Source organism: Sprattus sprattus (genome assembly GCF_963457725.1).
Source record: "Sprattus sprattus genome assembly, chromosome: 15".
In the NCBI taxonomy this organism is placed as follows: Eukaryota; Metazoa; Chordata; class Actinopteri; order Clupeiformes; family Clupeidae; genus Sprattus; species Sprattus sprattus.
In genome coordinates, this window is record NC_137913.1 from 22,267,868 (window position 1) to 22,328,815 (window position 60,948).

The 60,948-nt window shown below is 43.0% G+C and overlaps 4 protein-coding genes across 6 annotated transcripts; 1 reads left to right on the forward strand and 3 right to left on the reverse strand.

Annotated features, from left to right (window-relative positions):
* Positions 1 to 6,853: 6,853 nt before the first annotated feature.
* On the reverse strand, positions 6,854 to 32,423 carry nipbla (NIPBL cohesin loading factor a). Its single transcript, XM_080852010.1, has 47 exons — positions 32,255 to 32,423; positions 30,909 to 31,058; positions 30,661 to 30,826; positions 30,330 to 30,460; positions 29,964 to 30,072; positions 29,645 to 29,790; positions 29,238 to 29,293; positions 27,701 to 27,791; positions 26,518 to 26,763; positions 25,872 to 26,285; positions 25,195 to 25,332; positions 24,831 to 24,983; positions 24,524 to 24,595; positions 24,337 to 24,426; positions 24,055 to 24,155; positions 23,852 to 23,938; positions 23,029 to 23,260; positions 22,025 to 22,176; positions 21,761 to 21,841; positions 21,460 to 21,560; positions 21,202 to 21,325; positions 20,885 to 20,967; positions 20,659 to 20,791; positions 19,632 to 19,775; positions 19,211 to 19,297; positions 18,730 to 18,950; positions 17,092 to 17,194; positions 16,856 to 16,954; positions 16,552 to 16,698; positions 15,925 to 16,059; positions 15,481 to 15,579; positions 15,250 to 15,303; positions 15,013 to 15,121; positions 14,669 to 14,799; positions 14,375 to 14,515; positions 14,165 to 14,258; positions 13,857 to 14,011; positions 13,665 to 13,755; positions 12,003 to 12,176; positions 11,519 to 11,709; positions 11,253 to 11,360; positions 10,849 to 11,049; positions 10,171 to 10,317; positions 9,574 to 9,923; positions 9,066 to 9,240; positions 8,699 to 8,899; positions 6,854 to 8,405 (listed from the first exon to the last, which is right to left on the reverse strand). The coding sequence occupies exons 2-47, from the start codon at positions 30,970 to 30,972 to the stop codon at positions 8,046 to 8,048; spliced, it is 6,687 nt and encodes a 2,228-aa protein (XP_080708136.1). The 5' UTR covers positions 30,973 to 31,058; positions 32,255 to 32,423; the 3' UTR covers positions 6,854 to 8,045.
* Positions 32,424 to 33,990: 1,567 nt separating this feature from the next.
* slc1a3a (solute carrier family 1 member 3a) lies at positions 33,991 to 40,390 on the reverse strand. The gene is made up of 10 exons (XM_080852022.1): positions 40,309 to 40,390; positions 39,356 to 39,608; positions 38,993 to 39,130; positions 36,621 to 36,825; positions 36,277 to 36,319; positions 35,805 to 36,076; positions 35,226 to 35,459; positions 34,935 to 35,129; positions 34,624 to 34,758; positions 33,991 to 34,317 (listed from the first exon to the last, which is right to left on the reverse strand). The coding sequence occupies exons 2-10, from the start codon at positions 39,534 to 39,536 to the stop codon at positions 34,107 to 34,109; spliced, it is 1,614 nt and encodes a 537-aa protein (XP_080708148.1). The 5' UTR covers positions 39,537 to 39,608; positions 40,309 to 40,390; the 3' UTR covers positions 33,991 to 34,106.
* A 7,261-nt stretch (positions 40,391 to 47,651) lies between these two features.
* Positions 47,652 to 56,077, forward strand: lmbrd2a (LMBR1 domain containing 2a). Of its 3 annotated transcripts, XM_080852481.1 has the most exons (19): positions 47,652 to 47,763; positions 47,847 to 47,878; positions 48,211 to 48,459; positions 48,582 to 48,685; positions 48,875 to 48,973; positions 49,136 to 49,303; positions 49,708 to 49,918; positions 50,215 to 50,289; positions 50,410 to 50,523; positions 50,793 to 50,976; positions 51,944 to 52,125; positions 52,264 to 52,397; positions 52,484 to 52,589; positions 52,747 to 52,844; positions 53,127 to 53,230; positions 53,612 to 53,658; positions 53,764 to 53,872; positions 54,018 to 54,123; positions 54,296 to 56,077. In XM_080852481.1, exons 3-19 carry the CDS (start codon positions 48,286 to 48,288, stop codon positions 54,357 to 54,359), a joined length of 2,079 nt encoding a protein of 692 aa, XP_080708607.1. In that variant the 5' UTR covers positions 47,652 to 47,763; positions 47,847 to 47,878; positions 48,211 to 48,285; the 3' UTR covers positions 54,360 to 56,077. The 3 variants fall into 3 exon arrangements, with proteins under 3 accessions (XP_080708607.1, XP_080708606.1, XP_080708608.1); XM_080852480.1 differs by lacking the exon at positions 47,847 to 47,878 and having other exon boundaries at positions 47,654 to 47,763; XM_080852482.1 differs by lacking the exon at positions 47,847 to 47,878 and having other exon boundaries at positions 47,696 to 47,725.
* Positions 56,078 to 57,841: 1,764 nt separating this feature from the next.
* LOC308376766 (UDP-glucuronosyltransferase 3A1-like) lies at positions 57,842 to 60,555 on the reverse strand (the record flags this gene model as incomplete). The annotated part of the gene is given in 8 exon segments (XM_080853225.1): positions 57,842 to 58,106; positions 58,395 to 58,614; positions 58,710 to 58,941; positions 59,188 to 59,716; positions 59,892 to 60,012; positions 60,139 to 60,240; positions 60,432 to 60,528; positions 60,532 to 60,555. Coding segments are annotated over 8 exon segments (1,590 nt in total).
* Between the last annotated feature and the right edge of the window lie 393 nt (positions 60,556 to 60,948).

Consider the following 60,948-nt stretch of genomic DNA (forward strand, 5'->3'; position numbering starts at 1 on the left):
AATCCTTTTCCTGATGTTGGACAGCAGTATTTATCCAGAGGAGCTGTCGTAGAGGCTCGGTCGGAGTGAGCCTCATTGTAGTTTATGGACATTAATGCACTGCCTCTGAGATCTCTGGTTTCTCCTCTGCATGCAAGGGCTTCTCTGATAATAAACATACACACTAGGAGGCTTGGCAGGGGGAAGAAAGTCAGGTTAGTGTTTGTGTGCGTGTGTGTGTGTGTGTGTGTGTGTGTGTGTGTGTGTGTGTGTGTGTGTGTGTGTGTGTGTGTGCGTGTTTGTGTATGAGTGTGTGCCAGAAAGAGCTACATTTGATCTGGCTGCAGAGTCCATTGTCCAACTGTTCCAGTATTCTGTCTGCACTTCAGGCACTGTCAGCATGGACTTTCAGCCACTGATTAATGAGTATATCTAATTAATTGAATCCACCAGTGCAGCTTTTCTACAGGTTAGCCCGGAGACTGCAGCCATCTGAAGTGTCCAAATTGAGATTAATTGACTTTAATTAGATTAATAAGATATTTGTTTCATCCATTGACGATGCTGGCATTTATGCCGTCACAACAGCAAAAATAAAAATGTTGTCCCTCCTGAGGCTGAGCCGGGGCAGATCAGACAAAGAGGGCACATTTCTCTGCGTTGTGCACGAATCTGGTTCCAAGAAAGACACCGATATGTTAAATCACTTCTTCCACAAACAAATCCAGATAATGCAATTATAGGGCTCTGTGTAGCCTATGCGTTTCTAAATTGAATGTGGTCTTAGATACGGTCAAGCTGTTCAGTGCTCTCGCCATTGTCTCAACAGTAAAATCTGAACTTAGTCTCCCTGGGTAGCGCCATACATTTCAGTTGACAGGGACATGGGGTTCTGCTTTGCCTTGGACCTGGCCCGGTTATACAAGAGAGCTGACACAAAGTGAGGAATAGTGCGGAAATCACCTAATCTCCTCCGTAAACACAGAATCCCTGTCTTACCCCTAAAAGAGGAAACACCGTCTCTCAACAACCATGTTTCTCTGCGCGGTCCCCTCTCTCATGTGTCTGTGAACACCATTCTTGGCAGAGCGCCACTTCTCCCTCCACACCGCCTCATGCTGAAGTTTCCCAGAATTACACACAGCAACAGTTTTCACCTGGGACCCGATGATTTTAACCATTTCGGTATTCCAAACGTTTTGAACTGGAATCTGTTCAATTTTTCCAAAGCTCCACTCGATCCACTAGCCTGAATAACATATTCTGTAGTTCCACCTTTATTAAAGAGTTCAACTTAATTGTTTGGCATTCTATGGCTGGGTCTCAGAACATGAGCCCATTGTGTATTCATTCTCCAAGTTCAGTGTTTATTCGTGGCGTGCCAAAGGTCTTCTCTGCAAGTAAAATGGCAGTTGCCCGGTATACCTTGCATGTTTACGTTCCAGTGGATTCCTGTCAGGTCCAGACACACATCAATGTTTTTTTTCATCCACCATGGTTCTGTGTTATGCCTGTGTTTAATTATTCTAAATCTCAAAGAACACCAGGCCGTTGCGGCCGTAGTTACCTCAAGTGTCCTTTTGAGCAGCAACCTTGTTCATCTCAGGTCTGCCAATGAGTTTTCTCATCAGCTATATTCCTCTCCGCACATGAAAAACAAATGAAACAATTCACAATGTAAAAGGAGATTTCCTGTCAAAACTAATGAATAATGAGAGGTGTATCACAAGTTTAAAATGCCAGTGTGGGTTAAAAATGGTAGGGACACATTTAACAAAATACTTTCCAGAATCTACTGTCCTCCATTTTGCAAATCAATGGATCTGTTTCGAGAAAATATGTATTGAAATAAAATGTGCGTTGAAGTCACCCCTTCACCATCTCATGGTTCAGAGAACTGCATGCACATAGTTTTCCAGATGGGGAAATGGTTTGGGAATCTGATTACCCTTTGGATTTTATTTTTAAAAGGTGCCCTGGTTCAGTGCTATGGGCAACCACCTGTCACCAACCTCACTATGTGCGGTGTGGTGAAATCACTCGAGGGCTTTTTTAGCCATGTCACATTCAATCACACACACATACTTCACTGTCTTCACCAGGATTGGCCAGGATTTGGGATTGTTAGAATCATTCAGTAGGCCTACTAATGACTCATTTTTTTTGATAAATCGACACACTGCTATTTTGAGTGTTCTCATTCCATCATTTTGAATGGGCTATATTAGTTTTTCTATATAGGTTTCAACACTAACCTGATTTAAATTAAGATTATCTATATGCATCATCCAGTATCAGATAAATGAGTCAGTTAGAGGTGGCACTGCATCACCAGACCTGATGTCATTCCTGTCCTGTTACGAATGGAAAGGTTTAACAGTGTGTCTCTCATCAATCTCTCTTTGGCTCAATCATATCCATTCACAGGGGATAGAAAAGCTGTTGCCACGCACAATGGACAGGAAGTGATGTGTCCCTGTGATGGAAACTCATGCAGGTCCTTCCAACAACATCCAACAGATTTCCATCACAGGAGCACCTGCTCCGAAAGCCAGGGGGATTTTCCTCTCCCCAGTGACAACCCACGAACCTTTGAACACCACATCCTTCCCACATTTAATGGTACACGTATGCTCAATTCTGCCTTGCCCACAATCATTCATAGAGACATAACACAGTAACTCAACTTAAATTATGACAGTTGGGCAACTCCATAAGCATCCATCCCATGGTAATTAGGTAAATAAACTTTGTCTTGTGTATCATGTACACCCAGCACATTTGACATGAAACACAATCCATATTGCTCAAATGTGTCTTTAGAAAGGGATTTACAGATCATAAATGTGGCTCAAAAATGACAGCCGCAGAGGTTGTTAAGCAATTTGATTTCTTCACCACATCTGTTAAACACATTATTGTGGAATGGAGACTTTCAACAATGAGAAGCATATCACGACGAGTACATGACAGAATGTGTTGCTACATCAATTCAACACCATAATTTAAAGAACAGAAGTCAAAAGCAAACGCACCTAAATGACAAAGCCACACCAGACTTTCCTCCTTTTCTGTTTTCATTTTAAATAAAGAGCGACAACATGACATATGTGACGCAATAAATCATCACTATTTTGAATGTCACACTTTTCCTCAGTACAGTCTCCAAGCGTAGCTGAAGACCTGCATGCCTTCACTTCCATGTTGCTTTTGGATCTTTTTGGACTGGCTCCACAAGTTCACTGACCCGGGCCACATTATTCGGTCCCACAGGTGCCGACAGGAACACACAGTGTATTAACAATTAATCTTCCGTATCGTTACTTCTAATGACCCAGCAAAGAAGAGGGCTGCACACGGCATTAAGTGCATGAGCACCCACCAGGAGCAGAAGCCCATGTGTCCTGACACAGTGAGCCCAATTCAGGAAAGCAATGCAGGGTGAGAAGCCAAAAACAAGGCAGTTCTCCAGTGAAAATCGACAACCCCATTAAGATTTTGGGAGTGAAAATATTTTGTGGCCCATAATGAATTGTTACCACAATACATTTGCTCAGACTTTTCATAGTCTCATTTTCAGGGCTGTTTCATATTTTGTATCGCACTACAAAGATCTTCATAGATGCCATTCAACAAGAGTTGACACAGGAGCCCAAAGTGGAAGCAATTTTCATGTAATATTGTCACCCCAACCCAAGTCCAAACTAGGAACCCTTATAATTGGATCTGCAGATTGTATCTCAGACACTAAAAAGATCCTGGCAGCTTCCTACAGTATATCTTGATGATCTGATCTTATCTCAGACAACCAGGCAGTGTGCCCTGGCAAGGCTGAAAGAACACTGCCTCATATTTGAACAGACATGAATAGCTTTCATCTTAAGACTGAGTTTGCCAACACCAATCTCTCCCTGTGAGTTTTGTCTTTCAACAAATATGTTCAGTGAGGCCAGGCTCTTTCCCTTGGTGAAGGCATTGCTGCTCTGTCAAAGGTGTGTCTGTAAGCTACTGTATAGCCCACTCAACACTGGGGTGAACTAATTCCAAACTAAATACTGTTTACTGAACAATTCAGAATGAATCTCTTACATGCACTCTCTCGCCCTCTCTCTCTCTCTGTTTGTCAGTCTACGCTTGGAATGAGTTTGCGGTTAGGGAATCCATGAAAAAAAAAGAAGAAAAAACAAGAAAAGCAGAGGTATGAATCCTGTGTGTGTGTGTGTGCGTGCATGAGTGGGGAGGCTTTCAGAGCTATTAACGCATTAGCACATGCCTGCAGGCCTGTGTCTCTGCGGGGAGACTGGCCCGTGGCCACGCAGGGTGGAAGTTATCCATCACCCTCTCTCATCTCCTCTCCACCAGCGCTGGAGCGGCTCACGTTTCCTCCACATTTCTACACACGGCCTGCCTGCCTCGCTCTGCAGATCAAGTTGAGTTTCGATTTACACAAGACTGTTAAAGAGAAGTAACTATGATGACAGGTCATTAAATACTTCATTAAAAAAGGTCTTTTAAGTAGACTTTTTAAGTTGGTACTTTTATTATCATGTTCTTGAAGACACTGTTGGCCTCCTAGCAGAAAGTACTGCTTATTCTTCCACCTCCTTTGCTCCTCACCAGGTGGGGAGTCTCTAGTATAACAGCCCCACAAACAGCTTCTCCACAGAAGAAAATGACAGCATCCAGCCCCACCAATCAGTCATACACACTCACAGTAATCGTAGATCAAGAGATTACTTCAATCCCCCCCCTGTGAGGCATGTCATGTCAGTCATGTTCATGTGTTCTTCAGATAAATGTGTCATTTCCGCAATCTGGGAGGGAAGTAAGATGCAGACCTGATGGATGGAATCTGTATTATGGGTTAGCATGCGGAGGCCTTTGATAACATGAGCAGGCCAAAATAAACCACAGTGGAATGCATAGCTTAGCACTTTTCTTGTGCTATCTGAGACTGATCAAAGACACTTTTCTCCCAAAGAGAGACAGAGAGCAGAAAAAGAATGCCTGAAAGGGCTCACTGCAACGGTGACTGTTAACTGGAAATTACTGGAAGGTTTGACCAGAACATTGGCAGTCACAAACAAAAACAGGAAGTGTAAACAAACAAACTCAATCCTTTTTCTGAGAAAGCATCAATAAGAAACAGACATACACAGGTGCAGATGCTATCCTTAGTAAGGGTACTTTTCTTTGGGGTTTGATCCACATCACAGTTTATGGGTGCCCTTTCTATCAAGTTCAAGAAAGACACGCACATGCAATATGAACACATACAGATTGTAGGTTCCCACTCAGTAGTATACTTGAAACACACATAGTAACACGCATTTGACAGTCCAAAGGGGCACGAGGTCCAGGTTGGTGGCTTTACAGTCATGCCATCATCTAGGTCTGGAATGACAACATTCTGATTTATCCTACTCTAGCGGGAGCTCACCTGTGGGCGCATTATCATTTTAAGTCAAAGTCAAAGTGGTGCAAACACACACACTATGTAGCAGGGGTCGTTCATTAAAGGGTGCCTAGAAAGACTCTGAGAAGGACAGACATAAATACACAAAACCTAAAACTGCTCAGCTATGCCAGCAAAGACTTAATGACCACTTAAGGATATCCCTACAAACAAATCCCTAACAACATATCAACAGCTTCCCAAGGATCTACTTTGCACACGCTGTGCCTGCAGAGCCAGTATGTTATGTTTGAGAAAGAATGCATGTCATAGCACCATAGGAAGTCAATGAAAACAAGGCACTGACAAGTGAATGAGGTAAGATTATGTTTAGGGATATAAATGAATATAGTGAAGCTCTCTTTCCTCCCCAGTAGTTCATCAATGGTGGGAGGAACTAAACTACCCAAGTCCCAGGAGAGAGTCAATGATGGAGCCCCAACCACCACTGCACAAAAGCCAGAACGTGGAGGAGACACAGACATCCCAACGAGGAAAGTCCTAGACGAATGATTCCTTCATTGCTGTTATGGATTACACTAATTCTGGGGCATGCATTATATTTCACTGGGGAGTATAAGAGCTCCTCAAGCCCCCCCCCCACCCACACACACAGCATGATTACACCAGGGATGAGGCTGGAGCCCGGGAAGATCCCCATCCATCATGGCTCTTTGGTGTGGTCCTCCTGGAGCCAAGGGGGAGATGAATGCATCCATTTACAGTCAGGCAGCATGCAGAGAAAACAAAGTGACTTCCACCCGGGGAAATTACATTCACACCGCCACAACACACAGAGAGGGGTGTCTGATGCAAACAAACTCGCTCTGCGATTGTGGTTTACAGGACCAGCAGCGTGATAAAGGGAAACGTTTATCTATCAATGGTAAGTTAATTGGTTGGTTAGTTAGTTCATTAATTAAGAATATTTAATTTGTGATTGGTTGTTGCTATGACATTACACTGGATTCTACCCCCAAATGGAATATTTCTATTCAGGCCTACAAACAATAGAGGATGTTGACTCCAGATATGACATGATGTAGCTATCAACATTCAACCCACTGGCAAGAGACACAGACTACATGTTTATAACCATTACCAGATACAGTCATTCATACTTGTCTCAGACCTGACCATCTGCCACCTGGTGGTGGAACAACTCCAAAACCTTAAAGATTAAAAACGCAGCTTGAATTAATGACTGAAATGTTAATTGAAATAATAAATCATTATCATTTCACTCCAAGACAGGTCTGCTGCCAGACTTAAGAAGATACAGCATAATATGTTAAAAATAACACAATATTTACCTGGTCATTGTCAATACTTTTAAAATAGATTTGAAGGAAAAGACTGACATGAAAATTTATATTCACAGCACTGCGTATGAAAAGAATGAAGCAAGATAGGCGCCTGTTAAGTTACAATATTATTTTAATAGCTCTTTGCCAAAATCAATACAAGAGTTCAACTACGTGGCTAAAAAGAACTATCCTTCCATATAAAACCATTCCGATCATATTATCATAAGCTTAAATAAATGTCCTTGTTTTAAATATCAAACTAGCTGCAAAGAGAACACTGTCAACCTTCTACACTTCTGCTCACACGTTAAGACCTAGGGTATGTGAGGTAGGAGGTTTTCGGTTTTGATTTCCAACAGTTGGCAAATTAGTGTAGTACAAAAGCACTGTGTACTCCAGTAACGCGTAAGGGAGACAGATATGAAGAAGATCAAAGAGAAAAAGCACACGTTATTTTTATTGTCTATTTCCTTTTTTTTCTTCTTTAAACTGAGACAGTGTGCTGAATATATCCACTCCACCCATAGCTTACAGAGGCTGTTTTGCCCCCCCAGGGAAGCCAAAGCAAAAATAAACAATAATAACAAAAATACAAGTAAAAAAGTCATTGCAGTATGTAATCTGCCACAAGTGCTTGAATTTTTTTTTGTGTTTTTCTTTTTGTCTGTTTGCTTTTGATAACCAGAGAGACTAAATACAACAAAAGGTACATTTACAAAAGAAACCCTTTGAGTATCTCAAAGGTACTGCATGCCTAGGGTTTTGTCAATAAATTACATCAAAAAAGTATATCTCTGTTATAGTACAGCATAGACATACACAAAAAAATGGAACAGAAATGGAAGAGCTAAACTAATATAAAAGCCGTTCGGTGCTCTCTTACTCCAAAAGAACTTTGTGTCTCATTTTCGATAAGAATGTTAAGAAACTAATTTTTTCCCCCAATATTCACTTAATCTTTTTACACGTTTCATTACTTTTCAGATATATAAAGATTTTTTTTTTTGATGTGAAAACTTTTGTACACTCAAAGTAGAAATCAGACAGCTGCACAACAGCGAAGGAGCACCCAAACAATGTTTTCAAAACATTATTTTCCAGTGATACCTTAACCGCATCCTGGGATCACTTCTGTTTTTTTTCTTTCTTTCTTTTCTTTTAAATATATATTTATATATAAACAAAAATATGCACAGTATAAAGCAAGGATGCACCGTAACGCCGCTGGAGTAGTGTAGTGGGATTGTGGCCTCTGGGATTTGGCAGTTTTGTATGGAGATCAGGCCCAGGGGCCCAGGGGCCCACTAGCTGGAAGATGCCTTGGCCGCATAGAGCACACGCAGCGTCTGCGCTAATTTGTGGGTCAGCTTGTTGTTGGCCGTCAGGGGGAGTTTCTTGAAGATGATATCTGACTCCTTGATGGTATCCAGCCAAGGCACTAGTTTGCGTCCCTCGCGCCTCTTGGCCTCCGTCCAGGAGCTGTTGTAGGAGCCTGACATCCAGCGGATGTTGTAGCCACTGCTGGTCCTCTGCACCACACGGGCGAGCTGAGGCCGGTCCTTGTACTGTGGGCACAGGATGGCCACCACGTCAGCTGGCTCCACCGTTTCCGACATGTTACCCACTGCCTCACCGCTGTCCCCACCACGCTTCGCCTTCCTGGCCTGGAGATGGGGAAAAAGAGATAATGGACATATGAGGAAAGAGGTAAAAGAGAGGAGAGAAAGAGAGAGAGAGAGACAGAGATGGATTAGAGACAACTGAGACCACGCCATTCAAGATATACAAAACAGACATTTTCTGAAATATCCCAGGGATCAACAAGTATCAGTTTGTTAAACACTAAAGCAATCTTTTTGAGGCGTTGATTGCAACTGCATACATGTGTGTGTAAACAGGCCTTTCCAAGTAACGAATACTTCATAATGTCATATTGTATCTCTTAGCTGTTTCTTACCCCAGGTGTTTTATCCTCGGTGTCGCTGTCGTCCTCCTCTGTGTCGCCGGCATGATGGTTCCGGGGGCTGTGGGCCAGGGCTGCGCTGGGGCCGGATCCTCCGAGTAGGGCGCTGATGGCTTTGTTCCGAATGTTAGCACTTTGCTCTCCTTCTCCCTCCTCATCCTCATCTGGGTCCAGGTGCTCCATCAGCAACTTAAACTGAAGACAAGAGATGACAGGAGAAGATGAAAAAATGGTGAACATGATATGTGGTAAATATTTTGTGACCCAGCAGAGACTATATAGGAATTATACTACCACTCTAACACTCAAGAAAATGACATGAACTTGGCGGTCATCAGTACGTTAGGAAAGGGCAACCTACGTCAAGGTACTGTTGGACGATCTTCATCTTGAGGTCGTAAGTGATCTCAGCGTTTGCTATGTTTTTGGACAGGAACTCGAGGGTCTGGCGAGGGTTGAAGTGCACATTTTGCTTCCGATTGACAGCCTTGTCATATATCTTTGCTGACTCTGTAGGGGAGTACTTGAGGATTTTGCTGTGGAAGAGAGTTAGGCAAAATAATAGTACGTTATTCAGTGGCCCTTGAGGTGCAGTTAAATCTTTCAGTATCTTGTAAAAACTTGGGTTACTTTTTAATTTAAAATGGCACATGTTTAATGGTTATTATAACTACAAATTCAATTTCCTTATAGCCTGTGCTTTCACAGAACTATGTCAATACTGTTGCACACTTAAGCTTCTAATCTGCCTCTTCATTAAGCTTAAGCAAAACAAGCAACTTGGCTGATTATATGCTTATAGCCAGATTTGCAACCACATTATTCTACCATCAGGTTGGATCTTGTGTTGCTATGGTAAGGTAGCTCACCCGTCCGAGAAGCCGTAAAGAGCTTTGAGGTGCTGTTTGAGGACCAGCAACAGTAGGATGCCCTGCGAGGCGCGGGCGAAGTCCAACAGGGGTGCGGTGTCTTCAGGCAGCCTCTCCATCACCACGTTGATGTCCTCCAGTTCAGTGTCAGACTCTGACTCGGTGTCCGCCTTCTTCTCTGCGGGCATCGCCTGCTGCTGCTCTTCCGGAGGTTTCTGCTTTGTTCCCTCGTTGTCCACGTCGACGTCAGGGTTGTCCAGCTCCTCCTCGCTAACATCCACGTCCCACATGGCGCTGTTGGCTTGCTTCACCTTCTCCTTCTTGTCGGGATGACCAGGCCTCTGCAAGGACTGGAGATACAAAAAAAGCAGATGTCAGCCAAACACAAAAATTGGGATTTCTCATCCCAAGTAGAGGCTTCAATGTGAATGTGTCCAATTAAGACAACATCAAAGTCATGTGTATGAGAAAAAGATATGGAAAGTCATGGCAGGGAGTGACAGCATTATCCTTTGTGTGGAGACAGTTTTTGAGTGTATGTCTGAGAGTGAGAACTTGTGCATGTATAGTAAGTAGTGAACACGGACGAATGACCACCTCTTTGAAGGTCTGCAGCAGATTGCTCCCGGACACAGACAGCCTGATGTCGATGTGGTGCATGATGAAGAGCGGCTCTTCCTGGGACTGGAAGGGGAAGTAGGCCAGGTTGTCTGCTACAAACAGCAGCATGTTCACCTCCGCCTTCTGCACGACGGACAAAAACAGACTCACGTTAGGTTCACCTGAACAAACCTCGTCTTTGCACTTCAGCCATGTCTACCCTTCCTTGCCAGACAGTGGCGGGAATAGAGTTTGAGTGAACAGTGGGAATAGCTGGCTCCAGCCCTACACAAGCAGAGCAGATTTGGCTGATTAAGCTGTCATGAGAGTAGAGTAGAGAGAGCAGGTGTGCCTGACAGGGCCAAGAGCACACCCTGAACGACCGCACAGATTGAGGCCATGAGTTAGCCCTCGAAAACGTTGATTCTCAAACTCTCATGGCTGACTCTTGCAGTCATCTGTCAATTCCCTGTCTTTCCTTATTAAATCTGAGACAACTGAAAGAGTGCTGGGCTAGCAATGGTAGGGTAATGAGATACACTCCCAGGGAAATGACTTTCTTCACTGTGGTACATTTTTGGAAATGCATTTTGTAATAGCGGAGGGAGATCTTTGTCTCTGTTGGCCGATACCGTTCCCCTCTTACACACATCTGGAGTGAGAAGGCTAACTCACCGAGGTGTCGTCGAACAGGTTGAGCAGCGAGATGAGGAAAGCGCGGCGGTGCTGCCTGTTGCTGCGCACCATGGAGTAGAGCTGTGAGCACAGGGCGCTGATGGTCTCCTCCTGCCGGAAGCCCCTGATCATGCCCTTACGGTGCCCCATGATGGCCTCCTGCACCTGGTACGACATCTTCATCCCGGCCGCAGCCTTCATCTACAGGGGGAACGAGAGAGGGGGACAGGGTGATAAAAAAGCAACTCTGCATTATGATAGTTATGGAGATTCTTTGGATTGTTCCAATAAGCAACTTGTGTGAAAGGTGCTGGCTGAGCTCATGGATACAATAAAAATGTACTAAAAATACAATTACATGTGAGTTGGTCTTATGTTTCAGTGAACAGTGGACTGTGACTTACGTGAATGAATCCGGTGTACTTCTTGTCAATCTCCATCAGCTGCTGGTCTGCCTTGTTCCTCATAGTAGGCTCTGGGTCTGTTGCCATTGCAATCAGGTATGGAACGCACTACACATAAAGATAATATAAATATAATGAGATCGAGTTTTACCTGGCAGTTCTGTGTTCATCTCAGATATAAGCAGATATGCATGTGTAGTATGTGTGCACATTGTGATTAGATACAATGCACTGCCTTCCACTGCAATTCCACTGCAAATCCCTACCTGCACGGGGTGGATGAGACCTTGGTTGAGTGTGAGGGCGATGACGCTGAGGGCGAAGTGGCGCACATTGGACTGCGTGTGGAAGAAGGCCTCCAGCACCTGCTTCAGGTAGAGCTGAATGATGGAGCTGCTCAGTCCGGACGTCACGTCGCCCATCTCCTTCAGGTCCTCCTGCTTGGACAGCTTGTTCCCTGAGCAGAGAGGGACAGGCAAGTGGAAAGTGGTCATGGCTAAGGGTCTTCTCTATATTGTTTGCCCTTGCTCTAACAGAAGGTATGTGTTTTATGCAACATCAGAACTTGGGGAGGCCTAAACTTTCATAGGGTGGCAAGGGCTGCCAAATTGGTAGGTGGTGGAGGCTGCGGCATCGCCTACTTGATCATAGGCCAACTTCAGTATAAGTTTGTCTGATCTGAGGGAAGCATAACTTGCATATAAAACATCTGGCAACAGATGCCACAGGTGCGCTGGGTAAGAGACTCACATTCCCTGTCGGCCTCAAGCATGCGCGTGTCCTCCTCCTGCAGGTACATCTGCAGGTTCTTCAGCACCTGGATCTTCAGGTTCACCGAACACTTGATGTCCGACAGCAGACCATTGTAAAGCCGCTTCACCTCGGGGATAAACATCAGGCTGGGGTGCATGATGAGCAGATTCCCTGTTGGACCAGCAGAGCACAGGTCAGAAGGAGGAGGGTACAAATCAGATGAAGCTCTACAGAGATGAGCAGACACACACCTATAGTGGTGGACCTCTGTTTTGTTTAGCTTACATATTCCATGGGAGTATAAATACTGTATTTCTAATTTAGGAAACATATGTATAGCATATTTCTTAGTGAGAGAAGATATTCCTGCTTCACAGAACCACTGGCAACTTGCTGTGTCCAGTTAACGCTATCCAGTTCTTGACATTTATATAGCAATAGATGAGTGTCTTAAGTAGGGATGGGTATCGCTTGGGTTTTTTCCGATACCGGTGCTAAACCGATACTTTTAATACCGGTGCCTAAACGGTGCATTAACCGATACTTTTTTTTTTAAGCACAAAAGGATGATTGACTACATTAAAGAAAGGCTTTTTTTATTGCCAAGGCAATTATTTTCTTCAAATTGAACAATATATTAACTGTCTACTATTAATATAAATGCATACAAAACACTTGGCTTCAAACTACAGCTTCTTTTTAACTTCAAACTATGAACATTATATTAACTGTAAACAACAGTTTATAGTATACTTAAATAAATATAAATAAGTACAAAAAAAAACACACACTCTGTATACACTACAGCTTCAAACTTCTTTTGCAAAAATATAAGCATATTTGCCTTTAAAGTCAAAAATGTATTATTTTGTTTGCATTCATTTCATGAAATTTCACCATTTTCTGATTTGTTTATACCTATCTTTTCTATCTTGTTAAGTCTATAGTTAATCTTGTGACTTGAATACACTGAGTACAAGAAAATGTGCACTGCCACTTTAAGAGACAAGGATAAGTTTTGCTCTCATCTCCGATAATTTTTCAGTCTGCGCCGGTTGCTGATCTGCTGTTGACTCTTGCCTTCTCTCCCCTCTTTACACGCAATTGTTGTGCTGAATTTGCTGCACGTTGCGATGTTTGAATCTTTTAGTGCGAAATACAGCCACACTTTTGACCGTTTACCTTTCGGTATGATCTCTATTAAAAGGTTGATGGCTAGTTATGTTTGTGCTTGTTCTGTGAAATGCTGCCTGCTCTTCACTGTCATAAGACTGTTGCTATGAAAACACCAATGAGCGTGAGCAACACAGGACAAAGTTTACATTGGGAGCTGGGGCAGTTGTAATTAAATGTGCCCCACAAAATCTGCCTGGCAACAAAATACAAAATAATTCATACAGATCATACTTACGCCACCAACGTTACTGCTAGTTAGCTATCGCTAGTTTTCTAAGTTTTCAAGATTTAGCTGCATGATTTGTTGCTGTTATTTATTTCAATCGGCTCAGGCACCGAAAGGAGGCACCGAAATCTGCGTAACATTTCGGTCCGGGTAGGTACCGGTTGTATAGGAACCGGTGCCGTATTGGAATCGGTTCTCGGTACCCAACCCTAGTCTATGGATTTTGTCTCAAGGTCTGTTTAACATGAATTTCTTACCTAAGCCAATGATGGCTTTCACTTGCACCTCCTCATCCTCATGGGTTATGAAGTACAGAAGGAGCTCCAGAACCTTATCTTTGATAATGATCTAGAAAATATATATACAAAAAAAACAAAAATTTAGAAATGATGAAGAATCAAACAAACATCAACAGCGAAGGCAAGGACAGTCCCCCGACATTAACTCACTTGGCTGCTGCCCTTGAAGTGGTCCAGGTCAAAGTCGAAGTGGCGACACAGAGCGCCAACAGTAAAGAGGGAACGCATCAGGACTGGTCGCTTGGCATCCAGTACGGAGTGGTCGGAGCCCTCCTGGTGCTGAACCTTCAGTTTGGTCAGGACGCCTGCACCACAAAACATCACTTAGCAATTCTTCAATGGACATTTATCTCTGACAGAGGGCGAGTCTAAATTACAGTATCAGGAGCTTGTTCTTCAATCAATGACATACTGAAGGTCATATGGCATTAAATGTCAAACAGAGATGCTGAGCTCACCGTAGTATCGATTAAAGCAAGCCCAAACAAACTTGTAGTTGTGCGTCACTCTGTTGACTACAGAGCCAAGGCAGCTCACACAGTGTTGGACCACCTGAGGAATACATTTGAGAGCATTTAGAAACCAAACACAATGGAAGACTTGGACGTTTTGAAGTGGTGCCTTCTTGTAAGTAAGCTTCTTATTGTGAGGTTTAAAAGGAGACGCACCAGCATGCCGTATTTGATGATGAGCTTCATCAGATCCTCCTCAATGGTGGTCAGGTAGCTCTCGCTTGGATGCTCCATCAGAGGTACCACAAGCTCCAGGATCTTTGTCACATTGCAGATCACCATGAAGTCATTCTTCGACTGCAATTCACAACAAACATCATTAAGCATTACTTTACTGACAGGAAATTTGATGAATGTGGTATAACCAGACCTTAAATAGATAATTGATAACTGTAATAACATCCAGTGGTTTTAAAGCTAATGGGGTTCAGGAGTGAAGAGCTCTCTTACGTTGCATTTGGTGGTCATGTAGGGCTGCATAGTCATGGCATGTTTGACCAAGAAGTCGGCCTTGACTTTGCAGAACAGAAAGAGGGTAGTGATGCAGGACACCAGCCGTGTGGAGTTCACGCTTTTATGCTCTGCAGGAGACAAAAATGTGGTGTAAAGATGCCAGTGTTAGGATTCAAAAGCTTTGGCTAGACTGACTCCTTGAACAGGTAAGGCTGATGAGCTTTGACTTGGAAGCTAGCACTGCACTGTATTGCACTGATCTACAGCTACATTCATTCACATGTAGGGAGTACCACTAGAAAGGCGGTTGATACGCTGCCAATGTAGACAATGTAGCTTACCTGAGAGGGTTTCCTCATAGCGCAGCATGAAATCCACCAGACCGTCAATCAGCTGCACACAGGCTTTCCTGGTGGGCTTGTAGGAGGCATCCTCCTCAACCTTGAGCAGCTGAGACACAAGAAACAACAGAGACAACCGAGGTGTAGTTACTTACACACGTATTGCAAATAAAGCAGAGCCCACATCTCTTGTTTCCTAAAGTGAACCACATTACGTCTTTTTTCATGGACACTCACATTCTGTAGAAGCTGCTCAAACCAGTCGTAACCACTGTCTTGGCAAGCAGCAACCTGCAAGGGAGATTTCATTTTTGAAAGGTGTGATTTTTCAAACTATTTATTACAGACCTTCTACATATTGAAAATTACAGATAATTTGGGAATGAATGACAGCTCTGTGAGAGAAAACACACGTATCATGTCAACATGGATTGTTAGAGGAACCCAGCAAGTGCTGAGTACACTCACCACATCAGTGATGTTCAGAATCTTCCTGTTCATGGCTTCTTTGTCATTCCCTGGCGTTGGGGTGAACCACAGCTTTTGGAAGGTTTCATTCACCAGTTTCTGAGAGTTCAAAACAAACAAAAGTAGTGGTCAAATTTAGAAAAACCACGTGTCCCTTTTCAAAACAAAAACAAACCAATCTATCATCCTCCAAGTGGCATTTATGTTTATAACTTATTGGTGATCACCATGATGCCCTCTGCAGTTTTTAGACAAATAATAAATAAATCGTTCCTATCGTTGACGGATACAAAAATAAAGAACACATTTTTGAATATTTGAGTACAACTGTGTCTACACATGGCCATGTGTAATGTGTCATTTGGCTGTGCAAGAATTAAACATCAGCATAAAAAAAATTCACAGACAAGACTTGAGAAAAGGTGCTGTCCAACGTTAGGTTACCTTGATGCCCTCTTCGTCATTGACCCTGCGGATCATCTTCACACACATCTCAGTGACCTTGCTGAATGTGGGCTGCTCCAGGCAGATGTCTCTCAGGATCTTTATCACCCTCTTCCTCACACTGATGCCTGTGTCCTGTGAATAGCGAGCAGATGTGTTGCTTAATGTGTCGCATCACCTCTCCTCTAAAGAGCACTGGGCAGTACACCCAACTGAGGCACACAAAACTACTCTGTGGAATGCTCAACAAAGTAGCTCTGAGCTGCTAGTGATGGTAACATCATATGAATAAAAATGTTCATCAATATTCCCTGATTAATTAATGTTCACAATCTGTTGTATCCAAACTAGTTGTCCAACAGAGCAAACTGACTGTGAAATACACTCAGGTTCCAAAGTAAAAGCAATATTTAGATTTTAAGGTTTTACCCTCCATAGTAACAGTACCCATCTAATGCAGAATCATGAACACACTTTTATTCTTTTTTTCAACTGAGCTGCTAAGCTCTTTGCATTCACCCAGACTAGGGTGAATGAGTAAGTTAGTAAATGAGAAATGAGTACATTCTATCAACCTCTTGATGAGCATGTCATAGTACTCTGAGTAAATGAGTTATGAGTACATACTAGTATCCTCTTGATGAGCATGTCGTAGTACTGCTCTGTGAGCTGGGGGCGGCTCAACACGAAACGGCCAAGCAGCTCAACGGCAGCCTCCCGCACGCTGGTGGAAGAGTCCATCAGACGCCCATGAACCCCATTCTGCATGTCTTTCTGCAGGGGGATCAGAATATGACAGCGTGCATCTAAGTACAGACTTTCGTTATCAACGTTCAATATCATTTCCATTAAATAAATAATAAATATTTAATATAAACTATGTATGTATGTATGTAACTACAGAAATAAAGAAGCTAGAGAACTTGCTCACCCGCGCGAGTATGCTTGGGTCCACAGCCACCACCTCTGAGAGGCATTTCATGGCTTTAGTCCTGACGGCTATGGCACTCTCTCCCAGGACCCTCAGGATCTGAAGCACCAAAATCAAACAACCGTGTTGCTCATGTGGAAAAGATTGGCAAGGCAACCTGCACTACAGCCTCTCAGGAAAGGTTTTTAAAGGAGCAAATATATGACAGCATTGTCCAAAGCGTGACTTTTTCTCACCTGGGTCAAGTAGATGTCAAAGCTCTGTGCAAATGGCCTCATAGAGGCTAGGTAGCGCACAATCAAGCCAGCATCATCATAGTCCACAGTTTCTGAGTTCATTCTAGTGAGGAGAAGAAAGGGGAAACAAAAATCATGTACTCTTTCTGTTCACACTAAAGTTGTGATGTAAGAGCATTACTAACAACAGACCAGGTTCTCCTAGTTCAGCATAAATGGAAGACTAGGGATGCACCGATCCGATATTTGTATCGGTATCGGTACCGATATTGAAGGAATTTCTAGATCGGGTATCGGTGACAATGGGCCGATCCATATTTAAAAATAAAAAAAGGTTTTTTTAATTTTTATTTTTTTATGTTTATTTTTATGTATTTACATCGAGGCTTTGTTTAATTCATATCATGCTCCGGTATCATTGTTTTAAACGGACTGTTGTTATATTGAAACACGCACATTCAAAGATTTAGGGTGCCGCGATGGCAGACAATCCAGAGACCAGCCATAAAAAGCCTTCCCGCACGTTAACTGTATGAAAAACTCTCTGTTGATAGTGACGTTGCCTAGCAACGCTGTCTGCTCAGTTTAGTTTTCAGTGAATAGTGACAAGTTCAGTTCGTCGCCCATCAGTGGCAAAGTAGTTGTGCCTTATACATTTCCAATGCTTAAATCATCATTGTTCGACATGTATGTGAGGCATTGTGTGCGTACATAATGAATGTAAGGGGTTTCATGAAGTTACGACTGTGATAGGTAGAGTATTATGAGTGCAGGTTGCTATTAGTAGCAATTAGCATGCTAAGCTGAGATTTAGTTATTTTCTGATGTTGATTCGCTGTAATAAAGATGGGTTCATCCTGTTAAGATTTCGACTAGATGAGCTATGAATGAGATTCATGTTGCCTAGTGTAATGCCTAGTGTAATGTCCACAATTATATGTATGGAGTAATGTTAGTTGTGTAATTGTTATCGTGTAGCAATAACTCATGTTAAAGTAATTCAGTGCAGTCCCAATTCTCATTGCAGGCACACACATGTGTACGATCACATGCATCGTCATGTAATGGAAATTGATGAATGCACATTAAAGAGAGATAAAGAATACTGTTTTGGTAATTGTGGGTCTTTTAACAGACTAGAGCCAGCAAATACATTAACAGGTCACCATGCTGAGCCTCTACAATGTAACGTAAAAGTTGACGCTAGCGGATATATGATTGCTAACTAATAACACTAGCCCTAGTTAGAACGTACATTATTTGTGATTTTTTTTATCCTATGTTATGAATTGATAGTGATGACTAGACATGATGTTAAGTAGCAAATGAGCAAAAAATGCACCAAGATCTCATGTCATGCACTCCTCTTTTCTCCCTCTCGCACGTGTGGTCACACACATACACACAGAACTGGTAACTTTACCATACTTTCGCGCTGTTTTTCTATATCGGTATCGGATCGGTATCGGCCGATACTAAACCTCAGATATCGGTATCGGTGGTGAAAAAAGCGGATCGGTGCATCCCTATGGAAGACCACTGATGACCATTTACATTTTAACTCAAAAGATGTAATCACAGACTTCTTTTTTTGAATAAAAAAAGGACCAGTGTTCATTTCTCTATGGGATAAGGTACCTGAGTGTACTGTACTGGGCAGGAGTGGCCTTGATGAGCTTGCGCAGGAACTTCTTGTGGGCCTCTGCTCTCTGCATGATCTCCCCTGTGCTCTTGAGCTCCTTGGCGTGACGTCGACCCTCCGAGGCGTCCTCGTCCTTTTCCTGGCCCTTCTTCATCGCCTTCTCTGCCTCTGTGGTGGAGTCCCTGAACCACTGTGCTACGTAGAACTTGCGGGCAAACTGAAGAGCGAAAGGAAGAAAGCAGACATGTAGGAATAATACTAACTTTCAATGAGTACCAGCATGTTTATGGATACATGTGAACTTGCTGGCTTATGGAAGCAAGCATAGAAAACATTTCTTCAACTGCCCTCTTCAGACATGTAAGGCATGGTGTTTCTATGGAATTTCTCAGATTACCAGGTCTACCTAAAGTTGCCAAAGAAAGGAAAGCAAACATCCACAAAGATAGATAAAAATAATTATAGAAAATTACTCACAATCAGTGCAGGTGCAGTCTCTGCATTCTCTTCCAGATGATCCAACAGAGCCTTCTGGAGCTGTTGGATCTCATCATTACCTGAGGTCTGGAGAAAGAACAGGCAAACAGCAGAGATCAGCACAACTTAAAGGCAGAGCTCGGGACATGCGCTGAGAGAGAGAGCTGTCACTGTCAGACGAGGTGATTCATAAAGAGTGGAAATAAATTCAGACAAAATAAATACAGCAACACTTATGTTATTACCAGTGACACTTTTAATTAGTCATCACCAATTACCAGTTTCCCCCACGCAGGCACCCCCCAACTCTTAAACAAAATTCTCATGCAGGATTACACTTCGTGCTGCCTTGTGAAATAACTCCCCAGCAGTGAATGAACTTGTAGTTGAAGTGGGGGAGGGCCGCTGCTTTGGCCTGTACCTCTTTGAGGATGCGGTCTATGGTGCGCTGGTCCATGTTGCTGGTGATTGCGTCTTTGCGGAGCCTGGCAGCCACAGTGCCCAGATAGTCCAGCGAGGCCACCCTCAGAGCCATCTCCGTCTGCTTGTTGCTGAACTGGTGGACCTGAAACATGAATAGAGAATTAGGGCTATGACAGGCAGTGAGTAGCCTGGCCATTACCAGCCTGTGACTCCATTTCATTCCGTCTTTCAGTCTGGGCCAACCCAATGCATTTTGGTTTCCGAGATGGGCGGGTGCTTATCTTGAGGTTTAAAATCATTGGAGTTCCCTTAACCAATCAGCAACGTTTAGTAAGCATTCGGTAGATTAAACTCTTCCCAAAGCCAGTTGGGAGAAGAGCTACGACGTCCTTTCCAATCATAAAACTTACAAGAAAATACTCTTGTTCTCCTTTTAATTTTCTGATGTTCTCGAGAGTTGAGACAACTTTTCAGATAGCTTTTCGTGTCTTTTCCTCCAAGGCGAGTTTTGCGTCACAGCTCTGAACTGTTCGCTGATTGGTCCTACAAAATTTTGAGTCCTGGAGACGATTGTCAACGGGGTTAGGCCAGACTGAGTATGAGCTTGAAATCAATTCAGGCGGAAATACGTAGGCTGGTGTCACCAGGCTAGGCAGTGAGGGCTCTCATGAGGAATATGATGAAAGAAATGGTAAAGAACAAATGCAAGTGAAAGACAAGAGGAATACATTAAAAAAAGTGTGTGTGAATGAATTCATGAGTGAGTGTGTGTGTGTTTGTGTGTGTGTTTGTGTATGAGTGTTTGTGTTTGATGATGATGAGGGTTAGTGAGGCGACAGTGGTACAGGAGGTAGAGAAGTTGTTTAGTAATCAGAAGGCTAGTTCGATTCCCTGTTGAAGCGTCCTTGAGCAAGACACTGAACTCCTGATGTGCAGTGTGCCATCAGTGTAAATGTAAAATGTGTATACACATTTAACAAAAACAGCGTCTGCTAAATGACTAAATGTAAATTTGAGGAACAAACCAGTAGTCTCCCCAGCAGACTGAGTAGCAGCTCTGCTGCTGGCCACTCTGGCTTGTTGACGGTGGACAGGAGGTCCTGCACAAAGTTCTCAAACAGTGGTCGGTAGTCCTCCTCCCCCTGCTTGCTCCCACACCTTGAGAAGACATTACAGACAGGGGCATTAACCTCCACCATTTCCCCTAAAGAAATATCATACCAAACTAGTCAACAAAGAAACTGAACTGACTTTTTAAGGAACACAGAGAGAAAGTTCTGGGCCGTCCTCCTTGCTGTTTCATAGGAGTGGTTGATGAAAACATCCTCATCCATCTGTGGACACAAGAATAATCTTAACACCATTCACAAAAATGTAGCTATTTATAACCTGCCAGCAAATACCAACCTATGCTGAATTAACAATGAATCAAGACCAGATATCAGGTTCTATTTGCCAGCTATGCAAAAAACACACTGTGGTATACTACAGGTACACTATACTACCTTTGTTATCTCACTGATGTTTTAATGTGGAGCTACTGAACTAGTGACAGTGGGGGGCCTTACCCTACTATCCTCCAAGGCATACTGGTCAGAGGGCAGATGAACCACACAGTGAATGAGCTGCAGCACCAGGGCTGTCACCATCTGGATGTGCACCGACTCTCCGTCCGCATCGTTGCTGTTCAGCCTGTCAGCAGACATCCAGACATAGCTCTGCGTTAGTGCCTGACGGCCTAACCATCTGTTTACATCTACTGTGTAAAACAAACACTGTGGTAGATAAAAGGATCTGATGCAAGGCATGCTGTCAAGTGAGGTCACCTGAAGTTCCTCAGGCTGCGCTTGCTGGTGGGCAGTCTGGCCAGAGAGGTGAAGATCTCCTCCAGGATGAGCTGTCTGTGCTTCTCATAGCGAGAGAACACCTGAAAAGGCACGAGAACAAAGTCAGTGTGAGATGATGACAGCAGGATGACACACAGTATGTCTGCTGAAACATGTGGCTGCGGCTTTCAGCATAGCTCTGGAATCTGGAAGGGGTCATTTTGGCCTGTGTGAATGTTAACTGGGAGTGCAGCGTAACAGCTGTTTTCCTGAGCTTGTGTAGGCTGTGAGGGGAACTCACCACTGTCACTAGTTTGATGGCACACAGCTGCATCTCGCTGATGTTTTCCACAAAGAAGGGAGTGATGCCCATAGAGGACACCTGTCAGGAAGGAAGAGAACACGATCATTAAACAGACAGACCGGTGGTGACAAATCAAAGGAGGGAGAGAGAGTGAATGATGGAGAGTGACAGAGACACAAAGGGAGGAGACAGACAGACAGACAAAATGAAGATTAAAAAGAGACAGAGAGAGAGAAAGAGTGTGAATTCAGAAGCACATACCTGCAAGATAGTGGTGTCAGTCAATAGCTGGATATCAACCAGCTCAGCCATGCTGCTCACAACATCACAGACTTTGTTGTAGAGCATGATGATGACTCTCTGCTTGTTTGTCGAGCACCTTGCACGTTTGGCTCTGGAACTCAACAGACCTCCTGTGACCAACACAAAAAAGGTTCACAGTTTGTAGATGTATTTGAATGTCCTTCAAATGTGTGTGTGTGTGTGTATGTATGTGTCAGGGTTTCTATAAGCCGATAATAACAATTTTTTGCAAGGTAAACTGTTAAAATAATGCTAATGTATCCTTAAACAGGCCATTTGTTAAAATAAATAAATAACTGAACCATATCTCATTGTTAATATTTTACTTCATTGATTGATGCGAGTGAATGCAATGAATAGAAAATCTAATTTTGATTGTCAGTCACGTCATGGTTATTATCTAGTGAAATGTTTCTATTTCTACAAGAGCGCAATCTATCGGAAACAACATGGATCAATGGGCTTGTTTGAAAGCTTATAACGTAGCAACCTCAGCAACCTTAAGAAGGGTAAATAAGCGTATTCATTTCATCGGTCGAGTTTTGTTCGTAAAAATCACATTTTGTTGATACATTATTTAAATAAATAATTTATAGGATTTATCTTGCCTCGTAGTGCCATTGCATTAATAATCTTGAATGATGCATGTTATAACTTGCAGCAACTTGCAGGTTATAGCTTGCAGCTATGCAAGAAATAAAATGTCACCACGATTTAGCTAGCAAATGCATTTCTACGGTCATTTTGGTCTTGAAATACTTGAAACATGGTTTTTTGTGTGTTTGTGTTTGTGTGTGTGTGTATGTGTCTCTCTGTCTGTCTGTCACAAGAACTGTGAGGAAGTGCCACCAAAAGGAGTCCCAAGGCTGGAATACTCCTGATATAATTTCACCCCTACTCCATGTATACATGCCTGGAATTAGATGTAATGAACACCCTAGACGTGTGACGTGTCTTCTTACCTCCCTGAGGGTCCAGCCGGTACACAGGGTCGTACTGGGGGTAGAGCGTGTTCTGCAAGTGGAACTTGGTGTACTGCAATGTCCTCTCAATCACATCCTCGATGTAGACAGCCTTGGCCATGTGGGGCGACGTCATGATGTTGAGCGCTGTCAAGCATGCGTCAGCTGATTTGGTGACGCGCTCCATGATGAGCTCACGCCACATGTGTTCCTCCTCCTCTGTGTCATTCTCCTAGGCAAAAACAGACATGGATGGTCAGAAGATGCACGGTGATTGTAACGGATCAGAGGTGCCTTACTCCTCTGAATGTCTCCCTCTCCCTACTCCCATGACCATTACAACGTTCACAAACTCGACACAATATTAATTTAAAAATTGGTCCCACTTCTTATTTAATTTATTGATGCAAGTAATGCTCAGTGAATTAGTTAGTTATTAAACAAGTATATGTGGTGACAAGGACTACATGGTGTCTAGGTCACATACACATACAAATGTGTTATTTCATGAGAAGAACAGGTATCTGATGTCATTTTTGTATTATTACAGTATCATACCATTGTGGTACTGAGGATTTGGAACAGAAAAGTGACTACAATTTCCAAGACAGAAACCCTGATATATTATCCTGCACCGTCCCTCACAACTCTGGCAGCTAGTCATGGTCATTAGGTGGTCAACTACCATGGTAAACCAGGTGTGTCTAGTTAGGCTAAGAGCTTAATTCGGCAGGACGGTAGATCACCAATTTGGAGCTGGAATGTGAGACATTAGAAATATTATTGACAGTATTGACTGAGTGCGGTCTCGGCAAGAACTCACAGGGTTCATGTGGGTATTGAGATTCGACCCGTCCTGGATGTTCTTCTCCAAGATGCTCATCACTTTCACCAGTCTTTCAGATGGAATCTGACAATGGTCATCACAGAAAAAGTCAAATGACAGTACACAAATTCATTCATTTCTTAATAATTCAGTATCAAATTAATTCATATAAGTTTGTTGAGGCCTTGTGACATTGTTACCTTGCAGGTGATGCCCATGGCTTTAATCTTGGCTGACTCACTGGCCAACTCGCTCAGCTGTTGTTTACCCAGCAGCAGCTCTGGTGGAATTTCATCATCATCTGCCAAGCATGAAAAAAGGGGTGAAGTTATATATGAGACCTGTCTTAGAATTGTCAGAGGCTCAGACTCTACATGTGTGTAAAACAACACCGAGGTATATTCACCATACTCATAAATAATTAAAAGATGCTTCTTGAATGTATGGAGATACTGTAATGTGTAACAGGCTAAGGTATTCACCCTGAAGAGAGAAGTCAATGTCCTCCAGGTTTTCTAGAATGCTGTCCAGACTGGCAAGGAACCTCTTATATGTGGAGGAGTCCATCATTTCTGTGAAGACAACATGTTAACCCAATCTTCCAAATCAAGTACTATCCTCTAAAGACGTGATAGATATAGAGGAAAAAAATTAAAAAGGATTGGCTACCTTCTGGTGTGAGCTTAGGCTCATATGCCTTTCTTTTCTTCTGCTTCTCTTTTTTCTGGAGACTCCTTGCAACTGCAAATAGAAAATGAACACACCCAAGTTTAATCGTAGACCTGAAAACTGAATATGTTCTTAAATCAGCTCAAGATTCTCTTTCCATCAATAGTTATTGAATAGTTCCCACCATGTAACTGCAGCAACAACAGGTTCTCACAAAGACAAGTCACTGTGGCTCCTGAAATGAATGATCTACTGATATTATAGATTACACAAGATAGTAATTCTGCTGTCAAAAATATGTATTTACCATCACTCAGGCTGGGAGGTGGCGGTGATTCCCGGTCAGAGGCATCAGGGCTATGGTCTCCATAGCGACTGCGCGAGCTTGTGCCTCTCCTGGGCTCAGGCTCCTCATACGCCCAGGCTCTGTCTTTCTCCTTTTTCTGGCGCTTCCTCACAGCTGGAAACAAAAAAACTAACCTGTTAAGAAATCCCACTTCGAGACCACTCTCACAATGGTAAAATGTCATTCTTTCTTTTTCATGTAAAAATATAACTGTGTTTTAAATAGACTCATGACAAAGCAAATTTAAGATGGGTTTGTGGCCTTTGCTAAGACTGGCTACATAAAAATGAGATGTGACGTGTGTCACTGCAATGCTTCTACTTACAGTCTCGCTCAGTGTCGCTGTCGTCGCCGGAGCTGACCTCTGCATACTTGGGCCTGTCATTGGCTGTGCCTCGTCTGCGTTTGCCCAGCTTTATCCGATCACTGAGCAGCATGCTGGAGTCCATCTCTGCTTGCATTTCTGGGAGACGAAACATGCAAGGGTTTTAGTTGTGCCTACAATCAGGCCAACACCATTCAAAGCGAGTAAGGTGAAAGATGTTAAGATCCTCAGCAGAAGCAAATGTTATTGTTGTATTTGTAAGGGCCATTCAATGGCAAAATGCCATTTCAGTTAGAGCTTCAACAAGTCCACTGTCCCTTGTGGCCCAAGATTCCCTGTCTGGTAACTAACGAGCATTTACTGCAGCTGTGCCAAGTTGTGCAATAGTTAAACCTAGCAAAACTGAAAACAGATACACCCTGGGGACCAGTCCTCTGGGAGAATCCAAATCAACAAACACACTATTAATTCACTTAATACTCTGTAAAACAAAACACAGGTGCAACATAACCATCATGGGTGTTTTATGACCTCTGCAGAAAAAAACTTTCACTTATTGTTTTGTTTTTTTTATGTTTGGCAACCATTTCAACACTACCGAGTTTTACTTTGTTGTATACAACACTAAACTGCAAACTTTTAATGTTTGTGAGTGGCATCATAGTTCACGCTCATACCTCTGCTAGAGTGCTCTGAGTGCTGGAGGGGCTTGTGCGAGCCCCTGGAGCTCTTGTGTTTCTCCTTGATCAGCTTCTGCACCTCCTCATGGGAGAGCTTCTGCAGCACCACCACGGGTGCGGAGCCCTTGCCAACGTCCTTCTGCTGCCCCTGTTGGTCCTCTTTCCTGTTTCTGTCCCCTTCCGGAATGTTCCTCTGTGACCCTGACCGCCGGAGCCTGCTTGAGCTTGAGACTCCTGGGCCCTGCTGGGACTGCTCCTGCCACCTCTGGGCATCCGAGTGGGAGTGCTGCAGAGGGGTGCTGTGATCCGCTAAGCCAGCCTCCTGAGGGGCCATTTGGGGGCCAGGGTGGTTCTCCACTGCTCCAGGGTCCTGAGGGTGAGGGTCCGGTTTCCGCTTTTTAAGCGGCTTGTCTGAAAAGAGAAGGTAGCCAAATCACATAAACTGCGAGAACAAATAGCTTAAATGCAATGTCTACACAAAACATTATTCCTATTTATTTTAATTGACCATTCACTTCCACAACTAGCTTTAAAACATGTTGTTTAAAAGATGCCTACTCAAGATTTTACTGGCAAATAAAGCACAGCTAAAATGACAAAGGAAGGATGGGTCATTTGTACACTTATACACAATAACACCAACCTTTTTCCTGCACTGGCTCCCCTGGCATGAGACCCTGCCCTGCCTTGCCTGCATTGAACGGCAGCTTGTCTTCTGAGGTCATGAAGTCATAGGTGGCAGCCTTATCCGCTTGCCTGCGTTCACCTTGGGCCACCTTGCCTCTCTTCTGCTTGTGGTCGGGGGAGTTGAGCAGAAGGTCGGGTAAGCTGTCTTGAGGTGAGGAGTATGGCGGAGGTGACTGCATTATAAGTGGCGGGTGGGAGGCAGCTGAATCAGAAAGACAAAGAGGGGAGCAATGTGACTACATCTGTGGATCACACAGTATCTTAAAGAGTAATCCAATAATTTTGTCAATGAATATGTAATGGGGACCCTTGTCTGTGCAGAGTTACAAGTTACAAGTTACCAGTCTCTTATTGTCAGATGCACAAAAATTACTCAGGATCAGACTGGGCACTGAAATTCTTAGAACAAGGCACCGTATTACAACCTACCATAACATAACATAACCTAACATAGTATAACATAACATAACATAACATGACATACACTCTGTACAAGTACTCTGAACATAATTTAAACGTAATAAAGGCAGTGGGGTGAAAAGCATACTTAGATTAGATTCATCTTTACTCTGTTATTACAATTCCTTGCAACTATTGTGAGGGTCGCCAACTGTCCCATAGTAGCCGGGACTTCCCGTTTATTGACTGCTAGAAAACTCTGTAATCACCAGACAACACTCCAACAGATCCTACAGTAGTAGCACATCATGTGCTGACATCCAGCTGTCATCCAATCACAGGCCCTCTCATATGTGCATCAGGTATACACATGCAAATGCACCCATTCTTGCATGTGCAACTATGGAAAAATCGGTAAAAGAGAAAAGACTGCGCAGTGGGAAGCAGAAATTATGTGGGTTAAGCCAGTCAACAGTGACTTGACGAAACCCTTATGTACATTATTCTTATAGCCCAACTATAAGCTTCCACAAACATGCACAAGATGGCCACGCTAGCTAAAGGTGCAAGCAATATCAGTGCATTCTTCAAGGCATCTACTGCGGAAAATGACGAATGTTTTTTTTTGCTGTAAAGGTTGAAACTACACATACACATTTTTTGCTTTTCCAATTGAACAAGAATATGATTACACACTGTATATTCACACAACGTTGGGAATTGTGCCAATGTTTCCTCACCTTTGGGAATTCCATCTCTGTCTGTGGGTGAGCACACCGCCTGTGGTGACCTTAGAGGAAGTGAAGCGTTTCTCAAGGACTGGTCCCTCTCCTGGAAATATCCAATAAAAGACAACTAAGCAACAACACAGTTTGGGATGAAAATTCACAATACACGTTTCAACATGCTCCTTTCAGTTTTTTTTTTAAACAAAACTCTCTGGGGTATATATCATGGGTGCTACGACTGTGAGTATGTCTAGCATGGCCAGAATGTGATTGTCATGATCTCTGACAAGACATCACATATCATGGTCGGTGTCTGCCACTCATCATGTGACATTACCAGCTGGATGGCCAGTTTTTTTTTTTAACAAGAGATAAGGTAATGTTCTCAATGGAGATCCACTACTCCATGGAAAGTCAAGAAAATGATATTCGAGAACCTGGAATTAACGTTATCTATAGAACTACTTGTAACTTACCCATCATTTCCTCAGAATATGCTATCGTAACGCGACCTATTATCCCGCGGGCCACCAAAAAATCCGCTTAACACATATGTTTTTATCAATATAAATACGGTTTAATGAGTCAACCTTACATATTTCAGAAGTGACAGGTGTGTAGACAATGCACGAAGTCTTGTTTGACTCTCAGCAGGAACATTTCTGACCGTTTTTTCCAATTTGTTTTGTACAGTCGCGAAATGGCAACAAAGTTGGCGACGACCTATTATCCCGCATTGATTTAAAATGCCGTTGGAAATAAAGCTCAACAAGAAAAAGAGTTTACACCGAACGTCGCGAAATCATAATTCTATCTAAGTCAGCATAAATGATTAACGTTAGATGTTAAAACGTTCACTTTAGCTTTTCCACATTATAAATTATAACCTGTAGTTGGTTGATAAATAACATTTTCGTCTTGGTTGAAACTCATTGAAGACCAAGCTGACTAACCATGTTAGTTGGCTGGCTGGTTAACGTAACAAAACGTTTTTAACATGCTGACGTTAGCTGGTTATATAATTTAACGTTAGTCGAGTTAGCTGAATAACAGTTATGATAACCAACTATGCTAGCTGTTGCTAACGTCAGACAGGCTAAATCAAGTTATATTGATGCTGAAAAAGTGACAACTGATGCGTCTATGTACCTGTTGATATTGCAGTTAAATAGGTCAATCCATTAAGAGCTCTATATACCGTTTCGTAAGAGGTCAGATAACTTCCCACTGATATTAAGTCTGACTGAATAATTTTGGAATGCTCAAATTTCCCGAAGTCCACAATTTTAACGGTTTAGGCACACGCGCATTCGACAGTACTTGAAGTTGGAAACGTAAGAACACCTGTCAGCCTAATTGGGATATTAATTTTTTTAAATCCTTATCTCACAGTTTTCCGATAATGAACATAAACCCTTGTTGGTCATTTTCAATGAAAACTCAGCTGAATAAACAGACAATTCCATAAAACATAAGTGAAGCCTTATATGATTTGACAGTAAGGAAACTACAGTAACGTCCACACTGTGAGTGTAAAATGTACAAATACCTGATTTTCATGAATGTTCCTCATGCCACCAGGGATTGTGGGGCTCAGTACAGACCCTGTAAGGCGAGCATTACAACACACATTCAGTCAACTATAAGGAGCTGTCTAAAACATCAAAATGAATTTGAAAGTGACAAAAAGCCCACAAAAATGATCCAGTACATACTATTGAGACATTATAACACCTTATTTAATTTAAAATGAAACCAATAGCGTGTTCAATTGTGGAATCCTGTTTGCTAACAACTCTTGTAAAAGGTATATAAATGAAGAGACATGACATTCAGTTACATACATATAAACACATGTAAACAAGAAAACACTTTAAAAAATCTGCTTAAGAAACAAAGTCTCAGATATCTTTTATCCGATCTGAAAAGATGTTTATTATGGAAATGAGCTCTCACCTTGCTGCATCTGTTGCTGCTGATTATAGCTGGGTGGATGAGGGTACTGCATGTATGGGGCCGGGCTCTGAGGTGTGTAAGGGCTGGACACGTGGCTGTTCTGGGGAAACCTGCTGCCAGGACCCGTCTGCTGGGGGACAAACCCACTACAAACACAAATTAATGGTAATGTAAGAAATACCGTCCTGGACAAGGAACCATGATACTGACTACAATTTTTAAGAATGTAACATCCTGTCTTGTCTATTACTCGATAACAACAGTGTTGAACCTACTGCACTAGGGTGGATACAGTCTCAGGCTATATTTTGACACTCACCTAGTTGGGCTCTGAGCCATGGAAGCAGGCTGGTAATTTGATGGAGCTGGGCTGTTCTGCATGGCATTTTGGGTTACATTATATTGTGGTGTCATAGGCTGCCTTGTGCCTGTAAATAACAAAAACATCAAACCTATATTAGCACAATGCACTCATTTTGTCCTATTTTTCTAAAGATTCTGTATTGCCTTTAAAGCTTTTAAGCGGGCCTCTAGACACATGTTTTTATTTGGAATTCCTGTTGGTGTAAGGAGACTTTATTATTATACATTACATTATTATTATATCATTATTATACATTACATTCTTATTATATTATAATGTGTTTAGCTTTTACAAAATGTAGCCACAGTAAGTGTCACTTGCCATCCTGAGTCCCATATTGAATTGGCATATTTTTTTCCCTGAAGATATTGGGGCTCCTAGACAGAACAATCTGCAGCAGGACTGGCATGTCACCTTCCAGATCATCTCTGCCTAGGTTGTTCTTCAGTTCTCTGTTGGGTACACAGTATGATTCATGTGTGTGTGTGTGTGTGAATTATGACTTGACACACAGACAATTAGTTAAGTACTTTTTACCATTAGCTAACCATGCTTTGTTTTAAACACTAGGAACAGGGATTCATTCATTTAAACAAAATTGCCTGTTAGCTTCTCACAGTATGATACCCTGAAGGGAACTGGAGACACTCACATGTGTTCAGTGGACACCTGGCTGAGACTCTGGGACAGCTGAGCCACCAGATTCTCATCTTGGCAAGCCAGAAGACAGCTGACCTCCTCAGCGATGCTGCCATTGTACAGTAAGCTCTTAGTGGTGGTAGCAGGGTGAGGGGAGGGCAGAGGCAGTTGGTTCAACACTGCAAGGAAAAAGGGAGAGATGTGAAACTACCAAATATCAAAACCAAAACATTTCACTCTTATTAATTAGCTTATACTTACAGTCTGTGAGACTGGTGATTCCTGCTACAGTGGTGATGGGGACATGGGGCGTATCCCCATTCATACTGGAGACAGGGTTAGGTAATTGTGTTGATGCACAGATTGCTCAGTGTTCACAGCTCTCCGGCCTCTTGTCACATGACAGTGGGTCTTCATTAAGTTGAGAAGTTGATTGAGAAAATAAGCAGACAAATGTTAGTTATTTTGTCATTAGTTTAACTTGCACAACAACATGCATAACGCATAAAAGACATACTGTACTCTGAGGTTAAATATATTTAAGGTAATATATGTTATCACACTAAAAACATAAAGAAAAAGCATCTAAATCTCATAGCTCCGTCCATCGTCCATTATTACAATTTCAGTGTTCATATTTCCGTAAATCTACCGAGGATGTACAAGGAGGAAATTGAAATTGGCTGACTTACTATAACCATAGCAAACTAAGCAAATGTATTAGGTATTAAACGGGTCAAATTAGATGTTCGACGAAAACAAGTAACAAATTGCTCTCACTGTATGATTGATGAAAGAATAAGATGCTGAGACGTTATTAACTGTAACGTCAGGTTTTTCAGCACAACAGAGGAAAGGGTACTTGGTAGTTTGCTAACTGCCTTGTAACATCCAGGTGCTGGTTTGACTAGCTATAACGTCAGCTAGTTGACCATCCTTGCTAACTAGTTATCGCTAGCAACCTAGCTACAATCGTTAGTTCTGTGCTTGGTAGGTCAATACATTAAGTCCGCTAGTAAACACATAGATGTCTAAAGTTAACGTTATATGGCTTCAATATCAGATTCCTAAATTGTGTGCGAATCATAACTTGTTAGGAGAACATTGCCTAGCTTAGGTTAGCTTGCTAGCTAATCACTGTAGAAGACGTTAGCTAATGTTTTAGCTACTGCTTTGAATCAACTTCTGCACAGAAAGCCAGTCAACGTTAGATAGCTAGCTAACGTTAAAGAACAAACACAAAGCTAGCTAGCTACGTTAGCTTAATTGCAAGTACCCATATCTGAAATTTGGAAGGCGTTGGCAATGGCCCAGTGTGCAGTTTGTGCACGTTAATGTGAACGCATAAAAAGCATAACAAGGTGTGCTCTCCGTTTATTCAAAGCTGGTAGAACCAAAGGATAAATTAAAACAGAGTTGACTAGCACGTAGCGTAACCAGGCAGCTTCACTATGAGGATAATGTATTTGAGCTAGGTTGACCACCGTTTCGCCAGTTTACGTTTTTTCTTAAGAAAAGCCGCCACAACTACATTTGCTACACTTAAAGCAACTTTAACAGCAAGCGTAAACAAACGGCTCGTTTCTAAGAGATGTAGCTATCATTACCCAGAGGCCTCCACTTCTCACGATGACTTCTTGGAATCCTCGGACTCAAAACAAGACAATCACCGCACGCATACGCCTCTCAGCGGGGAAATTGCCACATAGTCAGCCCGTCCATGATCGTTAAATGTACAGTTTATCTTAAAGATTCTTGGAGATGCAACGGTATGTATAAAAATAGCAAAGATGGTTGCAAATTACTTAAGAGTCGCAACAACTATGTGCATGCAGTTATATTTACCTGTAGTTGGGTAACGAGAATGCTAGATAATCAAAGATGGGCTCAGCTCTGGAGTGGTGTGGTCTTTGGCTCCCCCTCCTGGATATAATGTATAAAAACCAAAACATTGCGACGTGGGATGGTCGACAGCCGAGCTATCAGAACATGCACTGGACAAGTCCCTATAGGGCTAGGTTAAAGGCTTTGACCCAATAATGTATGAATATAGTATCTTCCTTTTCAGAAGTATGTTACGTATATATGTCACAATGTTGGCCTTATACGTCTCCTACTACTCTCTTCCCACCAACCTTTAATGACTTGTGGATGTAATTATACAACATTTGACAACCTTATTCAACAGCATATACAGTACATATTCAAAATGAACAAATAGCTACAGTATATTGTCCAAAGGAATGCTTTAATTATATCAATACTAAAGACAAGGACCAGACATGTAAAAGATGGGCTTTTATTTTCTGTACAATTTCAACAACACCTCTTCACCAATTGTGAAAAAGGTTTGCAAGTAGGCTTAAATTCAGCCGAACCATTGTGGTTCACATCAAGTTTATTACAAGTGGAAAGCAAAAGTCCACATTTTTCTCTCTCTCCCTTAGTCTGTACCTACAGGAAATGTCAGCCTCAGTTCAAGGCATTTAATAGAACATTTGTTAGCTCTCTAGAAATAAATGTTAAAAAGCAATTACTGACAAGCCACATACAGTCACATGTACTTGTATTGCAAACTGTTTTAGAGATCGATGTAGCTTGACATCTGACATGCACATATCCTGTGTGTTATAACGCCTTATTTGTCATGAAAATTCACTGTTCCTCTAATTCTTTTTTATTTCTATGTTCTACTCAAGGCACATTATGACCCTTACATACTTTAAACAGGTTTATCTCATTTTCCCTTTAACTGTAATCACAAAGATAAACTCTAACCTAAGGTATAAAAACTAAATTGTAATTTGGCAATTTGGTATTAATAAATGTAGCTAAATTAGAGCAAGTCGACAGATGCTGACATGTAACTGGTATCTTCAATATCATTTCACCCCAAATGACAAATATTTTAGAGTATTCCAGCTACAGTGTGTTCTGAATAGCCAATCAACATCCAGAAGTCCTCTGTAGTACTGTTTACCCTCTAGAGAATAGCCTGTTCCAATCCCTGTGGTTGCAGCACTCTAATAGGGCTGCCCAGCTTTCATAACTGACACTGATCGCAACTGACAAAACTTACTCCTACTCACAAAAGTAATTCAGCAATGTTTCCAGTTGACAATTGAAAAAATGTAAAACAGACACACAGAATATAAAGCTTCCATAACAGCATTTCTGCTCGTAATTCTGGAAAAAAATATCCAATTTAACATTCAACAAAAAATACAAAATTGATCCATGATTGAATGATTTAAAAAAAAAAACTGTACACAGGCTGGTGTCTTGTTTTGCCACTAGCTTAAACCTATTCATAAAACAGCTTTGTCTTTACCCTGACCTTTGAAAGGTCAGAGTTTATTATTATTCTGACAATTTGGGAAACATCCCAGATCTGTACAGTAACTCTCTTTTTCTGTACAAAAACAATGACACCAGTGTCAAAAACTGTATGAATCTCTCCTACATGTTAGTTTCACTATCTGGTATCTTCTCTTTGTCACAGCCAGTCTCTTGAGGGATAAGCTGGTAGGACTTGTTGGTCTCTTTCTCCTCCACTACCGAGTTGCCCATCTCTGCATCCTTAATTTGCAGCTCGTGTCGGGATAGGTGCTCCACAATCCCCGCCCCAATGGAATCTCCCAGCACATTGGTGGTAGTGCGCAGTCGGTCACTGTTTGGCAAAGTAAGAGGTGAATGAGACCAAATGGAAACAGATCCCTTAACTAATCACTTTATTCATTGTTAACAACTAATGAAGTAGTTGAAATAGTTTAGAGTCCTGCTTTTTCAGAAATCTGAAATCTAGATTTCTAGTGTCTGTCTCAAATTAATTATTTATAAAACCAAGGAAGTTGGATGAGTGTTGCTAACCAAATGCAAGAACCCTAGACACTAGAGTGTAATCAGTTGTATGCTTGTTCTAGAACACATGTCTTTTAAGAAATAGAAAGCAATGCACACAGTTAATTGAACTCACAGAAACCAGTCCACAGCAATGATCAGGCTGATGTCATCAGTAGGCAGTCCTACAGAAGTCAGCACAATCACCATGGTGACCAGACCAGCCTGGGGGATTCCAGCTGCACCAATACTGGCGGCCGTAGCTGTGATGCTGTTGCAGGGGGAAAGAAAATTAAGTTTTATCACTAATCTGCTGTGGTCTTCTGTTATTACGTGTATATGACTATGTACTATAACTATGTAAATGTAAAAGTATTTCCGTTCTCGTGTGTAGAATTATATACTATCTGAACCTTGATTTGTTTCTGTAATCAACAAGCACTGTACCTGATGGTGAGAATCTGGCCAAAGTCCATATCCATATTGTTGACCTGGGCAATGAAGAGAGCAGCCAGAGCCTCGTATAAGGCTGTGCCGTCCATGTTGATGGTTGCCCCCACGGGCAGCACGAAGCGCGTCACCCGCTTGTCGACGTTGTTGTTCTCCTCCAGACATTTGAAGGTGATGGGCAGTGTGGCAGAACTGTTGAGTTAAGAGGCGTGAGAAACACTGTGAGGCAGAGACCTCGCTGCACAAACACACCACTGAAACAAAACACTTCGGGAGACAGTATCTCACCTGGATGACGTGCCGAGGGCTGTGATCAGGGCCTGCAGCAGACCGCCGATGAACACAAAGGGGTTTTTGCGTGTGACGAGGAAGTAGAGCGTGGGCAGCACGACAATGGCGTGGATGGCAAGGCCAATCATGACCGTCACCGTGTACATGGCCAGCTGACTGCCCATCTGTGTGATGTCATCCATCTCCACAATCTTCCCAGCAATCAGGAACATGATACCCACTGGAGCATACCTGTCAAGAAAGACACACTCATTGAAACCACTCTACTACTGTTTCACTTTTTCTAGTAACTTAGTAGACAGCTGTAGAAAGTTCACTCACTACTGTAAAAAGAATTAAGGACGGACAAAATAACAGTAAACAAAAATATGTGCCTCAGTACATGTAATTATACGATACTCTAATTGTGACCTATAGGATTATGCCTCCCATGTGGGAAGAGTTTTGTTTTTGTCATGTGGTGTGTCTTACGTGGTCTGTCTGGAGCAGTTACATACAAACCTAAATATGAAAACGCTTCAGTTTAATAGAGTGGGACACCACCACCGTGCTCTGAAGCCGACGCCAAGCACTTACCACATGATGATGGCAACCAGCCTCATGATGGCCTCGTTGAGGCAGTCAAAGAAGTCTTTGAGAGGCTGTCCCTGCTCCTTCATGCTCCCAATGATGAGGCCGAAACACATGGAGAACATCACCAGGCCCAGGGCGTTGATCCCGTTCACCGTCCCCAGGACAGGGATCAACTCCTCCTTGGTGATCTCATGAGAGCCGTTGGTCAGGTTGAAAATGGAGTCATTCACCGTGACCTTGATATGCACCACTCTCTTCTCATACGTGGTCTTGAACTGTGGGTGAGGAAAAGGCAGTGAGAATGAGAGAGGATTGTACTTTCGTACAACAATGTACGCAAGATAAGCAAGAATCAATGGAAACAAATGTTTTAAACAAACAGCCGCAGTCTTTTATTGGCCTCAGTATTTTCAAAATGGTGTGTTTGTAAAGAGAGGCCCGGACAATCTTTGGAAAGGATAAGCCTCAGTATTACCTGTTGTGTGGCAGCTTGCACAATATTCGGAGGGAACATGTTTCTGTAAAAGAATAAACAGAAAAGAAAAATTAGACTAGCGATAAACCAACCCAAACCAATAACACTGCAACAAACAGCTTTTCTTTGTTTGTCAGTAAACTGGTAATGAATGTTACCCTCTGGCTCATGGACTGTTCTAGGGTGCTGTTGCAGTCCCAGATCAGAGCTCTGGGCCAAATCTAGTTTGGACAGAGTAACATAGCAGTGCTGTGGAAGAACCAGAGAGACACACAGTCCGTATTTTCTCATAGCCCCGCTAGTGCAACCAACCTCACCACTCCCTCCCCCTCCTGCCAGCGTACCTGATAAGGTCCAGAAAGGCGTCGGCCGCCTTGACTTGCTCGATCTTTTCAGTCTTGACGTACTCGTCCTTGCCACCTTTGCCCGGTTGGATAATGAGGACCATGACGATGCCAATGAAAACGGCAATGACGGTGGTGGTCGTGTAGTATACCACTGCACGAAGGCCCATCCTACCAGACGCTCGGCCGTCTAGGGCAGCCATCCCTGGAATTGAACAGAAAAAAACACACAGTCAGTGACATGTGGCTGTAATTTTGCGCCTTGAAGCAGTCATTCTACACACTGGAGCTCTGGCAAAATTAAATTGTGTGCCCTCAAGGCAGAGGCACTGAAAGGACTTGTCTGAGACTCCTGCATGAGCCGATCAAACAGAAGACTACACTATATAAGGGCCTGACCTTCTGCCTATTTGTGGGTTGAATTGAATACATAAATACACTCTGCACAGAATTATTTTTTTACAAAACGTCATAAGCTCTCACCCATCAGCATTATCTGAGGAAACAAAGAATATGGTATGGCAATAAAGAAGAGACACTGAACGAAAGAAGCAAAAGAAAGAAATACCTCAGAGAAAAGGAACAGAAGCCCTGAAACAACAATGGATCCATGGGGCAGTAAAACGAAACGTCTGTTTTTTTAAACGGTCAGCCGCCATTCCACATTATTATTGCTTTTCAGCCGCTGTCCAAGCAAAAGCTCCTTTGTGCTCGGTGAGATGTATGTGTTCTTTTGATAGTGAACTACGTGCCCCCATCGTGGCCTTGGGCCTCCTCCTCTTTTACCCCCTAGCACACTGATCTCATGGCCCCTGGCCTTCTTCTTTCTTTGCTCTCCTTCCTGTTCCTTTCTGTCAGGCCTGGGAAACTTGTCCACTAGTCATGTTCACCCCCCGACACAATAATTACACCCATCGCCCTGGAAACAAGGAAGACTGCAGCAAAAGCTTATCCTTTCGGACAAATGACTTTCTGATTCAAAGAGCTGTTCAGGGGAACATAATGTCACACAAAAGTCAAAATGCTGCAGCTGCCCACATGCAAGTCTGTGTCACTTAAAAGTTGCTCTTAACCTCTGGGACAGAGCTAATAACATTTGCATTTGCCATTGTGGTTGTACTCAAAGGAACAATTAAACATGGTGTACTACAAATGCACAAAGCTTTAGTAAACTAACCACAACAAACTAAATAAAACCGGACATCAGACGTGGAAAAGCCATCCAAAGTAAAGGTTCTGCTGCTGAAAGAAAACAGTTGTTATCCCACCCCTGTGGGCTTGGGGTCTGCTTTGAGCGGCATTCCTCTTAATTGCATTAACTGGCTCTGCTTTTCATTTACCTACTCCTTCCCGGGCGCCAGGACAAGCTTAATAACTGTGAAATGCTATTGCAGAGCAAGAGAGAGAGCTTCAGGGGATCTACAATAGAGATGGCTGCTTTCAGAGGCCAGTGAATGAGGCTTTTGTGTCCTCCGGCCATACCTCTCCAATGCCGTGGTGCCCTCTGACCCCCTTCAGACCCTCGTGCCCCACCCCCGAACCCTCTCGTGGTTTGAAGAGAAGCTTACTGGACACTGACCACACACATATCCTCCCCTCTACATCACCTGCTGCTCTGTCCATCTGTCCTCCTTGCATCTGGACCCAAGACTCAGGTTTCCTGTGCAGAGTCTTCCCTCTCTCTCTCTCTCTCTCTGTCTGTCTCTCCACTCTCAGGCCAAGTGATATCAAAGAGACATCTGTGCGTTATCTAAATAAGGTGTAGTGTTTCTGGACTGTGCTTCTCAAGTGCTGCTGATAATAGTATGGCTTTCACTTTCATGCTGACCTTGTGAAAAAAAATGGTGTGCCGTACGTGTTAAGTTAGATGGACAAAGTAACCTCACACATACAAGAAATTGAGATATGTAAAGAACCCAAAATATCACTGTTTGTTGTTGAATATTTATGTTTCTTGTTAGAGTTAATGCATATCAAATTTGTTCAGTACCAGGAACTAATATTCAAAAAAATTCAAAATACACCCTCCAGTATAATATTTAAACAATATAATGGCTGCTGGATAAACACAAGGTTATCTCTTCCTCAAATGTGTTTGGTGGCACAATCCCAAAACAGTGAATAAACATCTGGGGGGGAAATGGGTTCACTTTCTCATTCAGATGTAAAAGTCAAATTTCTCTTCAAACCTGATGAAAATGAATAATTGGAATATTATTATAGTGTTTTATTTATGATTTTTGTTAAAATAGTTTGTGCCTGGCTAATCCTAGATATGCAATGGCTTTGAAGTGAAGACATATGTTGCTGGGAGTTGTTTTATCATCATTTAAATGAGATGTGGCTGATGTGTAGGCCTTGGCTTCACATACCTGTAATTAAACTGGAAACAAGGAGGGGAAGCACCAGCATCTGCAGCATACGCATCAGCAGCTCGCCAGGAAAAGAGAAATATTTCACCTCCCGGTACGACATCTTATAAGGCCGCAGACCAAATCCCAATATGATCCCTGTACAACAGTGCATATCAATGTACAAATTATAAGGAGCTCAAATAATTAGTCCATCAAGAAATTAGGCATTTTTTTCTAGGAGGGTAAACTGCAGACTGAGACATCTTGAGTTAAAAGTACCTTCATGGCATTCTACTGATAACAATATTCTTATTTTGTATTAAGTTTTGGCATTTGCAAAAAAGGAAGTGAGTTGGAGAAGGTCTCCACTTTGGTTCTTACCAATAATGACTGCAGTGATGGTGAGAATGACAAAGGCATTTTTGAAAAAAAAGCCCTTCATGTCCTCCTTGGAGATATTTTGCACTTTCTTCCTGGCCATCATGGAACGGCTCTGTATGCCATGCCTGATCTGCTGCACTCGGTTCCTCGGAAGAGGGGTCTCCCCGTTGCTCTGAGTCATGACTGCAGAAGTCAAAGACCTGTGGCTGTTATGTTTTTTCCTTCTGGAATCCTAGAGGTGCTCCTCTTCCGTCTGTAGGAGGAACATTTCAAGAAGTGAGCTCATCTTTCAGAATAATGAGCTGGTTGGGTGGACCTTAATAACCACTTAACACAAAATGGGGCTTTAAAGACACTTCCTTTTCTTGTGGTGATGTCCCGGAGAGCCCATGTCACAAAACATCTTTAAATGTATCCCTTCAGCTATCAGCTGGCCAGGACTCTGCACCACATCTCAGAGGGGGGTGCATTCCAAGAGCCATCAGCCATGCATCAAAAGAACTCATTCATGAAATTAAGTTTCACAGACAGGCACATTAGGAAGTTGAAACTGCGCCCCCCCCCCCCCCCCCCCCCCCCGTACAAACAGCAGTTAGTTAGATTCCCTCCAGTTGACTTCCCCAAATGATATCTTGGTCACACTGACCGCATGGTAAAAGATCACACTTTACACACAGTGGATGTCAAATGTAAATTAGTGTAGTTATGCAACTACTGGACACGTGCTCTGCTTCTTTCGACGTAAACACAAAGTTTGTGTGAGCTCAGCTAAGGAGGAGAGCCAAGCTCTTCTACCAAGCCACAGAAGGAAAACAGCTTCACATGGTGTCAATGATAACCACATTGTTCTCTTCTTAAGAACTGAAATCAGAATAGTAAAACTATCTTGGTAGTGATCATTTCTTTTTTTTTCAAGAACAGGGGGAGTTTTAAGAATGAAAGAATGCATTTACCTCAGGAGACGTTTCTCGGTCTTGGTGGAAGAATGAAACAGAATATCTTCAGCAATATCAGCCCAGCGCAGCTATGTGTGTGAGTGAAGCGCCAAATCCAGAGGAGAGGAGGGACGGAGGCGAGTGGAGAATGAAAGAGCCAATAATAGAGGGGAGTGAGGGAAGGAGAAGGCGGTGCATGGGAGTGCCAGCTCAACCCTGGAAAGGGGAGGGGGAAAATGAAAAGAGGTCTCTCTCTCTCTCTCTCTCTCTCTCTCTCTCTCTCTCTCAGGCAGAATTGCTTGTGGGTCTCCCCTCCAGTTAAAAAAAAAACATCAAAGAAGAATAATTTGGCCCCAAGAAGATATAAGTTTTTTTTTCCTGTCATGTTGCACACATGATTACTGGATAAGACACTTACCAAAGGTCATTATGGGCCTCAGTTATTCGTTTTTGTGTTCTTGCTGGTTAATATAGTCCATAAGAAGTTGTTGTGTTTACAAATCATGATGCCCTGGGTTTTCAAGCAGTCTGAAAATAAATGTTTACCCACTCCCTGCAGCGATGTGTGTTTTTCAACCACTTTCAGCTGTGGAAGGCTCTGTCCTGTTAAATTCACAGGCTGAGATAACAAAATAAACATCAACCCACATTAACTTTGTGAGGTGTGGTTTGTAGTAATATGCCATGCAGAACAGTTTACTACTGGGCAATGCATCTGAAACGTAAAATGTGTCAAACACATGAAGTACTGTGTCACATTATCATTCAGAATATCACAAATGTAAAACAACAGTGAATGTAACTGTGAATGTAGTTCCATGATGTCAACAGTAATTGGTGTCGCTGAAAAAACAGCTATCCTCTGAAAGAGTCAGACATTTAAGCAACTTTAAAGCCATCCGTTGTACTTAATGTCATGTCCAGCCCACCGACAAGTTTTTTGTTGTAATATGTGAAACCGCCAGAAGTTACCATTATTTCTTGGAATGAGTATTTGGTCAAACATAATTGGGATGTGTGAACCACATGTGTGCTGACTTTGATGTCACACTGTATCAAAGCTATTGTCTATATTTCAAAGCTAAGAATGGTGGCTGTTAATGTACTTCTTTTATGCAAATACAGTTGATGGAAATAGCCTTGCTTATGCAGGCACAGCAGGTTAAATGGTCCCACTCATTTGGTGACTGTGCTGATGACTGTACAGGACAGGACAGGTCAGGTTACAACGAAACAGTGTGTCTTTGAGTTTGCCAATGCACATGTAAAAGACACTGCTATCATAATATTACAATGGTCCCTGAACCACGTAAACAGATGCAAGTGAGGGGATGCTGGAATGCAATGAGGGAGCCATGCCCACACTATGTGGTGTAGAAATGGCACCCAGAGGCAGGCTGCACTGTTTACCAAGGTCATGCACGCCCCTGAATACACACAGACGGGTACAAAAGTAAAAAAAAAAAAAAAAAAAAAAAGAGAGAGACAGAGCCAGGAAAATTACTGTTTACCTACTTAACTAACAATAGTAGATAGGTTAGAAAGTTAGCAGTGCTTTCAAAGTGTGATAAATAAAGAATTCACTCGTTTGTCTTGCACGTTGGTAGATCGTTGAGAAACCACTCTAGGGTTTTTGTTTTGTGTACTGACATGGCCACAAAAGGGAATTAGCGTTATCAGCAGACGTGTGAATAGATCTTGTGTTGGGTTACTGTTATGCGAAAGCACAGCCTCTCAGGGTGAGGCTGATGACTTTGTGGCCTTATTCACCAGCACCTGTTGGCCATGCTCTACTTCACTCGGGCCCCATTCCCTGAGTGATCATGAACGTGTGATGCAACCCTTGGAAATAAAAACACAAAAGTGAGGACGGAGTAGGTGGAGGAAGGGACAGAACAGAGATATATAAGGGGGAAAAGAAAGGAAGAGAGAGGGGCAGACAGCTCATGTTCTTTCAGTGCAGACACAGTGCTGCAGAAACCACAAATGTTTGACAGCACAGTTTCAATGTTTATTCCTGTGCAGGTGTGGACCTGGTGTCACTCCGGAGAGAGAAAAGTGGCCTAATAGTGGCCTTCAGAGTGGTTTCAAAGACACAGTTTCATTTGCCTTTTCACTGTACATGCCCTCACTGAAAGTATTGTTCTCCAGCGAGCATGACGTATTCTTCTGTACAAGTTTCCCTACTGTGAATCTTCACAGTACTATCTGTGAAAAAGATTATAGATGGAATGTGGAGCTGGAAAACATCATAAACCCTGTTGTGGTTTCTGCAGGCTTGGCAAATGTTTGGTGTGACAGATCCCAGGCAGAGACTTCCAACCATAAATAATAACACATTTCTACCCTACATTGATCCCTTGGAAAAGGCTGTGAATTTCATTTCTGTGGTCTCAAACCGTTTACTCACATTTGGAGATTGTTTCCATTTTGTGGTCTTTGTAGCATTTACAGTCATTTGAATGGGAATTGAAGAATTGAACAGCACTCAAACATTCCATTAGGAGAAATTCGGTTCTTAGAACTCAATTTGATATTATCCAGTTCAGTTCATCCATTCACTCCATTTTAACCACAGACAGAGCTCCATGTTTGGAGTGGCTGTTGAATCAACCACGATTCAGCATATGTAAACTGAACACATTGTCTATGTCATTTTCCATCTGTCTCTGTAGCACCCTTCAGAGGGCAAACCTTGTTGGGAGAGTGCCTGGAAAAAAGAACAGGTTAGCAGTTTGGTCATCACCCCAAATGCCTTGGATGATTTAGTCATGAGAATCGAAAAAAACAAAGAGCAGTCACCAAACATAAATAAACAAACAAAATCCTTGCTTCAGACATAAGGTAGAAAAAAACATCTTGGGCTGCCTCAAATATTACAAGGCTGATTGACTGCAATAATAACAGACCACCCATCAATACAACAAAATACCCTTCAAGATTCAGTAGCTGAGGCTCTCAAACTCTCATGAACATGAACTGCAGAACAACCTGCCCTCGATTTCTGGATGTAAGTCTACACCTCATTGTTGGGTTATCTCAGGCAACTAACATAGGTAAGTCCAGGGAGGGGCCACTCCCGTAGGACTGCTAATTTGGGCCAGGCTATGAGATCCGTGCTCAACGATGCCACCCTGGGGACAGACCGCACTGTGCCCGCATTGTCCCCCCATATCATTGTGCCCAGGGTTTCCCATGGATCAAACTTCAAACAAGGCCCTCCATGTTGCCGTACCTGTTGTTTAGGGCCATGCTGGGGACAAGGGAAGTTGCCTGTTCTCACATCTCAATGGGTCCCACTGGATCCTCTCAAGGGCTCCTGGCTAGTCTGCCCCCATTCCCCAGAAGAGCCCCAGTGTGTCAGAGCTGCATGCTTAACTCGGGGAGAGGGAAGCATTGGTAGACTTGAACATCGCATAAACAGACTTAGAGACAACTCTGTCTTGAGTATGTAAAAAATTCACCTCTTCATGTAAAAACAGCCGCTCTGAGGTAAATGATGGGCCTGTGATTGCCCTGACTGGCGCCAAGGGAAGCCTCATCATCCAAACAACAGCCTTTGTTAGCAAGTGTTTTAGGTTACCCTCCTTTGGAAAGGAGGAAATGTGAATGATCCCCACTACTTTAGTTTAAACTGGCCGTTTGATACATGCTACACATAAGACGCCATCATGTTGTAATAATCTCTTGAAAGTGATACAGAAAAATCACAGCTCAAACAATGGTTGTTTTGAAGAGAGTGTCTCTCGTTTCTCAGTATCCCAGGAGAGGGGAAATGTCATCTCAGGGTTCATTCGGTGTTTTGGCACCGTCTGTGACCTCAGGGCTAGGGGAAAGAGTGCTCTCTCCACTGTAGAAGTGTTTTTATCAGTGGCCCCAGCAATTCTGCATGCTGCAACCGCTGCAGACAAAGGAATTGGCATTTAAATTATCACAAATGTTTTGCCGTTTACAATTCGCAATTCACAATTTTTCATTCCCAATCTTCTGAATAAACTCTTTGAGGATTTGTTTTTTCAAATTAGGTTTTAAGTGTATATGGCTAATGAAGCCACAACATTTTCATGACAGGCCAGTACAATGTAAAATCCAGTTATATTATTAATATGTTGATTATTGGCAGCCCCAATTATTCATGTCCAGAAACTAAATTAAATGTAGTTCTTATGGTGTGTTTGTAGTTTAGACACATACACAGAGCTCAGACAGTATCAAGTCACATTCTACATTGACTGTCACCTAGTGGCAAAATCCTGAGGGTGCCAATTGTGAGGAAAAAGATAAAGGATTAGGCCTCTGTCTTAATTTTTATAATGATGACAAAATCTTGACAACTGTTCATAGTTAGTCACGTGATTGTATGATAGCATGTTAGTTTATATGATCTCTTTCTGAATGTCCCAATGTGCCTATGAAGTCTGACCTTCCATGCTGACCTCTTGAGATAACTGTCCAGAATGTTCTCTTTCGGCCACTCTCATGGGCCCTTTTAATAGGACATCCTGCATTCTTTGAGTGTTTCTTGAGCTTTTAGTAAATAGCTGTTTGTCCTATTTCAGATGGAAATGAAGATAAGCTCCTAATGTAAATGAGCTTTAGTCCATGCCATTTGTCTAAGATGTCTCTGGCTTGCCCATTCCTATAGTTTAATGTATACCTGATGACCATTATTCATTATTCAGTGGTTTTCTTGTAGGACTGGCATAAGTGTGGGCCTTCCTTTGTAAATAAAGTACATACTTCAGTTGCACAGCTATCCAAATGAAATCAGATTAGAAATCATATTCTGGTGCTGAACATAACGGTAACTTGTTTGAAATATTTCATTTAGATAATAGAAAGCACTAGTTTGGTGTGATTGTTACTTTACTGTGATTTTAGCATAATACATATAAGGTCATTCAGGGCGTTATGTTTGATATGCATGGTTTCCAATACTGATAACTGTGTGTTCGGTACTTCAAAAACTGAATCAATCATATATATTAATGGCAAAAAACACGTTGAAGTAAGGATCAGGTACATTTATTGTCTTCAGGGGGGATGAGAGAACTGCTGCCCTCTGCGTAATCCTCTGCAAAGTCCCTGCGCAGTACACTACGTCTGTGTAAAGGGTTTAACCTCAGTAGATGAAGCAGATGGCCACTGTAAGTCCTTACAGACACACCTGTCCAACGGACAGTAACTGCTCCACTCACATGAGCCATGCGAAAGGCTTTCTGAAAATGAATGAGTAACGAGCAGTGCAAGGTGTGTGCATCTGGTTGGAATCCATCATGGACGAGTTATTTGAGGACTGGACAGAGTCGCTGGACATGTTTGGATCCTTGTGGTTGACTGTCCTGGGAGGTCCAGAACTGTCAGAGGACTGGAATTTGTGTCTAAGCTTGCTGGAAAACCTTAGTTTGGATCTCCTGGGAAACGTAGACTCTTTGGTAGAAGACCCGGATGTATGTATTAACTTGTTGGGATCACTCAATTCTGACGACCCCTATTTTTGGACCTACACAGATGTATGAACAGAAGACTGCTTTTCAGGAGGGACAGTTTGGGATTATTATGCACCGTATGAAATCTGTGATGGATCATGGATCACCGTGTGAAATCTGTGATGGCTTCAGGTTCTCCAGCAAAACAAGGAGACCATGTGAAACGAAATGTGCATGTGATACGGTAAATCAACCTCCAGATAAATCAAATCGAAGACTTGGAAAAGTCCTTGGAAATCAAATCTGGGGTGGGGGCCATAATCTGTGTTGTGTGAATGAAAAACGCTTCAGATGGAAACCCAGTTGACACATGAATGAAATTGTGATTTTTAAATACCTTATCTTAATTTAAATTATTTGGACAATATAATGGACCATCCATCCATCAGTTCATATTTGTAAAGGACATGGTTGACTGCTAATGAGAGAATGTACAATTATGGACGACTCAATAAACTTGTATGACACAGAACACATTTGTGTGCTTGCCTACTTGCTGTAATTATAAGCATTAGCAACCCTGGGTCAGTGAACTTTTGATGAAACAATCCATTGAGTAGCCTTTACTTATAAATGTAGCTAACAATGGTGTTTAGGATGTTGTAAATCAACAGGTTTTAGAAACAAAATAATCGCAGGGCCTAACAGGAGTCTGACTATAGCCTAAACCCATAGTTCCCAACCTGGCATCAAGGGGGCACCAGAGATCACACGGGCTGCGCAAGTCTTTGCTCTGACGTCGTGTTATCAAACTGGCACACTATAAAATCATCATAATAACACACTTACTGGATTATCAACAAATACAGTGTAGCTGTGTCAAAACCAGTGTTCATGTGATAGGCTACATGTAGCCTACGCAACAAACTGCACCGTTACACTTAAATGGTCTGAGGGAGGTCTAGGATTATTTTTTAGTGTTTAATGTTAAGCTTACTACTTAGAAACATTAAACAAAGGTAAAGGAAAAAATGATGTGTTGTTTTCATACTTTTATTCTTAATTCCCTGAATTCACTAAAATAATGTTGTGTGTGTGTCTATTTTATAGGTTTGTGACACAAAAACAGAAGTAAAGAAAAATCATCCATATACACATAGGCTACCTACATAAACACATGTACACAAGTATTGATGATATGTACATAAATGCATACAGAAAGGCTACCTACAACAACGTAGCCTATATAAAAGTGACCCAAAGGTGTGTTTAATTATTAATAAAGGTAACCTGACGAAGCAAAGAAACGGGGGGAAAACATCATTTAGCCTATGTTAGCAAGAACAAACACAGAAATGCTTCTGTGATTTAAAGTGCAGACATCAAAGTAGGCTTACAGCAGACATGATATTCAACAAACGTCTTCCGGTTAATATGTTACCTGTAGGCAGTAAAGCGCCTAGAGGCAATTGTATTGTTATGGCGCTATATAAATAAAATTGAATTGAATAAAATACAAAAAGACGTATTGAAGGGCTATTTTGGTCTCCAGAAAGAAAACAAGCCTAGTTTAATGTAATGGAAGTGCTTTGTCTCCCCATTAGGACACTGTTGGCCTTTAGAAGTTAGAATTTCCAGAAAGGTATCACTTAGGCTACATTAAGTGGATGGGGGGGGGGTAACATCATCTAAATACCAAAAAAGCATATTCAGGAAATGTATAATTAATATCCCTTAACTTGAAAACAGGTTCAAGAAGCACATGTCCAAAAATGGAACAGAGCCCCAGATCTCGTTCTCGATCTCCGAAATGGCTACGTCAGGGTTGAACGTACTACACATCCCACAATGCACAGCCAGAATAGGAAACGTGCAGCTTCAGATTACGTAAGACTTCCCAGGTTCAGAGGCAACACTTGCGTTGCCTTTTGACACGCAATGACATCTAGGAATAGAAATGGGGTCTGGATTTTGTCACCAGGGTCTATGTAACAGAGACAAGATTTGTAAGACTTAATTTGCCTATTTGAACATTTTACCAAAAGTAGGTGCTTTTTGATATCTTTCACTCAATTCCAATAATGGCGCTAGCGCTAGCTAATGTTAACATGTATGTGTTGCTTTCAGAAGGCTAGCGTTACAACGGACCTTTGTAGACAGTAAGCTAACAACACTTTAAAAGATTTGTAGATGTTTATTCTGCGTTGTATTTATTGAAATTAAGGTTGTACCTGAAAAAGTTAATTCAGCAATAGTGTGTTTGTTTGGGTACTGTCACAAAGTAAATCGATATTACTGCTGAGTGTCGACTCCTATCCGAGCAGGTTTTTTTTCCTTTTAGTGTAACCTACACCTGTTTTCCTTTTGCCAGCTATTTTCACTTTTCCTAAGCCTGTATAGTTACTTCATTGTGTTGTACACGTGAACAAAGTTGACGTCTCTCTCTCTCTCTCTCTCTCTCTCTCTCTCTCTCTCTCTCTCTCTCTCTCAGGTCTCGGATAAGGTGTACGGAGTGATGGCTTCACTCGATTTGATATGACTGCATGTACACAGCTCATCTGACAGAATGAGTGGTGTGGCATTGGGAATCGAGATTGTGGTGGTGTTTTTCCTTGCACTATTCCTTCTCCATCGCTATGGAGACTTTCGTAAGCAGCATCGGATGGTTTTGTTCGCCACCCTCCTCGCCTGGTTTCTTTGCTTCTTGATCGTTTTTATATTGCCTCTGGATGTCAGTACGGTGAGTTGGCACATTCCACACATTAACACACACAATATAAGTTGTTGGTTAACTACCACACTTGCTTTTCTAACGCGCTGCTTTGTCTTCGATTGACACTCCCAATGTGTTTCTGATTGCAGAGTATTTATAACCAGTGCAAGATAAATAACAACAAGGAAAAGGCTGCAGTCCCACCTACAGAATACTCAAATCAGTCGTCCAATTCTTCTGCTCCAACGACAAGGTTCTTTAAACCTCCTTTCATGCATTCAGCTAATGACCCATTTTCTTGGTCTGAACCAGGTTGCGTGAGACTGTGTTTCAGGCTGTTGGTTTGATGAACTTAGCCATACACATTTTATACTGAATATCTTTTTGTATAAATTAAGAAGGCTAAGTTGTGTGAAGTTCATACTTATGTCACACACTGCAGCCCCAAAGAAGTCTGTCATAAGCCTTGGAGCTACATACCTGATGGAATTCTACCTGTGTTCTGGCGAGTAGTATACTGGACCTCACAGTTTTTGACATGGTAAGAATCGCACTGCATAATGATGTCAAACCATTACAGACTCTATTCTTTTTTATATATATGAGTAATACATCTTAAGGAAAGTGACTATAATCCTTAACTGAGATTTTCTGAGAATGGTTGTAAAATATGGTTAATCACTATGCATTCTGTTGTTTGCAGGTTGCTCATCCCGTTTATGCAGTCTTATGCTCGGTCTGGAGGGTTTTCCATCTCGGGGAAGGTGAAGACGGCTCTGATTGAGAACGCCATCTACTACGGCACATACCTGCTCATCTTTTGTTCGCTGCTGATCTATGTGGCCGTGAGCCCAACACTCCACCTCTCATGGTGAGTATGTCCCTTCACCTTTCCTCTCATTCGCCCTGGGCATGCCTGTCGGGTTGGAAAACATTTTGTATTCCAAGGAATGGCTCTCTGCTGAAGGTGAAACCATATAGAGGCATAGTGTTGAGACCTTGTGCACGAGTAAACACACGTTCCCTCAGCTATCTAGTTTTCTTACCCTAGATAAAAGTGGCCTTCCAAACTGCGTCATTTGTAGCGGCTGTTCATCAGACATCATAGACTGTATGGCGGCAGTATATCTTATCTGTTTGCACACGCTGCTGTTCACAAAATCCCCACCATTTTGTATGACTGACCAGACAAGCAGACCATAACACAATCTCAGTATTTAATTGTTTATTGACAACATTGACACTTGTGTGTGTGTGGTGTGACTGTCTGTCTAGGACTCAGCTGCGAGTCATTGGTATCACAGCAGCCAACACCTGGGGCTTGTTCCTGCTCGTGCTGTTGCTGGGCTATGGCTTGGTGGAGATCCCACGCTCCTATTGGAATGCCTCCTGTCACGGTCACCTGCTAGCCAAGACATACTTCAAGGCCTCCAAGCTGATGACGGAGAAGGCTGACGCAGAGGAGAATCTGGAGGACGTCATGGAGGTTAGCGAGACAGTGACAGATATCTCAGAGTGCAGCATTTCACAAAATGCCTCCTATATCCACATATGACCCCCTTTAGATTTAGTAAGGTCAAGAACAGATTCACATTAACATAACATAATCCCAACATTGATATGTGGTTAACTATTGTTTATAATTGGAAATAGATAAGGGTCAGATGGTGATAACTAGGGGGTCATTTTCTGTGTGACAACCAGCCAGATGTGTTGCATAATTTGCTCCTAAAATGTCAAATTGACTACATGTACTGTGCTGATCATGTTTTTGTTTTCCAGGATGTGCGGAATGCCAGTGAGGCTATCAAGTATAATCACCCTCTTAGGAAGTGCATTGACACGGTTTTAAGAAAGGTAAGGTCAATATCGAGAAGAAGTATTTTACCACCAATAACACATGACAACATTAAAGCTTTTATAATGACAGTGATTGTTATGGCTGTAGCGTGATTTCATGATCTCCCACTATCATAGTGCCCTACAGACTACCAGGAGAAGATGGGCAGGAACATGGATGACTATGAGGACTTTGATGAGAATGGTAACCCGTGTCCCAGCAAAAGGAGCCTGGTGAAGCTGCATAAACAGGTACAGCAACACTGGGGTTTACCCAGTTCATACAGCTTGTTTGTCTACCCACACGGCCTGTCAAATTACATTAGGTTGGGATTCGATTATGGTCCTCAAGATTTAATAGAATCACCGAAGGCTAAACCTGTTATGGTAAACAACATTATGCTACTATGCTCTGAACAGGAGCACGATTTCATTAGGCATGGCCGTTTTACTCCTGAGGTCGTAAACACGACGGACTCTGTCTGTGTGATGCATGAAGGCGTTTTTTCTCCATCAACCAGGTGATCTATGCAGTGCAGCGGCACAATCGCACCCAGGTCCAGTGGCAGATGCTTCTGGAGGAGGCGGTCCATCTGGAGGATGTGGCCAAGAACGAGGCCAGTGTCGCCCATCAGTTTGTGCACAGCTTCCCCTCCTCAGAGCCTCAAGGATGGATCAGTAGATACTTCTATACTCCCACCATAGGTATGCACAGTATGTCAGCTATGTCAGAGAAAACAGGATCCACTTGATTGAATCTAATGACCACGGCAAACTTGAAGAACAGTAGAAGGCTATCTGGGGAGAAGGGGTTCATATGCTAATGGGTCAGACAAAGACAGAGTACATATCCAGGGGTTTGGGTTGCAGTCACATGATGCAAAATGATGTAAGCATTTAGTTCATGTCTGTGAGAACAGGAAAACAGCAATATTTGGTTCCACCAGTCCCCCATATGAGCATTTCTATGCTCACACAATAGCTACTACGTAAACAACCACTTACAACAGGAAAATAGCAATATTCGGTTACATCAAACTTGAACCCAACTCATGCCACACACCACTGATTTATGTCATGTCAATTTGTACTTCTCTGTCTCATGCCAGTAGTGTACAAAGCCACTCAGACTACCGGCCAATTGTGAACAAAGCAGACATGTTTCCAGTGTTTATTTGAAAACAAGAGGTCACATATTAGGAGGTGAACAGGGCAGAATGAATCACGTACCATCATTGTTAGATTCTTGTGTATTATGTGGAGTAGTATAGGCGAGTCAGCGGAGTGACAGGTTTTTCTCACCTTTCTGGATCTGAGATTTGGTCTGCTACTCCCTTAAATGATACAGTATACAACAGAAGTAAAGCCCTGTGCAAGATATATAAAATTCAAACTAACAGTTTAGATAAATTGAGTACTGCGACACAAGTCACTACTCGAGTCTATCCTATTTCACATTTAAGTGATTTTGCACATGGTGTCCTTTACTTAACTTTACTTCTGTGTGGTAACGATCTCCTGAAAAGGAATGGGTAACCTAAAATGATCAAGGACTAGCGATATTGGGGACAATGGTTTAGTTCCTTGGAAAGACTGGTGAACTATACACTGTATTTGGGTCTGGGTGAAAGCACAACTAAATAGGTGTTTTGTTGTTGGTTGATGTTTACAGAGTGGTACTGGGAGTGCAAGCTGCGGCACTGGTTCTACAGGGTGCTGGCCGTGATCCTGATGCTGGTCTCGGTGGCGGTGGTCTGGTCCGAGTGCACCTTCTTCAGCACCCAGCCCGTCCTCTCCCTCTTCGCCGTCTTCATCCAGCTAGCCGAGAAGGAGTACAACTACTTCTACATAGAGGTGAGAAAGATACCGAGTCTGCAGTCAAGTGGGAGTTAAAGCATAGCAGTCTTTTTAGTGTGTGAGTCATCGGCAATGCCCTACCCTGTTTCTCCTGCTGTGTCACCGTCAGATGCAATGTCTGCTCTTGTCCACCAGATGGCGTGCTTCTTCACCATTTTTTACCTGTGCTACTGCGTGTACTCAACTGTGTTCCGCATCCGAGTCTTCAACTACTACTACCTGGCCTCGCACCATCAGACGGACGCCTACAGCCTGCAGTTTAGCGGCATGTATGTCAACAGTGTCACAATGTTGTACTATGTGTTCTGCTGTAGCGTACTGTGCAGTTGGAGATGAATGTTTACCTTGTGTGTAGGTTGTTCTGCCGACTGACCCCGCCCCTCTGCCTGAACTTCCTGGGACTGATTCATATGGACACCGCCATCTCTGGCCAACAGAGAGAGCAGACCGCCTACACTACAGTGAGTTGCTGACTGTGCAACTGGTAACTCCTGTTTACTACGGAGGAATGAAATCTGTTTGCTACTACTAAACAGCCCTTTCCGTGCCATTCTTTACCTTTTGTTTGTGTGTGTGTGTGTGTGTGTGTGTGTGTGTGTGTGTGTGTGTCATGGTTAGATCATGGGATCCATGAAGGTTCTCTCATTCATCGCTAAAGGATTCTACATCTACTACCCCATGCTGATCCTGCTACTCTGCATTGCAACCTACTACAGGTAAGTAGCACAAATGCAGTCCTCTCTACTTCTACTTGCCCATCCATGTTCATAAGTGCCTTACAGGGTTGAGTATGAACCATCAACCGAGTATGTGAACCCACAAAATGAAATCCACCCAATCATGGGTAGAGCTAAATCTAGCAGTTCTTGTATGCTCTGAACCGGAACCTTAATCCCTGTGCTGCTTCTAACCATCCCTATTAGACATGTCCCACACCTGTCATGGTTTGTCATGTCAATATCCTCTTGGTTTGCTTTTGTCTCTCCGTCACTCTACAGCCTGGGGACGCGCTGCCTGAATATGCTGGGCTTCCAGCAGTTCATGGGGGAGAACAACTTGACCACGGACCTGGTGGACGAGGGCAGGGAGCTCATCAGGAGAGGTGACCTCATCTCAGATATCTTACCGATACAGTTCTCATTCAGTGGCGATGCAGACTGATTTGGACCTTGGTTTTAAACACAAAATAAATCTGAAATTCTACCGCACACCCCCACACGACACAGGCTGGCCAGAGAGATTTACACTGGGTAATAGGCAATTGGAAAAGTGCAAATTGAGCATTCCAGCAGCTTTGATTGAGGAACTTTAAAAGGTTATGCTAAACAGTTTTCATGCGCTCTTTGTGTGGGGATCAATTACAGTGTAACCCAAATTCATGGAATCTGTCTGGTTGGAAAAATCAGCATTATTAACCTCAGTGTTACTCAATGTCTTGTTAGATATGTATAGTGACCTCTGCACTGTGTGCTTATGTCTGCAGAGAGAAGGATGCGTCAGAGAACAGAAGATGGAGAGATCCGCAGGAGAGTAAGTATACCCCAAATCCATGGGAAAAAACAAGGAACTTATAGCACCCTATAAGGGGATTCAGGGCTGATTCCCTGATATACATATATTCATTTTTTTTTCTAGGAATTTAGGGAACGATACAGGGACCCACAAGAGAAGTATGCCAGCCGGAACAGGAATTCCTATTCCGAACTGAAGGAGAACAACGAGTCCGTTATGAACAGCAGTGCATGTAAGTATTACCACAGCCAAAGTGTCTCTGAGGTTCACTGTACTGGACTGTCAATCGGTCCGTGTTACTCCCCCGAGGGTAGAGTAGAGGAGAGGAGAGGAGGAGTTGATTCTGACCAGTGGATCTCCCTTCCTCCCCTCTATAGTTGCTCCAGCATCCAGGAGAGACAGGAGTGACCAGACTGAACTCCTGCAGGATGCTGAACCTTTAGACTTCAATGCTGAGGAGATAGTCGAGACCGATGACCGCAGGTAAGGACATATTTGTCCACTGAGAAGATTAATGATTGATCCAGCAATTGGTTGATTTAGTTACATGGTCGGTTGATTAATGAATTGCTTGATTAAAAAAAACTAAGCTTCAGCTTAGTGTGGAGTGAAAGGTGGCTGGTCTCTAAGATTTGTATTGATGTTTTCTCCTTAGGTACACTGGAGGTCGCTATCTGTCCACGTCTTTGTCTCGTGGTCGCATATTTGATGACGTCTGACTGAAGTGTAGATCAGAACCAGAGGAGTGAGAGACTTTCTTCACTCTGACCCTATGAGCGGACAATGGACAACAAGGACCTTTAACTGACTGAGTGTCACCTGACTGGGCTGCGGGTCTTTGTGGGGTTTTGTTGAGCTGTTTTCTGGTGTTTTTGTTGTCATTGTGTGTATTTTGGGGTCTTCACAGTCATGTATGGTTTTAACCAGCGGAGGGCACCAGCATTACAAAGCGTTGGTCCCATTTCTTTCACTACACGGATGAATGAGTGAAGCTTTTTGAAAAGGGAACAAGTATATTTTTATGCAAAGGGATTTATTAAGGAATTACGAACATGCTGGTTTTAAACACACTATTTCAGAGACCCCAAATTATTGCGAATCTCTGTTTTGTTTGCCTACAAGAAATGTAATTTAAAACCTCTAGCGAAGAGTCTGTACTGGAATATTTGAAAGTGACACTTTAGCACATGTGGACAGAAGTTAATGTAAGTCGCCATGCCAATAATAGTATCCTTAAAGGCACAGTCTCTAGCAAAAGGTTGTTGATAATGAGGCTCAACAGCCAATCAAATTCCCATCCTGTGCTACTGAAGCCTCGTGTTGATTGGCTGGAATAGTGTATGGCTTGGCGCAACCCACTTTTTTGTTTCCCATTTACAGAGCCAAGACTGTACAAACACATTTATTATTATTATTATTTATTTTTTGAGCCCACCCATAGAACAGACAGCAAGGCGACTGTGAGGAGGGATTATCTGAATTTACCCAAATTCAGTATTGGATTAGAATCGCAGACTGCTCCTATGAAGAAGAATAGGTAATTAGGGCAACCTTTGGTTATAATGACCTCTTGGTCTGTTCAATGGAGCTACTACATACGATTATTGTTCCTGCTCAGATACAAAAGGTGGAAGTGAGTCAGATTTGTAAATAATCATCTTTGGCTCCATTAGTGTTTCCTTTCTTATCAACATTATTTTGTGCTTATTTTTCTTTAATTTTAACAAAATTAACAAAGCCTTCTGTGCTAGAAGTTTCTGTATTGTAGTATGAGAGAGCCAGTCACCACCTGCCCCTGTCTCGTCCCCCAACCCCCAGTGTTGTGCATCCTACCCATGGCACCACAGGGCCTTCTAACACAACAAGAAGCAGTGTGACCTTTGACCTCAGGGATAGCTAGCTTTAGCCCAAAAAGGGTCGTCCCCCCCTTTACACATATACTTCCTCTTCTGCTTGCGTCCTTGTAGGTGTGCCCTGCTGCCATTTAACTGTTTGCTGGCACACAGTTCCATGTCGGTGTGAGCAGGTGAATCAGTGATTTACCCACTGCACAGGCCTGTCTGATCCTAGAACAGTGTTAAGTGATATCTGGATGCGTTTCACCGGTGTTTGTTCAGGGGCTGCCAGTGCCTTGAGAAGTTCCTAGTGGCAGAATTGATGTAAAGAGACACTGGTTCAGTTTAGTGACTGGCCAGACTATTTTTGCAAACCCATTCCTGTTGCATATCATGTATATTTTTATTAACTTCCCCCTTTTCTTTGAATGTCACTCGGTCTGACTTCTGGCTTTTGTATTTTTTTCTTATTTTGTAAATCAAGGATGCCGTGTACAGTGTGTGGTTGATGGTATTTATGAATTTTAAAAAACACCTCGGAAAGAACCCTTCTCTGTCATGTGACATTTGTTTATTTATTTCCATCTTTTGAATACCTCAAATAAAAAACTAAAATGTACTCAACAGCCTCTGTCTATTCAACTACAGTGAGATGCTATTTAACCAGACGAGTGGGAAAACGAAAGAGGGAAGTGTTTTTCCGCTGCACCTGCACTGGAAAGAGGGGTTTCGGTGGCATTTGCCAAAGAGCCTGGCCCTCCGTGGCCTCTGCTGGGGTTAATTACTGCTTTGGAAACAGTGGCATCAGAGGCCGGGCCCAGCCAGCCTGGCGTTAGCACAGCGCACAGTGCCCTGTTAATTCCCATTCAGGCTCACAGCCTAATCAGTCCCTGCGATCAAAACCACTCAGGCTCCACACAACGCAGCGGGCCGGGCTTGCGTGACAGACAACGCTCGGCTGCAAGGAACATGGTCACCACGGCACCTGGATCCACACATTACACCCTCCCACCCCCCCCCCAACTCTAATTGCTTATTATTCTCCCTGATCTATATTTTCAACCCCCGTTATCACACAGATGTAGAATGGAGGGGAGCTCTCTTGTCACGCGAAGGGGCAGGACGGTTACGGTTCATTGGTGACGGAAACTCTTTTGTCCTGGTAGTAATGCTGGGGGGGTGGGGTGGTGTTGGGAGGAGACTGATGGTATTGCAGGTGGTGGGTCACCACACGAAGCCCACCATCGTTGACTCCCACCCATCCCTGTGGCCCCTGCCTTCCCAGCCCTGAGCTTAATGAAGGCCAGGAAACAGAGAGTGAGAGAGCGAGCAAGCCCATCTCAAAAAGGGCTGACTCCATCCAGCCAAGAGCCGGGTGAGGGGCCTGGCTGGGGGAAGGATCGGGGGGAAGGGGGAGGGGGTAAGCAGGGGTGACTGGCAGTGAGGCGTGACTGTTCGGAGCCTCATTTGCGGCTTGGGTGAGTCAGGGCTGCACAATGTGGCGCTGCTGAAGGAAGACCTGGGGAGGCCGAGTGACACAAGCAATCAGGACAGCCGTCAGTCTGGAGGAAACATCAGTCAAGTGCCAGCCCACACAACCCACTGCACCCCCCTCCCAACACACACACAAGCATAGCACAGTCCTCACAAGGACCTCACCAACACCTGCCAAGGGACAATGGGAGGAGGGAAGAGAAATGTCCAGGGCAAACACTGGTCAACTAAATCCAGCCTAAGCGTATGTTAGCCTATTGTGTATGTAGCCTTAGCGTCTACATGAGCAAGCCTTCATGCCCGCAGTAGAGCATATCAGCCTTTTGTATGAGTCAACTCATTGTCTTTCCAAACTATAACTGGCTGCATCAATCAAAGGACCAATTATCAGATGATCCAATTAATTTAGCTCCTACAATAATGACCAGACACAAAATGCTAAATGTGCCATTTGTGCACAAGTGCAGCTTTGCCAGAATCTATTTTTAAAAGACCTTGTTTACAACCATAACAGACTGGACTGTTGGGTGGTTCATCTGGTAGTTCATCTGTGGTTCAACCTACAGCAGTATTTTCAAAAGCAAACAGGAACTTCATAACTCTAACGAAGATAGAAATCAAATTTAAGAACAGCTTGGTTGAGAGCCAACTCTGATAATTCGGCTGAGGAAAGGACATTGTTTTGATAAGGCAGCATCAGCAGGCAAGCTGATTCAAATCAAATATCTTGCACATATTCAGTCTTTTTTTTCATTTAATAACAACTCGTCTAGTACACTGCAGCATCCAATAATATAGGCCTTCCATAAAGCAAACCAACCATGTATGTCGAATTCACAGCACTGTCCATGAAAAGCCACATGCGTACACCATCAGTCCTGCTTGAATTTGCCTCGGGCCTCGTAGCTCTGAAAAGCCACCGCTCCAAAGCCCAGGAGTCCAAGCATGACCAGGGCGAAGAAGAGAGCCACGTCCAGGAGGTAGCACTGATACCAGGGCTGCTGGAGGGAGACGGGGCGCAGGTGGGACCCCCCTCCACTCTGCAACACGTGCTCCACCCACAGCACCAGCCGCTGGCTTGGAGGGTGCGGGTGCGACCGGTGTATCCTACTGAGAGACTCAGCAGAGGCTTTGTACCTGCAGAGGTACAGAAGATTAGGTCAGGGAGATGAAATGTCGCTAAAATTGTCGACAAAAGCAAAAACACACCTACTACAAAACTAATCTGCCCAACTTATTGTTTTATTTTCACTAACATGTAACAGAAAAGAGGTGTTATAACAAGGACCTTGAAAAAAAGTAACAAGGACTATTAAAATATCAATAACTATTTCCTAGAGCCTGTATAAGTAGCACATAAATAGTAAATATTTACCCTTGTTAGTATCATCATCATTAATAGCATTTTCATGTTAGCCTTTTTACCTGTGATCTGTTATGAGTGTGGTTATTGTGTCACTGAGGACATCTCTTTGGATGTCTGTGGGTTTGACAGCTAAGCCCAGGCCTTTTGCTTCTACACGCACAAGGTTATCAAACTGGTCCCCGAAGAGCGGAACCCCTAGCACCGGAACACCGTGGTACATGGCCTGGAGGATGCTGTTTTGACCTCCGTGAGTGACAAGAAGTCGCACCTTGGGATGTCCTGTGAAAAAAAAAGCTCAATTGGTTCTACATTTCAAATCCAACACAGCCAACAGGCACGGAAACCTTTCTCAGCATTTTTAACTAAATCTGTACCTAGCAGGTCGTTTTGAGGCAGCCACTCCACCAGTTTGACGTTGGGTGCAGGTTGTATGTGGGGCGGCCATCGAAGCGGGTGGTATCTCCAGATGATGCCCTGGGGGACTCTGGCAAAGCCTGCGTTCATCTCCCTTAGCAGCTCCTCCAAGGGGACAGAGGACACCATGGACCCAAGGGTGACCACTATGAACCCTGCCTCTGCACACTGAGCAACGAAGTCCTCCAGTTCCTGCAACAATCATTTTCTTCTTTTTTATTTCCTCTAGCATAGTTAGTCTTTTAGAATTATCAATCTAAAAAAATTAATGAGAGGACTTGCAATCGTCAGCTCGAGGCAAACATTTATTATTATGAATTCATCTGCACCATCCATACTAAGCCATCTTGTGCGAGTAACTGTAAGGAGATTTATTAGCTCTTAGTTCTAGATAAGAGAAGGAGAAGGAGAAAAGAATATGTTTCCCATCTCCTGTACCTGGGACACTGGCATGGCTGGTTTGGACAGCAGTCCCCCCACACACACAGTGTAGGGCATCAGAGGCTGGGGGAACTCCAGGGAGAAGTCCGTGTTGAAGGCCCACAGCTCTGCTTGGCTGTACAGCTCACGTATAACAGGCGGAGAGAGGAAGTGACGTTCTGCCACGTGGTGGAATCTCTGATGGATCAGCATCTCCGCCATAGGAGACACGAGGGAAAATACGACATTCTTGATCCGGCCAAAAAGCCCCATCCGGTCAGTTAACTCGGAATTGAAGATCGGCACATAGGACAAGGGGCTGGGAAGACCAACAGAAAGTGGTCCGTTCAGAGACCCGGGGTAGAAAGCCACGTAACGTAAGTCCAGGAAGCGAGCAAGCAGGAAGGAGCAGGGGTTGAAAGCATCCAGTATTGCCATGTCGAAGGATTCCCTCCGCAGTGACTCCATCAGCTCAGTGTCACTCAGAATGAGATCACAGTGGTGGGCAAGGTGTCCCATGAAGTTCAAGAAGCCCCCGAAGCTGCTCCTGGGTCGGAATGGGAAGAAACAGAATAATGAGAATCTCATATCATGCCACCATTTTAAGTATTTAAACCCCTATTCCTCCCCCACCTATTAACATCACTAACATTCACACTTCTAGTTTAAAAATAAAATGACAACAAACAAACAGAAAATCAGAAAATCAGAAAAAGCTTTACCTTCCATGGAAAAACTCCTTTTGCTGCACAAAGAACCACCCATTGTATTCTTCAATGTAATTCTCACCCGGTGACCAAGTGGTTAACTCATAGCTGTTTGGGCGTTGAGTATAGTCAAGCCCTAGAATGACAAAGTGTAGTTGAGCTGTTGACCAACTGTTACCCTCAGCTTTATTGCAAGCATAGATATGAAGGGCAAATGTGGAACATCAGGTGAGTAAAGCGGACCTTCTCCTGCAAAGCTTACCATTTATGACTGGATTCCCCAGCTGAAGCAGCATTTGTACGCTGTGGCCGCTTTGGTGGAAAGAGTGAGAGATCTCATCCATAAGCATGTAATGACTGCCCCCTGCAAGGCAAAGGCAACATTCTTTTTACGCCTCAGACTGAAAGTTCCAGCACAGTTCACCTCTATGTGTACATCTTCGTTCACATGGAGACTAACCAAGCATATGATCTCTTATACCGCACACCACTTGCAACACTACTAAGCACAAAACAATTACCAGCCAAACACTTACATCTTATTGATGTACTTACCAATCAAACTGACTGTGAGGATCTTGGCGCTCTGAAGGAGGACGGGGTAGTCCAGAACTAGAAAGAAGATCACAAACACATTCGCCATGTCAAATCTTCAGTGCAGCCTGAGTGGGCTGTGCATAATATGGTCTCTTAGGTCTGTCTGGGATGGAGTCTTTTGGCTGGATTAGTACACCCAAAGGTCTGTGGACAAAGAGTCGGGGCAACAGAGAGAGAGAGAGACAGAGAGAGAGAGAGAGAGCAGGAGAGACATTCCCAACCCCCTTTCATACCCTTGCATAACCAAGTAACACAATGGAGGCAAAGGACGGCGCAATTTCAGTTAGTTCTGTGCGTTTGATCCGAAAATCATTATCATCATATATATCACAAGATAATATAATAATACAAAACATGACACAAAGCTGTGTCACCATTCTTCATTAAATGTACAGAGGATGGTTTATCTCAGGCTGTTCTCTGAAAAGTAGTAATTGGTTCAGGTCAAACAGGTAATGTTCTAGGTGTTTCTAGA

Excerpts from the sequence above, each read along its gene's own strand:
- nipbla (XM_080852010.1), bottom strand. The coding sequence starts at position 30,972 with ATGAATGGGGATACGCCCCATGTCCCCATCACCACTGTAGCAGGAATC. Across the intron at positions 29,294-29,644 it reads GCAGCAACAGATGCAGCAAG|GGTCTGTACTGAGCCCCACA; the intron begins GTGAGAGCTCAT and ends CTCGCCTTACAG. Across the intron at positions 26,764-27,700 it reads CAGAGATGGAATTCCCAAAG|CTGCCTCCCACCCGCCACTT; the intron begins GTGAGGAAACAT and ends TTTCTGATTCAG.
- slc1a3a (XM_080852022.1), bottom strand. The coding sequence starts at position 39,536 with ATGACTCAGAGCAACGGGGAGACCCCTCTTCCGAGGAACCGAGTGCAG. Across the intron at positions 36,077-36,276 it reads TGCAAGCTGCCACACAACAG|TTCAAGACCACGTATGAGAA; the intron begins GTAATACTGAGG and ends CCTCACCCACAG. Across the intron at positions 34,318-34,623 it reads ATTGCTGTGGACTGGTTTCT|TGACCGACTGCGCACTACCA; the intron begins GTGAGTTCAATT and ends TTTGCCAAACAG.
- lmbrd2a (XM_080852481.1), top strand. The coding sequence starts at position 48,286 with ATGAGTGGTGTGGCATTGGGAATCGAGATTGTGGTGGTGTTTTTCCTT. Across the intron at positions 48,686-48,874 it reads TCTTCTGCTCCAACGACAAG|CCCCAAAGAAGTCTGTCATA; the intron begins GTTCTTTAAACC and ends CACACACTGCAG. Across the intron at positions 49,304-49,707 it reads CCAACACTCCACCTCTCATG|GACTCAGCTGCGAGTCATTG; the intron begins GTGAGTATGTCC and ends CTGTCTGTCTAG.